General features: G+C 44.5%; 1 protein-coding gene across 1 annotated transcript in view; it reads right to left on the minus strand.

Moving 5' to 3' along the window:
• Positions 1-70,527: 70,527 nt before the first annotated feature.
• LOC146179083 (sentrin-specific protease 1-like) overlaps positions 70,528-72,089 on the minus strand; it is a 3,575-nt gene continuing 2,013 nt past the window's right edge. The window contains exon 2 of the mRNA XM_084580106.1: positions 70,528-70,581. Coding sequence (XP_084436232.1) covers positions 70,528-70,581 — 54 coding nt within the window. The remainder of the gene's footprint in view (positions 70,582-72,089) is intronic.

Below are 72,089 nucleotides of genomic sequence, written 5' to 3' on the forward strand. Positions count from 1 at the left end.
TGGAAAGCTAGCTTAGCATTGTACAGTATCATGAAGCGACAAAGCACGGCACAAAAAAAGAGGAACTAGAGAAAGGAATTTTGGAAGCGTTGCTAATGTTACGCTCCAGGCACGTGCGGTCTTCTGAGGAATGAAACGCAGCGCACTCTACCAGCCGCTTTTCAGTGAGCATGATTTCGAAAACGCGCCTCCACCGTTAGAGGAATCAAGTCGTCTACGAGACGTTTCTCAAACATTGCTAAAGAACTTGACGTTAACATCTTTTTTTGTAAACGCGTGCTGTAATAAAACCCGGTTTTGATAAACACAATTATGCGCATGTCCCTTCGGATATCATTAAAACCTCTCAACCATTCCTTGCTACACATTTTCTCAAGTCAATTTGTGGTAACATTAGTCTAAATAAACACAATAAAGAACACAATTACGCCCGTGTCCATTCCTGTATTAATAAAATCCCACTTTAAAAGCTAAAAGGGCGCAAATTTCTTTTAACGTCTACTATTGCCTTTGAGAGCAATTTTTATTAATATTTTCTTGATGTTTGTGCCGAGATATTCTTCCATCAAATATCATTTCGTGGACTCCTAACGTCGTCTTTTTTCTCGTCTTGCACACGGGCTATTAGGTGTGTGTTCACTATTTGCCCCTTGTTGTAACTTTGCGTGTCGTCATGCACGCACTCCCAGGAATAAATTATAGTTGCACACTTGCAGTCTCAAACTCCTTGCTTTACGCGTGAAGTCTGCGCTCCTCAAGGGCGATCATGTTGCACCAGCTGATATGTATTTTTGACGGCGCAAAGGAAACGTCCAATTCTAACGCTGTTAAGTCTCTGAACTACATTAACGTTCCGTGTATTTCAGTTTGCGTTCGGATTACCTAAAACCAAATGCAGCCACATCAAACAAAACAGACGTTTAGACGATTCAGTCTAATTGCTTTTCATACTCTGTTAAAATAAATTGCCAGGTGTTTCCTTCGTATTAGTTATTGGTTTGCCGAAGCACATCTGATGTTTTAGAAAACAGTGAAAAAGTGGGAACAGTTTAATGACTATTATAAGCGAGCTGTTCACAGCCGAATGTTGAGTGCGATGTCACGAAGTAGCGATTAGTATGATAATGATGTTCAAATAAACTTCCAAATATGTGTACTGATGTATCAGCTATCCTTGAACAAGCTAGCTTCGTTAGCGATAAACAGCGGCGACAGAATAGCCGGGAGACCAATTGTCCTAGCGTCATGTTATTTTATTGTACTCTATTTTATTTTGTAGTTTGAAGTTTGAAGTTTATTGTATTTCAAAGGCTAACAAAACAAGAATACAGAAGGAGGTCCTAAAGTCAAGGACTGTGGAACGGGACCTCCTATGATGATTATTGAAAAGAAATACATATTGAGCAGTTGCAGAAATTATACAATATTTCGCATCAGTGGGTTGGGGCGAATGGAACATGAATTAGTACAGGCACTATTGATGTAATAACAAAGAATAAACACCTAATCACATAAAGAAAACATAGGAAACAATTCATAAAAAGATATAAAGGATAACAATGGAACAGATTACCTTGAAAATTACGATAAGTGTGATAACAAAAACTGACGAAGAGCGGATTTAAAGGCAAAAATAGTTAATGATTGTTTGATAGTTGTAGGTAATGAATTCCAAAGAGTGGTAGCAGAGAATCGGGCTGATTGTTTCCCATAATTGGTGTTTGGTTTAGGCAGCAAGAAGTTGTTGTTGTTGGCGAAACGTGTGTCCGTACGACGCGGAATTTGATCATTGGTGGTTAGTGAGAATGGAAGTAGCTCTCTAACAGATTTGTACATTAGGATACATAAACTGTAGTCGATTATTTTCTTCACAGAAAGAATATTGTGTGATTGGAGCAAAGGAAGGGCATTTTCTGAGCGGTGACTACAAGTAATAATGCGTATAGTTTAATTTTGGATAATTTGCAGGGAAGATAAGTGCGAAGGGTACGTGTTTCCCCAAGATTAAATGCAGTACTGAATGTGAGTGTGGATGAACGAGTAATATAGAGAAATGAGCGCGGGAATATCAAAATACGGCCGAACTTTAATTAGCACTCTAATGCCATAAGCCATTTTACGAGAAATAGATGTTATGTGAGTCCGAAATTTTAGATGTTTATCAAGTTCCACACCTAAAAATGACACATGATCAGAAGCAAAGATAGAGTTAGAGCCGATGTTAACAGATATAATATGTTAAAGATGTTAACAGTATAAATATGTTAAAGGCCCTTGCAGACAATACACACGGAGGGACGATATAAAAACAGTCCAATACATATTCACACTTATTAATTAACAAATGCACTTAAAAGCTGTACATACAAACTGAAGAACACAGCACAGCATCCACTGACATAGCTAAGAGTGCACAGTGCTTAATAGATCGGAGGACTGTGATGAAAACAATATTATGGTGAACTTAGACAACCAAGATGCGCTGAAAATTTCCTTTGAAAGTGAGATAAAACAGTGTAAGTAGCTAGTTGCAGCCTTCCAAAGAAAATAGCACAGGACGGGATAGGGGGGGGGGGGGGGATATTTTACATCGCTCATCCGAATATGGGTTGGACTTTAACGCGATGATATGCCCGGGATAATATACTATGGACAGGAGCGATGTGATCAGTGGCAAACTGTATTCATAGCGAGTCATGGCATGCGAGTCATTACATAACGATACACAAGATAACTCTCGTCCAAGGTCGGGAATATTGGCAGTTTGCTTTAGTAATGACCACTTATGATACCATGATTATGACTAGAGGATGAACCTCACGGCTATGGCTAAAGACTCAATAAGGGTAATTGTAATCAAACACTGATTATATTCCGCATTGCAGAGACATTATCTAAAGCTGGTATTATGAAGCATTATACAGGTGAAGCCAATACTGGAGCCACGACACGATCCATTTTCAACATCGAACCGTTTATTCACTGGACAAGCTTAGCGAAGATGACACCACCACAAAACCGGCTGTAAATGAAGGTTTCTCCACGATCCGAACCTATGATCAAGCATTGAGGTCCGACAAGGCACGCTCCGCTAGAAAACCTCAAGAATCGGACCTTGCTAATGAACATACAGACGAAATTGTCGAATTGGACAAAAAGCTTATAGTTCTGCAGAAGCAAGCTCAGCGTCTCTCCCAAAGAGGAGCCTCGCTTGACCGATCGTCCGCTCGCCATTTTAATCATCCTCGTATTGCTTCTCAATCACCTTCTCACACCTCGCTTGCCTCTTGTGAACAACTACATGCCACATTGTCTCTCGGGGAACTGCTTCATTTTGTGGTACAGCAACTGCAACGGCTCCCAGAGGTGCTAATTGCTAACCTTCATCCCGTTTCCTGAATATGGATTCAATATTGAAGACCCACTGCCACGTGTTGCAATAGAACTGCCGGGTTTTCGTCGCAAAGGCAGGTGATATTAGCACACAACAGCGCATAGATAAAGTTCCTGCGTGGGAATTACCTTTAAAAGAAACAAATGCTCTACCCCCCTTTTCTGGCTTCAATGCCTACTCTTGCCCGAGCATACCGACTGCCAATGCACTGATACGTCCAAGATATCTGGCAAAGCGGTAATATATTGCCACATCGCTGTCCATCTTCTGCCGCCACCAAGTGGCCGAACCATGTCTTGGCACGTGGCTGAGCGGCGTGATTCCGTCTCCTCAACGGTAAGATCCCGCAACTTCTTTCTCCAAACTGGTTGCCTCTGAGCGGGTTAAACGGTGGTTGTTATCAAGAGGTGTCTCTGAACGCAACCTTAAGGTAACATACACTCACTCAAGGCAGGAAATGATTACGGTTCAGCTAATTGTATAGTGTTACCATTGTCATGCCGTCACCTCATTGCTCGGTGCATGGCTGCTTTTCCGGCTATTAAGAATTACAAACATCAAAGTGCAACCTCAAGGGCAACAGCTCCCCGGAATTATCTAGGTAGGGCGTTTTAACGTAGCGAATTAAAAAAAAATCAGGGAAAGTTGAGTTAATCATCAGAAAAAGAGGATTCGAACGCTCTATGCGAAGGTGAACGCTCAATGCGAAGGTAAGTAGTATCATATTGCATTGAGCCACTGAAGCAACGAGAACGGCACGTTTTAAATGCGCTCTTATTCATTTTTACAATATTTCCGCTGCCTGTCGCCAGGTGACGCTGCTCAGGGGACCCTACCGTTGAGAGAACGCAATCTCGCGGCCGAGCGTCGTGCTTGTCTCTCTCGCTTCGCTTCATTGAAAGGGCCAGCTCGGTTGTTCTGCTCAGAGTCAATTTCACCTCCGAGGTGTGCGGATGTGTCCCTGCTCGCCTCCCGCGATATCGTCGCGCCTCGCTCCGTCGCGCCAGCTTCGCTGCCGCCGAGCACCTTCGCCTGCGCCCGCTACCGTCCGTAGCGGCAGGCGTACGTCCTCGCTCGTCGCGCGCTCCCCAGCGCCGGCGAATTCCTTCTACTAGGAGGTCTTCCCAGCAGTCGGCCGCGTCAGCGGCCACCCGCTACCTCTCCTAGAGGTCTAGCTCGGCGGGCCGCTTCGGCGGCCGCGGCGCCCTACTTCTCGAAAAAGGATTTCCTCGGGGCCGCCGTCGTTTGCTGCGGCAGTAGCGACTCCCCCCCCCCCTCTACTTCATGGACAGCAGCCTGCAGAAGCTCCCGCGGCTTCCTGCAGCTCCTCGGACCTGGGACACACCCTGGCCAACTCTCGCTGCACCCTGGTGATGCGAGAACCCTGCCTCCCCCACCGCCACGGACCACGTGTTGCTGTGGATCCTGGCGACCTACCCGCCGCGCTGCTGCTGCTGCAGCAGTTCCCGGCGGCCTCCCCAGTTGCCGCCCGACCTCGTCGTCGCGGTGACTCCCTGCTGACATCTTTGTGATGCCGCAGTCCTCGCTGCGCTCGTGCTTCTTGCCAAGCCAGCACGCTTGCCACGTGCAAGCCACCCGCCGTCCTCGCAGCAGCAGTGGTGTGCACCGAGGCAGCTCCACCTCGCCGCCATGGACCACCTGTTTCCGTGAATCCTGGCGCCCCCTCCTGCTGCTACCCGGATACTCCGGGACAGCTCCACCTGGGCTCCCTGCTCGCGGGCCTCGGCGCGCTGTCTACGGACGGTCTCCTCAGCGCCACCCGCCGCGCTGCTGCCTTGGCAGCAGTCTATCGCGGTCCCCTCCTGCTGCGGCGGTTGCCCCAATCACCGGGGCGTCCTGCTGTCACCAGCAGTCCTTCCTGTGCCTCGCAGAGGCGCAGTACCAGGCTTCGCCTGGAACACCCGTAAGCGCTGCTGCACCGGAGGCTGCGCGCCGGACTACCGACCTGCCGACGTTCACCGGGCTGTTTGCTTGATGCGGGCCAAGACGATCCCCCCCCCCACCCCTCCCCACGTCCCACTTCCCCATCCCGCGGACACCAAGAGTGCCGCCGCGACATTAGGCCGGCATAACTCGTGTCCGGTTCCCCCCCCCCCCCCCCGTGAATATCCCAAATATACTTACCTACCTACCTACCTACCTGTTCTGCTGCTTGCTACGTTGTTTGGTGACATTTGGTGGATTGTACAGGGTAAAATTTCATGTACTTTGCCTCCGAAGACATCAGTGACACTGCTCATCGACGCGCGGACGCCACTCCCGTCCATAAAGCGAGCCGACGCCTCCGAGGCCTTCAACCTGAGTTTGAGCCACATGACCACACCGGTGCGAGCCATGACATCCACTACGGGCAGCCAGACAGGTCAGTATTCTAGCAATGCCTCACCGCTCATCCTTCTCGCAACTCAATCACCGCCATCATTTCATGGTGACCGGTTCCAGAATGTGGAAAACTGTTTGGCCAGTTTTGACCATGTGGCCGTGTTCAACCAGTAGGACGACAAGTGGAAGATAAATGTGCACGATCGCGCTACAAAACTCGGCCATGACGTGGTTTGAGAACCACGAGGCGTCCTTTGTCAACTGGGCGGACTTTCGCTTTGAGTTGCTTACAACATTCAGCTCGAGTAAGCGCAAAGAAAACGCAGAGATTGCCATTAGTTCAAGATCTCAGCAGTCCAGTGAGAGCGTGGCCATGTTTGTCGAAGACATGACGCGACTTTTCAATAAGGCCGACCCTACCATGCCTGAGGCAACGAAGGTACCGCACCTCATGTGTGGAGTGAAGGAACAGCTGCTCGCTGGCCTCATTCGCAACCCTCCAAGAACTGTCACAAATTTCGCGAGAGAAGCTTCCAGCATGGAACGTACAGTGAAGCAACGAAGTAACCAATACGGCCGTCAGGCAAGCGTAGCGGCCACACACTACTGCGCGTCCGTGCCAGCAGCCAGGGACGAGGCATTCCGGGAGCTTGTGAAGAACATTGTTCGCGAAGAGCTGCAGATACACCACTTGGTTGCTCCACCTGCAATGAATTCTTCGACCGGGGACCTCAATCCATGATGAAATCCGGCGAGCGGTAGAGCCACCACCAGAACAACTGCCGGAGCCATGCATTATGACTTATAGCGATGACCTACGTCTACCTGCCCCCGAGCCAGATTCATTCCGCCTCGTTGCCGCACCACCGCTTCGCTATCTGCGCCCCGTCTGACAGCAACAAGATCGGCGCCACGTTAAGCCGCAGCAAGACCTGCGTCTAGCTATCAGCAAGGCGCACTTGTGGCGCACACCCAACATACGGTCGCTCTGTTATTATTGTAGGGAGCCTGGCCATACTCTTTGCAATTGCCCGTACCGGAGAATAGGTTTGAGAGCATTTTCACCAAACACGCCTCGACCCCGCTATGGCGAAAGACCAAACGAGATTGAGGAATACGTGGCTGCTCACGAGATCTACCTGATGTCACCGCAACGGCAATCGCGATCGTCATCCCCGAAGCGCTTTGCTTCACCCAGTTGATACTCCTCCTCTGGGCAATTCAGAGGCACGTCCTCTCGCCGGGAAAACTAAACACGGTGACCTCCTGGGGTGAGGCCGCCTCTACAGCTCAGATTAAACAGCCTTCACCTGACAATTTGCCTCTACGGCCCGAGCGGCGACGACCCAATCCGACGAACTGCTGACATGCTGCGAGCGCATTGTCTCCGAGGAAATGTTTGTAACCGCAGACAGTGGTGAGGTACCCGCACTGATGGATACCGGCGCCAATCTCTCCGTCATGAGCAGCCAGTTAGCCTCGACCTCCGTAAGGTTCTGACGCCTTGGTCTGGACCAATGATGCGCGCCGCCGATGGCCATGTGATGAAGCCGATTGGCATATGCACTTGCCGCATAGTGATCTGCGGTTTTACTTTCACTGGCATCTTTGCCGTATTACAAGAGTGCTGCAAAGATCTGATTTTCGGCATAGACTTTCTTCAAGAGTATGGTGCTGTTATGAACCTTCGGGAGGAGCTCATGGCGCTCATATCTTTTACGAGCTTCGCTTCACTAAATGGGCCAGCTTGGTTATTCTGCTGCTTGCTACGTTTGTTGGTAACAATATTGTTACGTGCCGACAAGCAAGAGAACGGAACAACATGGTGACATGGTGAAGGATGATTTATTGGCTGGCCTAGCGCGAAGGCTCCTCCCGTGCCACTGCCGATCTTCGTCGAAACACTTCCCGAGGCCACCGAGCGATCGTCCCGATCTATTCATTAAAGTTGATGGTGACGTAACGGTGTAAATCTACAAGAAAAAAATAGGAGGGGATGATGCGCTTGCCAACACAATGACAATGACCACGATGATGCTTAGATGATCCGCCTCCACTGGAGCTCTTCAGCCATATGCCGCTAAAGCATTCATGGGATCGATCACTCGAGGTCACGTCGGGCTGCTAGGCGGAGTGGGGGTTACGTTTTCTTGTCTTTCGTTTATTTGAGTCCGTCGGATCTTTGCTCTGGTCTCTGATCTGGTCTCTGGTCTGTTCATGCGTGCGCCTTGTCTTCAGATTCGGGCTGGGGACTGGGCGGCTGTAGTTGGTCGGGCCTCGGCAGGAAGGGCGGAAGCGAAGCTGTGTGGCGATATCCCAGGGCTCTCGGCCGGTGGTCACGGCATGAGGATGGCGTCGATGCTTCACGATTAGGATGGGTAGGATGTATCCCGCACCTCCATACAAATGTTACGTGGCGACAAGCAAAAGAAGCAAAACAACGACACAACATGGTGACATGTGAAGGATGATTCAATGGCTAGCTTAGCGCGAGGGTTCCTTTCACGCTACTGCCGATCTTCGCAACAATATGTAGCCGATTGTTACACCCAGACTGATTACTGGCGTTATAGTACAATAAATGGCAAGAGATAGTGGCTGCGCTAGTTCCCCTCCCATGACCCAATGTAATTCTTGCCTCGTGCTACATAAGTGTGTACAGTGGTGAAGCACCTAAAATGCAGCTGGGCTGGAATGCGCGCCTTCATTACACATACCCGGGATGTCCTATTTTGATAGGCAGTGACTTTAATTCACTATAATAAACTTAAGGTTATCTCTCTTGTACTATGAGGGGAAGTGCAGTGTTGAACACATTTACTCATGCATTTATTGGTGCTCTTCAACTTCCCAGACCCCAACATGACGTTGCGATCATCCCCGTTCGCCACCTTCTTCTTCAGACACCACACGGTAGTATGGGGCGGAGGCGACACTAGATCATTTCCTTAAAATTTGCCTTGGTCTTCACGTGGCCCGCAAGGTACACCTTCAAAGCAATGCTTACGACCCTACCCGGCCTCTTGATACAATAGTATGGACACATAGGCCCCACCACCGAGAGTGGTTGGCATTCATCAATATACGATATTCATATGATATTCATCGATATCATCAACAGAGCTGCATTAATGTATTTAGACCCTTATGCCGAAGGGCATAATTGCGCTATATAAACTGCGGGTGAATATTTGTCTCGTTGTTGGCAAGGCATGAACGACATTTAATGAGTTCGAGCTCTTGAAATGCTTATATGATGTTTAGTCCGTCGTGGTACTGGAAAGATTGCACTCTTTAAACTAAGTTGCCCAAATCGTGTGTACATTAGGCATATCAGTGCGCGCTGAAAGTCATAATCTTGTTTTTTTTTTTTCTTTCGCATCAATTTCCATCTGTCATAGCTAGCACAAATCATTTGGATAAACTAAGTCGTTCTGAAGAATAGCTGCGTCAATTGGGAAACTATTTTCACTAAGTGAGCAATCACAGGCGAAAATCTTAGGCTCTATAATATATTAGATGTTATATCATTAATATAAATTAGATGTAGTACACGCTCTAGAACTGATCCCTGTTACCCTGAATAGGAAGCATGAACGGTTGCACGAATCCTCTTTAGTTTTGACGTGTTCGGATCGATTACGTCAACATTTTGCGATCCACCGGGCAATGTCGAAGTTGTGGTCAAAAGCTTGCAAGAAATTTATAAGTAGAATGTCAGTATATATTAATGCATGTACTGCTCCGTGAATATCTGTTATGAGCTCAAATATTCTTGTTTGGGAAGACTTCTTTCACCAAAGTCAGGCTAGTTATCAATAAGTAGGTTGTCATTTAACTGAGTCATTAGGTGTCAGTAAAGATAATGTTCAAGCAGTATACAAGAAGTTAGTGATAAGGTGGATAAATATCAAGAGGCGTGGTGTCATTGAATTTAAGAACAGCTTATTTCTGCTGGTTTCCAGTCAAACGGGATGCATCCGGTATCTGAATACTGCTGAAATATATACCTTAATAAGGTATTCGACACATGTGTGGTAAATTTTATATGTTTATTGTTGATACCATCCGGATCAGGGCTACATTTATTTGGAAGCCGCTTAAGAGCACCAGCCGCGTTAACAATGGACGATATTGATGGATGAAGAACAAATTGTTCTAGAGGTTCAGGAAAATTATAAGGTGCTGATACGTAAAGAATTCTATAAAGCGATTGTTAAAAAGTCAGGCATTGCTTCAGACGCTACCACACGCCAACCCACATCTTCCAATACTTATATCTCACGACTATGCTTAGGGTAATTACTTGCAAGATTTCAGAGGGTTACTTCTTGTCAAGTAGGGTAAAAAGTGGGGTTAAAAAAGTTCTATTCTCATTAATGGTATTTTCGGTCATAACAGATGCGTCTTTGTACTTTTGCCTGGGGCTGTCAGAATTAGGTTCTTTTGCTATGGGCCACATTTTTCTTTTTCTTAAAACATTTTTGGCCATCTTTTATGAATCAGGGGGCATCGGTTTGTTTGTTTTTCTGTGTGTATTTTTGGAACGCAGGCTTGCTCAATTTACTTTAACTTCTTGACAAAATAACAACCTGTTTTTCGTTCGTCGTGCGAGACGTAAAGGTGGTAGTAGCGCAGAAAGACACGGACAGCTACTACAGCTGCACTACTAGTACATATCTGAGTGAATCCCCAACTATCCCAACAGAAGAATATTTTTAGCATGAAGTTCATTTCTTCATAGCCAAATGTCGGTTAGTTTAGTACACATTTCGCTCTGATCTGCTTGATAAGGAGGTACATGGGTATTACACTGGGGACTAATCTTTGATCGCTTATTTCTTCACTTTGGTTTAGTTCGGTGTATGGGATTTCACGTAAAAAAGCGACTCATGCTATGAGAGACGCTGCAGTGGAGGGCTACAGAAATTTCGACAGCCCGGGGTTCCTTAAAGGCCCACTGTCCACCCTCCGGTCGAAAATATTTTGTTCCCCGGTGACTGTGAGACTTCGTCCCTAGAACGCAAGGCCGCAAAATTTTTTTGAAAAGAGTAACTAGTAACGCAGTTACAGCCACCGCAATCACCCGATTCTGTCATGCTTCTCTCCTTCCGTTCCCTCGCAAAGGTTTTTCACTCTCCTGCCCGAAGTCGCCTAGCCTTCACAAGACAAATTCCCCTTCCTCATCGGCGTTTGGCGGGAGGTGGGGCGTGGCACTCCGCGAGCGCGAGAAAAAAAAACGGCCGAGGGAGCGCGCGCCGCTGGATTTAGTCTGGCCGTGGCGAGAGAAAAGCGCGCAGCGAGCGAGAGACACCCATCCTTCTCCCGTCAGTCAGCGAGACGAACCATTGGACGTCGTTCGCGGTACGTATGTCATTACTGGGGCCCGGCGGGCCAACGCAGGAAACGGGGCAGCTGGCTTCCCAAAGGAGAGCATGAGAGAGCTTTGAATTGTATTTTCGATGCTTTGCGGCGCGCGTGTCACTGTAGCATTTTGCACAGACTATCTCCGGTACCTGATCGAAACACTGAGCTCTTTTGCTTAAAATGGCCTTCCCCGGACAGTGGCCCTTTAACGTGCACTGACATCGCACAGCGCAAGGGCGACTTGTTGTCCTTCTCCATCGCAGAGCCGCCGCCGAGGCCGGGATTCGATCCCGCATGTTTGGGCGCAGTAGTCGAGTGCCCTAATCACTGCACCATTGCGGCGGGGACTATTTCTTCCACTACGTAATTGCGGAAAGGAATGGGGAGGCTCGTAAATAATAAATCTAGCACATGATCACCTCGGGTGGGCGTCCTAACCAGCTGGGTTAGATGGACCTCTGGCATAGTATGAAGTAGTCGCGAACATTCTCGACGATTACATCTTAATCTGATAGATGGCGTTAATTATTAATTGGTAATTGAGGTCCCCACCAAACATTACAATTCTTTGTGTGTATGTAGGGAAAATGTACTCCAGTACGTCGTACGGATGATCGCTGAAATCACGACGACAATTCGGAGGGAGGAGGTTGGGAGGTGACAGCATCTTTTTACATATAAGTGACGCCTTTCAGATTACCCATGATCCACAACAGTTCAAGACACATGTCGGAGGCAACATGACGTGGCTAGTAGATGCTCTGTATGGCGACCATTACGCCTTCTCCCACCCTTTTCTTCTTTCGTTTCTTTGCGAGATACACATATATCACGTAATTATAGTTCGCTGTTGAAAAGTTCGAGGCTCAGCCATATTTCGGTGCAAAGTAAGACACCTAGCGAAGAAGTGAAAATTATGCCTTTCACTGCGTCAATTTTTAGAATAAAACTGCAAAAAAATATATATTTGTGTACACAGCTCGCGTCACTCCGCAGTTTCAGCGGAACCACAATGGAAGATTCCTACATTCATAATACCCTCTCCATTTAAAATACCCTCTCCTCACGAAGTGAATAGCCCGTAGATCTAGATGCGGCTGCGCGTTCAAAATGCATGCAAAGCCAAAATCACATCATAAGAAAGGAAGGGGAGTTGGTAACCCAAAGGCCGTGTTTGAACAAAAAAACCAGCAGACATATTTTAAGACTCGTTTTGTCTGAGACTGTGTACGCCTTTGAACAGGCAGCCTTGCAGAACTGCAGCTATGCATGCTCATGACGGTGAAGCCTAGTCCTTGTGCGCTCCACCAAAGGTGCTATGAAAAAACACCTTGTATGGAATCTTGGCTTCTGCTGTGCATCTGCGATCTGCTACGGTCTCTGACGTTGTTGTTGCGCCCTTAGATAATGAAGCATATCCGTGAGGAGGGAAATGAGTTTTAGGCGCGCATTAGGTAACGAAAGATATTGATTCTTCTACTCTCTTACTATACTGCGTACTGGTTCAGGTTCATCGTAACTACCAGCCAAAAGGAAGAACCACAATAAAGATAAACAAACAGGACCGGCGTAGCGTATCTTAGGCTGCGTTTAAGATGGAAATGGTAGGTGTGACGTAAAGAAACACGAAATTGGTAGAGTGGGTAAGAGAAACAATTTAAGTTAATGGCATTCTATTGGAAATCAAGAAGAAATGGGCATGAGCAGGACATGTAGTTCTAAGAGAGGACAACCAGTGGTCTCTGAATGCAACCAATTAGATTCGAAGACAAGGAAAGCGTAACAGCGGTCGGAGGAAATTAGGTGGGAGGATGAGATTAATAAGTTTGCAGGGGTAACGTGGATGTAGCTAGAACAGGACAGTGTTGATTGGAAGAATATAAGAGAGGATTTTGCCCTGCATTGGGTATAACCAGGCTGATGACGGTGAGGAAGACGGACCGGTACGAACTCACCTAGTCGTCGCTCTTGCTGCTTCAGGTCTTCGAAAATAACTCACGGACACCGCTTTCAAGGTGCGCAAGCAGGAGGCGGAAAAAAACTACCATGGCGTGCAGCCCTCGCTTGAGCGATAAATTTTCGGTCTTTTCCAAAGAACAGACTCTTTTTATTTATCATGTCTACGTACTGCAAGGCATTTGCATAGCAAGAAAATGCTGGCCTGTAATTTTAGAAATGAAATAGCAAAGCGTCACGGGATATAAACACAAAGCAAGAGATGGAGAATACAAGCGTCACAACATTACCTATCAAGCACGTTTCCCTGGAATCACCTTTGTTCATTATCATCGCATGTTAATTTATTGCATTGCTGCTATCAATGCGCATCATTTCATTTTGTTTTCACACGTTCGGAAAAGACCGTCTAGGCGATAAGAAAACAGGAATGTGGCATCAGTCTTGTAACGAGCGCGCAATGTGCAGTACAGCGAACGACATTTAGCTAGTGCTAGTCCCTTTTTCGTATACTATTTTACCAGCAATGGAGGACTAGTTTCAAATACCTTGTTTTAAGAAGTTCTGACATAAAGAAAAACTCTTTTATTTTCCAGCAACAGGTGTGTTATCAGTGAATCGCTTATCTGAAAATTAATGAGAGAGATGCTATGAAATATGTTTATTCATTATTGTCGCTGTTTTGAGCGAAACATTCAATCTTGCAGAGACAATTAGGCAAAGGAAATGAAAGAAGCAGAACCGAAAATTGAACAATGTTATTTCAAGCATGGGGAAATGACTACGCACCCCATTATCTGTAAGTATTCAGTATGCCACCACAGGGATTAAGCACAAACTTATCTGTTAATTATTACAAAGACAGTTTCTTTTGTCATCTTTCCCTCTGAAGGTGCATTCCATCTACCAGAAGGAGTACACGTTCGGGAAATGAGGCATGTCCTGAAATTAAAGCAGTTAACATGGAAATTTTCTCTCAAAGTGAGTATATATTCCTTAAAACGTTGAATTCGTAGTTGGTATTGAAACAAAGTTTAATGCTAGCAGCTGCACCAACCTAGGCGAGCTGACATGCAGTAAAAAAAAGGAATAAACAGCAGGCCAGGTGAAAATAGAGTGAACAGAAAAGTGCGAAATATAGCCCTAGAAAAAATGAGGAATTTGGTGCGGCATTGTTCGGTTCACAGAGCTGCAACCGAGAAGATAGATGTATCCTTATTTTCCACTTCAAGTGGAGGTCTCATACTTCACTTCCTTTCATGAAACACGTTTTCGGCAGCAACATCGCCAAGACATATGTAACTATTTGTTGCCATCAGCGCTGAAAAGGCATCTCAATAAAATCCGTATTACTAGGATGAAAAAAGACAGATACAGAAATGCAGCATGAGTGTGAGTTTGATCATTATATCTATACCCTACAGCTAAGACCACGAATTTCTGCCACACATGGATCAGCAGGCTCAGACCATCGATTTGTGTTCAGGAAGAGCATTCATTTGAAAACCCACTTTCTCGTCATCGTGAAAGTGTTCTCGCAGAGTGTATTCTTTCAGGGAAGGCAGAAAAAGTTATTTCGTGCGAGGTCGGGTGAATATGGAAGATGATTCATTATTTCGTAGCCTAAGAAGGTAGCGTACGTCGCTGCGATCTGTGATAAATCAGCCGGTTCATTGCCATGGAGCAGGCAAAAGAATATCCCAAGCGCGCAGCGACCTTCGTCATGCGCAGGTTTCTGTAAAGAATCTTGAGCACTGAGTCTGTAATCGCAGTAATATGTTACAGAACTGCAGAATTGGCTAGTTGGTTATGATTCATGACGAGAAGTTATCTTAACAGTGCTAGACGACGGGATATAGACTAAACAAGATGAACACGCCGCTAATGATCAGTGCCGCGTTGATATCTTATAGTCTGTGTCTCAGCGTCTCGCGCTGTTAGGATTACTGCTCGTCATGAGCATTTTTCAATATTTACGCAACAGATCTCTACGGGTCTGCGGGTGTTAGGTCCCCCAATCTCGCCGCAATTTCTGGTACACCGCTCAGAGATGGTCGTGTAGCTCCATTTTTGGCGATCCAGGCTTCTTCAAGTGACTTAAAATATTCTCCTTTATTTAACGACATTCATATATGCTTGATAATTATCGCGGTACATCGTGTGTAGCTCAGCATGAATCTTCGTTTACTGGCCACCCATAAAATACTGAATTATGAACACTGGGAGTATCTTCCAATTTCCCCTATCATACTGCCATTTTACCTTGATGCGGTAGCAGTATTCTGTGGTGGAATATAAAGCATGATTTTTATGTTCTGCTTAATTTAGGTAGGTGTACGGTCATTTTCATACCTCTCATGTCCGACTTTTGAAACGTTATGGTACTAATATTCCTAATATCGGTGCTGCACTACCTACTCAATGCGAAAAAGGCTAGAAAGCAGAAATCGACTATACTTTACCGTGTAGCCCAGGAAAGAGCGCCGAAGAATCAATTTACCTTTGCAAGCTCACCGCTTTTTTATCATGGCTATTTTGTTCTTTTCATTATGGCACACGGAGTGGAGTACTTGCAAAAGAAATGGGGACGAGCTCGCACAGCGCACATCCAAACAAACAATTAAATGCTGCAGAAAACAAAAGAAACAGTTTCACGAGACACGTTAGTTCTGAAGGCCACTTCAAGGAAGGCACTAGCAGACTGAAGGCACAGCGCCCACTGGAGTGGCTAATTGGGCCAGTTGGTAAAGGTTGATTGCAACGGAGTAGCGTACACGGACTATTTACGAGAAAAGGACAGGCAAAAAGGCGCTCACTATCACGTGGAATTCATTCAAAATCATTTTTAATATTTTCTCTATCCTGAGGGTCAGACGCTAGTCGCACAACACGTGTCCATGATAGACCAAATAAAAGCAGCATTAAAGGCGAATTCTTTGTCGTGCAAACTCATAGTAGTGCTACTAACGCATGAGTGTCAAGTTTTTCTTATCTGGTGGGCTTCCGCTGGCTCTCGAGCCAATTTATCTCGGTGCCTGAATAGCACCACCGCCCTTTCAAGAAATAGTGACAGCGTTCGCATAAATTTCACTGCTGCACTAAGTTCCCAAACGGCCAAGTTGGGAGGGATAGAAAATGCTCCAGTAAACGCGTATGGCGACAACTTCCCGCCTCACCATTGTATGATCTTCCACACAATAATACAACGTTGTACACTGCGCCTATGGCACGTAGCACATATAAATTCATGAGACATATTACAGCCTGAATTAGACAAATGGGTACAGGTTTTCTTTAGACTCATGCTCAAATCTAACCGAGCTTATTGGAATAGAGGAATAGAGAAAAATACTTGCACACTGTATTGTCACCTTACATTTATTTTTTTAAACAAGGACTATTTCCATGGCGTAGCTAGGACACCACTGAAAACATTTGCTTTTCCGTTTCCTTTGGCTCTTTATCAAGGGCATGTGTCCAACCTTTGATGGCCCGTTTCAGCAAGCTCTAGCTTACCAATGAGACAATCTGGCCACCTAAAATTTAAAACAATGCTCACAGGTGTGGTATTGGGATTTTTAAATGGCAAACCCTAAACATGCAACTGGAATACCTCGCTTCGCAAGTTTCGACTGAGCCGGCCGGTCTATAAAGGGTTTTTGTTCCGGGATTCGTAAGCACGCGGACAGAGAAATTTTCACATATTTTCTTCACAGGAGGGTGGTGCTATTCAGGTACCGAGATAAGTTGACTCGTGGGCTAGCAGAAACCTACCACAAAATAAAACCTGGATAACCATACATTAGTAAGACGACTGTGAGTTTACATGACAAAGAATTCACGTTTGTTGGCACTCTTATTGACTGTCGATGGCCAGATGTTGCTCACAAGCGCTGCTCCCAGAACAACTAACGACAATGTAAAAAGAGATGTGGTGTCTCACTTCAGTTGATAGTAAGTGGTGCCTTTTTGCATGTGGTTTTCCAGTGCGACGTCCGTGTACCATGCACTTTTAAAATTAACGTCCTTGGCAAGTGGTATCCTCTGATATATATACCGCACTATACGAAATCTTCGAAAATTAGCAACTTCTAAACTCGAAGCAAAGATCGAGAATTGCAGAAGTAGTGCAGTGAAGTTAACATCCTATTACACAGCCTCCTTGATGTGATGATCTTCATGAAGCAGTCAAGGAGGAAAAGAAATCATACAGATTAGCGCATCTGATATAGGACATAGAGAAAAAAAAAAGAAAATAGGGATAATGAAGCACGTCAAAAAATCCAGAAATTACACGTGACCATTCACACGTGTTTTAGTTCACTCAAGTGTTTCCGCAGTTGCAATTCATTAAAATTCAAAGAAGAATAACAATAAACTTATCAAATTATCAAATTATAGAGTAACAGCAGCAAGTGTAAACATATCGCCGATGACTGACAACAAAGCACCATGACACGGATGGCTGCCTTTTTCACCCGTAATGCGCAACCGCCTAAAGTTGCAGTGCTGCGGAGTGAGTGAAAATTATTTTGACTTCGATTTTTAGTCAGTTTCGTACCACTCGACACGCGCCACAGTTCTATATAAAACTTTATTGGTATAATCGAATAAAACGCCCTCAAATAACCACAAAAGCTAACGCAAACCCCACTCGCTTCAATTAGACACGTGACCCTACATGCAATTCATACTATATTCTTAATCAAATCACAAAACATTCACTACCAATGTTAAAAAAATCAAAATCGCTCATACATCTAAAATTTCCAAGGAATATTTAAAAAGAAACCCAACATGCCACGAGACGTTATTCCTCAGACGGCAGGCTTTCATGCAGGCGCGTAGCTATTTCCAATATGCCTCAATTTTCCTAACGACGACACAAGAATGCGGATCTCTTATTGTGCTCCTCCTCCACCATTAAGAGCTTGATGGGCCACTTGGTTATTAGATTGCACTGCTGCAACGACATCGTAGCACTCTTATTTACTAATATCGATTTCTTTCGAAGTACGTTTATTTATTTCGAAATTTCGAAAGCAATTATCATCCAAGAGAAGAGCGATGCGCAACAGCACCACAGCATACGACGTGCTAGCTCCTGTTTTTTTAGTGGACATTTTTCAGCGAAATCAACTGCAAAAAAAAAAGCTCGAGAAGAACACTATAATTCCCTAGTTCAACTTTCACATTTAGTTCTTAATGGCATAAAAAAAAATCATCCCATCTCTGCACGTATTTTCTTTTTATTAATCATGTTCCGGTTTTTTGTCTTTTTTTTCTCTCCTTACGGCGGTATGCGTACTCCTCGAGGGTGCTACCCACGTTCTCTCCGGAGCAGGTCCAGCAAGACGAAGCGCTATAGAAAGAGAAGTGAAGCAAGCTCCACTTAAGAAAATAAAGCCCGCTGACCTCTTGCTTTTGAAACTCTGGGTTCATCTCGGCTGATGCAGCGCGTGTTTGCCAAGGGATGCTCAGCGAACAAAGGAGGGTTCAAGCGCTCGATGTAGAAGTGGATATTCATAGAGGAGAATGGAAGTCCTCCATCTAGCAGATTGAAGTGCAGCTTTCCTATTCGCTGCTTAGCTAGCCCACTTATGGGTTGCTGCATACATTAATCACTGATGTGCCGCGTTTGAAAAGTAATTAAGTGAAATGAAACCTCAATTTGGTAACGTGTACCTCCAAGAAGGAAACGTTCCTCCCGACAATAAAGTTCTCTCACTCTCTCTCTCTCTCTCTCTTCTCGGAACGGCTTTTTCAAGTCGTCGGTTTCAAACTCAGTATTCTCCACGAGTCGCCGCTTCGGTACCCGAAATACGTAATCGGAGGCGATGTAAATCAGCATAGGTAACATAAAAAACCACGACGTTGTTAATGCAGCAAGATGTGAATCTAGAACCGCACTGACGCTTTCCGCGGCGTCAATCACGTGATTGACATGTACACTACTGTTGTCACTCATGCAGATATGCGCGGACGTGTTTGGCGTATCCGTTTGTTATAAGATCGCATATGTTGGAAAATCATATGAAGAAGTGACTTTTGTCAGATAGGGCGACGAACCATACAAAAATGTCCGACATTTATGTGCACTTTGAAACCATTGTCATTGTATTGAGAACCTGATTGAATACGAGTTATAATGAGAAACGAATTACAAAGAAGCTGCTTCTAATTCCGTCATTCCTTTCTGAATAAACTTTCATTTGTACAAAATGCGACGCGTTAAGAGGCAAGAACTGGTGATATGGCTAAACTTGTATTTGCAAAAGTGACTTGGTTTGTCCCGGTAATGGTCACGTGGCATAGGCAATATTCTGGTTCAAACCAGCCTGGAATGTCGCACTCAATCGTTATATTTGTTTGAGTGTTAAACCGAACACGAACTCAACGAGTGCAAAAAAATTCTATGCGAAAAAGTATTTAGGACGTAGCTGCTATAAACAGCATGTAAGAAATAGCTGTAAAGTCACTGTTTTCTCTGGGCATCGTACTCAAAACTAGACTGCAAACTTTGGACACAGTAGTAAGTCCAGAGTGAAAAAGCAATGTATTGTCAATGTTTAATTATCCAGTAGTGAGAACTGTGTGTCATAATAAATCTGCAATCGGATTTAAGCTGTAATTTGCGGCAAAATAATTTGGAATTGAGTAAATATAAGTAAAATTCAGGGTATATTTTTTCCACATATTCAACATCAGGGGACTGTCTAAAGACTGCAGTACTCGGTCGGTCACTGAACTCTCTTCTTGAAGAAACATGCGTAAATAGCGCAATCACTCTTACCTGTGCGCCGCTACCTTGTACAGCACGCACTCAGCAGCAGAACGGAAATTTCGACCCAGGTTGCCCCCAAAGCCCGAGCTACCGTGAACTTCGACGCTCGTTTTTCACCGGAATCCTCCAGGGAGAGGAAGGCCTAGGCAGCTAGCGCGCGCTCAGCTCCGAGCCAGAAAACCACACGTCGTGCGCTTTCGGCTTTCGACACGACACGCGAGGAGAGGTGGCAGTGCTGATATGTGCCGCATACGAAGCTCCCCTAATGAGTGCCCGGGGGTATGTGTCGCGCAACGGAGAGGGGGATTGCAATTACGATGAACGCTAAGCGCGGCAACGTAGTCAGCTCAACCCTCCTCCCCTCCTTGCTAGGTCTGCAGCAAAGCAACGTGACGCTTACTAAACGTGGAGAAAGTCACGTTAACCTCGTAATTTGGGACCATAATTTTCCATCCGCGCAGATTGGCGAAGTAGCCAGTCGTGGTGGCCTAAGATAAGGCTGCTTGACGTGAGGAGGTTGTCATTACGCCTTCGTTACGCTAATAAGCGTCGTCACCTTCGTAATCGAGTTCATTTATTGGTTAGGCTTGTGTCGCGATACGCGAAGGCGTCACGTGATGCTCTCTGGAAGAATTTTGTAACGGCAGAGTAATGTGGCAGAATTGGCAGCTGGAGCAAGTGTGTCGCATTAAGGCTAGGGTGTGCATGGCAGTGTACATTTTGGAAGAGGCAACGCTGCCATTGTCCGAGTCCAAGCCCGTACGTGCTTGGACTCGGACTCTGCCCAAGCTTGTTAGGCTGTCTTAAAAGACTATTTTCGGGGATGGCCTTACGTAACACAGCAAGCAATTATTACAGGATTTGACTTGAGATCATAAATATTACCGAAAGAACGGCAGTGGAGGCGCAGAACTAAAGAGAACGAGCACGAGCACTCGGCCTGTCTATTATGAGTCGTTTTGCGTCACATTGCACCACATTTAGAAGTCTTCATCAGTCTCATGCTCGAACCATGCTTTTCACGCTATAGGAGTCACGGCTGCGCTGGTTCTTTTTTTTTTTAATGAGCATGGCTGAACAATAAGAAGGAGGAAGATAAGGAAGAAAGGCAGGGAGGTTAACCAGTAAAAGCAACCAACAATAAGAAGAATAACGATGAAGGTCGTCTTTAAAGGAAAAGGGACAAGGAAGCATTCGTGAGAAGCCATTGGATGTAGCCCTGGACCGTAGGAAGTTAAGGCCGAGCTGAACGCCCTGATTAGGCTTTGCAGTTTCACGAATACCAATTTTATAGGTAACATATAGTTATATTAGGGTTTGCGTCATTAGGGTTTGCTTTTTGGATGAGAGAATTTTAACTCACACAGCGATTATTGAGGGACGCCGTCGTATGAATGCTCCAATACTCTATATAATCTAGGATTCTTTAGCATGCACTGACGGTACACAGGTGCCCTGCCTTCCGACTCCATTAAAAAACAGACATCGCGGCAGGTGTTGAATCTGCATCCTTGGGACCAGCACTCATGCGCCCTAACCCCTGAGTCACCGCAGCGAGGCTAAGCGCATAATGATTGAGATAATCACTAGCAACAAAAACAGAGAACTGCCTAAAGCTATAGCCACTGACGCGTTTGTTTGTTGGTTTGTTTGTTCTTGTAGTAAATCAGATTTGTCCGCTCATTAGGGTAGAGGCTTGGCTCGGTTGTAGGGTTTAATGTCCCAAAGCGACTCAGGCTGAGAGACGGCGTAGTGGAGGGCTCCGGATTAATTTCGACCACCTGAGGTACTTTAACGTGCACTGACATCACACAGCACACAGACGACACTCCGTTTCGCCTCCATCGAAACGGAGTCGGCGGTAGTCTGAATCGACAATATAAAACACCTTAATTGCTGAGGCATTTAACACCCCTGAAGAGTAATAAGGCGAATGATATTGCGGCTAAATCTACTGTAGTGTTTATTTGGCAAAACCCCGTCGATGACACTGGGCAGGAAAGCGATTTTTCCGTGCCGGATTCGAGGCATCTCCACTCGGCGATGGTGGGGGTTTTGGTAGTGGTGAAAAAAATTTAATGTCTATTTAATGGCAAGGGCATTACAAGCACTAGATGGAGTCCATAGTACGGGAATATACTGGCGTCGGTCGCTGCCCGGTCGCGCTTCACCAAGGCCTTTTGGGCCAGTAGCGCGCACTCGTTGCGTCCCTTCTTGTTCTTCATAGATGGCGGCAGCTACCATGCGCCACCCTCCCTCCTGAAGACAGGGGTGAAGCCATCAAAGTTGCCGCCCTACGCTTCCGGGGAAGCGGGTGGAACGCTAGACAAGAAGAACTGACCTTTTCAACAATAGTTTCTTTCTTCATTGGAACGTTCCATTTCCAAATAACAAAAACCCGGCTGTGGAGCTGAGAAGCATGGCAAAACCATTTAAAACTTACGTTTTCTATATGGTAGTCTTGTTTTCTCAGTGGTGTCTGACGCTGACATTGTCGACATGGCATACAATTACTATAGTAACTCTACGCAGCTATATGAACACAACGAAGGCATTGCCGCTTAACGTGTACTGACATCATAAGCACACAGGTGCCTTGCTTTTTGCCTCCATCGAAAAGCGGCCGGGATTCGGTCCTCCATTTTAGGTAGACTATTCGAGCTCCCTACCCCTGCACCACCACGGCGGACTTAATCATACGCAAAGTGACGTGATTGATTTGATCATATTTTTGTACAAATTGATACACTTACACTCTTGAGCAACTACGAATGCCTAAGGCACTTATCGAATTCTAGTTTCGCTATTTTATAAGCGTTTTCGCTTAAGCTCACATCCCTGAACTTGACAAAAACGCCAAAAAATGAATCATGTCCAACCCAACAAGGTCACAGTCGAAGAAATCAATGCAGCGCAGCTAATGTGCACTCTGAATGTGCATTTACCCTTCTCTGTAACTGGTTAAGAGCCCCTTTGTACTTTTTAGCGTTGAGTGAATTCTCCTACGTTTTCACACTCGACCTGTAGTTATCTTGCTCGTTTGTTTTTGACGTTGACAGCGCATTATTTGCTTCGCATATGTGATGAATCTAGTCCCACCGCAGGTTTATTTTTCGCATGCGCAGAGTTCAACCCTTTCTTTGCTTTAACACACTAAGGCGACTAAAGGAAGACTTGTCACCTTCCTGCTGTTCAAGACATCTTTCTTTTTTATGTTCTAATGAATCTCAATATATGAGCGAGACGTCTGAAAGCGTGGCCTTAAATGCAGTACCCCACCACTGATAGGTACTACGTATTTCCGTCTTCACGGACGTCACTCAAGCCATTGAATTCATTTTAAATAACACCAGGTGGTCTACATTTCCCGAGCCCTCCACTACGGCATCTCAAATAGCCTGACTCATATTGGGACGTTCGATTCTATAAACCAAACGGTATGATTGTTTAACTGCGCCGCTGATTATACTGTCGCTTACAGCGAGAACCGATAAAAGATGGTCAGCTGACCGCTAAATATAGCTCTGCCGTTGATAAGCTCTCTTAAAACGGACTCATTAAATTTCACGTCTCAACGTTTTAATATATTGTTGAAAAATGCAACCATCGCACACCAATCGAATTTCACGCTCGTGCGCGTTCAGAGAACAAATATTATGGAGTTAAGTTTAACTCTTGTAAACTAGATAAAAGAGAGAAACCTCGGAGCGTCATACCGGGCTCAAGGTCGAAGTCAAGGCCGTTGGAGTAATTAGTCAACGCAGTGTTGGCGGCCTACTTTCTTCAATATCAAATTGTCCCACTCTATGACCTTGGCGAAACCTGGCGTAATAAAGCTCTCGCTCCAAAAATATCTGCGTCCGAATCATATCCTGAATCGACGCATCCATACCCCGTTCATGCAGGATTCCACCCAGAAACGATGTCATGAACGCTGTTGCTACATCGTCCTACCATCCAAGAAGGGATGCGCGCAGTCGCTAATGCAGTTCCTGACTTAGACAACACATTGCTGTGACTGGCAGCTTTATCGCATATCATAAAACATCAGACAATGTTTGACCCAGATAATCCACGTTCAGGTTGTGCACTGAGGCTTCCAGAAGAGAAGGCGAAGAAAATTCTGACAAAGTGAAGCAACAAACCTATTGTCTTCCGATGTACAAAATGGTTTCCTCATGCACATTTTTATAGGCTAGCTCCCTGGGTATGCAGAATATTATTAGTATAAACAAATACGCCGGTACATTTTTAAATCAAGAAAGACTAGATTTGCCTGTGTGATTGACTAAGTTATCTTGTATATGTTTTTAGTGCGCAGGTCTGAGCCGCGTTGCCGTTAGTGCCATTGCCAGTGTAACCGAGCAAAAGAGTCACAAACGAGAGATTTTCTTGCAGGAAGAGAATGGAGCCACGAGCTCTGAGCCGCTCGCCCGTGGCTCATCTTTCTCTTCTCATGAGAAATTCTATTTTGCCTCGTGAGAAATGTAGGGATTTGTTCAAAGGTTCAAACGTTTAGACACAACCGATGGCCTCACTTAGCCGCACTGTTAAGCTTGATCTGACTGGCCGTACATTTCAGCATGCCTAAATTTGGTCCTTTCTAGCGTTAATACTCAACGCACCTGAGACGTCTGGAGTGCTGCATGCTAGCGGTAGTCCGGGAAAGAAACCGGCTAACTGTTCATGGAAGAAGAGGCACCGCAAGCCTCAGCGGAGCAGCGAAGGCGACCCTTGGCCAATCTCCCGTGAGTGTTACCACTTTTCATTTTATATTTCACTTATTTCCCGTTTTGTTTCCTTTCCTCTACCCCTCAAATCATTTTTTTTTATTATGGAAGTATATTTTAAAAAAAATTATTTGCTACCCAATTCTTGGCCGATCCCCCTCTGTGGGTATGTGCCATGAGTTATTTGGACAACAACAACGACCCTTAGCAAAGCGAATCACGGATGGAAGCTGTATTGGAGACGAGTGCCTTCTAAGCCTGCATCCCGGTTTCTGGTACGGCTTGAAAGGTGTACTTATGGCGCATCCTTATGTTCTTGGTTTAAGGGGCTTTTTGTTTCTTAGAGCGTTTAAATTCTGGCGCCTGGTTTGCGACCTTCTGGTTTTCGTATGCCTTGGACCAATTCCTTCGCTCCACCGCCACATTTGCCGCTTAGCAGTTGTAAAGGTTTCTTTTTTTTGCCATATAAACTGATGCTGTTTTCCCGCCCATAAGTGCATCATATTAATGAGCTATTGGGATTTCAAAATGGTTTTCAAATGTTGCACGTAGCCTGCTCGCAACTAACGATGTCGCTGCGATATTTTCTAGCCATCACCTAAATCGTCTGAGCGTCTACTCTATCAAAATTAAAAAATAGATATTGTTGAATTTTTATAGCTTTTTAATTTGTATTTTGTACATTTGCTTTTTATTTCAGAATGGTGCAGACATGCTCCCAAGCAGGAGCTGATGAGATTGCATGACAAATAAAAATGAAAGGCACGCAAACGAATTTGCGCAAAATTAAAAGCATATTTGTCTTAAAACCTACGTTAGCTAACATTATGAAGCCGTCTATGTAACTATAAACTGCACTATAGAAAACCAGCACCTAAGTGTGTAGTGTGAGTGAAAAATGCAAGTATTTGGTTCTTTTTCTTTTATCGGTGACAAAAATTGCACAACCGACTGAGCGTAAGGCCCATCGTCTGCCTTCCACTTTGTTGGTTGTGTGTGTGTGTGGAAGACACACACACACACTTTATCTCCCTCTCTCTGCGCTGCTTTCCGCGCTCTATACAACTCAAGCCGACCCAAGATGCTAGAAACTTAAGCAGACTTGCTAACCTGATGTTAGCTGGTCATAAGGCGGCTGTTTTAAAAAGATGGGTACACAGCCAGTACCTAACAGTAATACTTTGAGACTGCGAGCGTTGTCCTCGGACATAGAACACGCGGCTGCGCTGTCGCCTCTTCGTCAATGCTTGAGCTACTTCAGAAATCTGTCGATTCCTTCTGTTTACGGCGAAGCCCTAAAAGTTTTAAATCGTGAATTAGCATGCCACAGATAAGTGAACCTGAGAAGTTATCGGCGCTTATCAGGAGCAATGCTAATTTCCGCGCCCCTTCTGCGCCAATCCACTGCGCATATTCTGTTGCCGTTCTTGCTCCTCAGCTGAAACTCGCGCAGCCTCTCCGTGCGTAGCTGCTGCCGAATGTCCGACCGCGAGCATATATATGTCCTGACACACTGACACCGCAACGCCGCAACATATTTCACTCGCCCTCATTGCAATCGCCCCGAATCGCGGAATGTACCATGGCGTCCCAGTTCCTGCAGGATCACCATCATTTTTTGATACTTGGCGCTAATATATAATAGCAGACGAATGCACTTTTTTCCATCTCTTCATTTCTCTTTTTCTTCAGAATGCGTAACGCGATTGTTTGCTTACGTAACCTGGCACCGTCCTATTGCACACGTCACTCGTACGTCACAATTTGAACAAAATGGCGAATTGTCGAAAATAGAGCCCAAGATAAAAAAAGGGCGCTTCAGCATCGCAAAGCACAAATCTGTAGCAAGGCTAGAAATCCATACGTAGCGGGAATCGGGAACTGGGACATAGGCGGCGCATCCCTCTCTGCAGCCTGCGTAAAGAGAGGGCAACCGGCACATACCGGCGCCTTCGTGTCGCTGGCATTATTCAGAGCACAGAGTTGCGCTGATCGAAGAGTTTGCGCCGTAAGCGACGCGTCATTATGCGGCTGGTCCGCGGGTGTCCACGCTGTGTAGCTAAGTGGGGCACCAATAGCTTTCTGCTACGCGCAAATCTTTTGAACGGGGTGCCAAGGCTTTATAACGTCGAAGGCCAATTTCCGGGAGCCCTCTTTTCTGATGACAAAGCTAAATTTTTCTCAAAGTGGAACAGAAGCTACCAGCGCGAGACAATGGCTTCCGGTTGTGGGTCCCTGACTCCGCAAATGCGCATTGACTACAGACTTATGGAAGCAGCAGCCTTGAGCTTGTGGCCCTTGTGGATGCCTATCAATTGGGAGCAAGTTGCAAGAAAATTAGAAGCCTATGGCTTCCGGTTGTGGGTCCCTGACTCCGCAAATGCGCATTGACTACAGACTTATGGAAGCAGCAGCCTTGAGCTTGTGGCCCTTGTGGATGCCTATCAATTGGGAGCAAGTTGCAAGAAAATTAGAAGCCTTCGCCGCACTGAATCCGCGGCGATAAAGTTTGCCTGCAAGATCTTTTTTTTTTTTTTGCACCATGCGGTCGCTCTACGAATATGCGCACATTTCGCTGCTTAGCTTAGGGAGACGCCAAATAGGGTGGCAAATGTTATGAGTCAACACTCTTTAAAGCAACAAAGAGAACGCGATTATTGAACAAGGGCATGTCACTGCTCTTTAGAAAAACGACCAACGTGATAAAGGAGTGCAGCTTACATAAAGCGTTTCAACAGCGAAGGCATGTATTTTGTTGAGGACGCTTTATTGGAGGATGCTTTAAAGGTGGAGGGGTGCTCTGGCTACTGTCCCTAGCATTGCGGAGTGGCTTTTTACACGTGTCATCAGTATTTTGAACAGGCTTACACATGCAAAGATGATACCAGTATATATCCCTGCGGGGCAAAGTGTGTTTTTCTCTTGATCCTGTAATCGCATAGTAAGTAAAAGTAAAACACTCTGTGGTGTTTGGTGGAGTCATTTTGAAAATTATTGCAGTTTGAAATAATCTACAATGGTGGATATTCGGGCGTGTTTGTTTGTCATGATGGAAGTACGGTACTTCGAAGATAAGGACGAAACATAGAGTGAACAGCACGTGAGCTGTCCATTCTGTATTTTCTCCTTGTCTTCAAAACGCTGTATTTCCATGATCCAGTAGTATAGGAGCCCTCTCATTCTAGCTGCCTTACAGGCACTTTACTCCCTCTTGCCTCAGAAAGCCACGCTGATTGAGCCATGATCTCTAAGTAACGTCTTCAAGCGTGCCATATATGCCATATGGTTGAAGCAGCGCACTTTTTTAAGTAATATTGGAACACACGTAGCCAGACAACGCTTGTATTCTATAGATCATCTGTACCTCAGTACAGCTTCCCGTTAAAAAAAACCCATGTTGGAAAGTTTTTATATCCGAGCGTTCGGAGAAGTACCAACCGAAAGATCATAAATGCAGTATTTACGACTTAATTACCTAGGTGCAATAAGTGGTCAGCGTACATTTATGCTACGCCCCACAAATTATCCTCAGAGGTATATATGCACTCGGCGTAATCAACATTACGTCATCATCATCGTCAGCCAGATTATAGCCACTGCAAGATGAACGCATCTCCCGTAGTGCTCATATTATCCCGGTACTGTGCTAGCTGTATCCACTTCACGCCTGCAAACTGCGTCACCTCATCCTTCCACCTAACGTTCTGCCGGCACCTGCCACGCCTTCCATCATTCGGAATCCAATCCTTGCCTTTAAGGCCACAGGTATGCCCTGCCCATGATTGGTCTATGGGCAGGACATGGATTGCCCACGATGATCTTATTGATTTCAAGTAGAATATATTTAACTGGAACGATTTCTCTGAGCATGCCCCGCCGGGGTGGCGCAGTGGTTACGGCGCTCGACTACTGTTTCCAAGAACGCGGGATCGAATCCCGGCCTCGGCGGCCGCTTTTCGCTGGGGGCGAAAAGCAAGGCGCCCGTGTGCTGTGCGATGTCAGTGCACGTTAAAGAACCCCAGGTGGTCGAAATTTCCGGAGTCCTCCACTACGGCGTCTCTCATAGCCTGAGTCGCTTTGGGACGTTAAACCCCACAAACCAACCATTTCTCTGAACAACTCTCCAAGCTTTCTTCCCCTTAACTTTACATAACGTAACAAAACTAAACTCTAATGATAAAGGAGCCGCTTATACATCCATCCTATGCCATGATCTTCGAGAGCCGTTAGGAACACCTCCAAAGCTGTATTTCTTTCTTCTATATGATTACAAAACGTTCCAAAGCAGTACGGAACAAAACATTTATTGATGCAGGAAAAACAAATTTTGAAAGGATCTGCATGGAGTGCTAGGAGAAGATTACGTAGCATGTTCAGCGAATAAGTTGAGCGTTAAAAGGAGGGAAAGCACTCTCTACTCACTCGTCATTCGATTCTATTTTTGCTTCATTTCTCGCTTGAGCCCGGTTTTTTAATAAGTGCCGGATGTCTGAGCTCTCGAGGCGTAATCCTTTCGGGTCCCTTACCAAGAACGCCATCTTCGTACTGTTGGCGTGTGCCTGCGCTCTTGGGAATCCTGCCTTAGCGAGCACTAAATACGCGAATATAAAGGCTCAAGTTTGGACAGTTCCAAAATATTGAAATCTGCTCCGGTTTTATTACCGCGTTAATATCGCAGAAAACATTCCAGAGCATAGCGACGAAGATTGTGGACTTCAAGGAGCCCAAAGTGCTCAGCCGTGCACTTAAGTTCGGCATCTGTAGGGAAGCCCCATCTTCAAAAGGCTCCGACAGCACTGAATTTTTTTTTTCATGTCTCTCTCACGTGGCGCTAAGAACTATTATTTGCAGGTTGAGTGGACGGGGTGAGATTAAAATCTCAATGTTTTTCAGCGACAAACGGATTGACAAAAAGCATCAATCGTTGAAAAACCACAAGCACAACCTCGAAAAGTGAACTTGGCTTCTTTAACCTTGGCGGCTGCATATTGAGAGCTCAAGACTGAATTGGTCAGTAATTTACCGCGAAATATAATGTAGACGTGAGCCAAATGGCACTCTGCAAAAACGTTTGCCATTAAGCACAGTTAATAAAAACTGGGGTATCTTGAAGACACTATTATTCATTCGCGCTGTGGTTCAGTAGACTTTGTACTCGACTGCAGCCACCAAAATACGGAGTTCAATCAGTATCCTGGCGGCATGTTTCGATTAGGGCAAAATATAAAAACTCCCATGTGGTGTGTGATGCCAACGCGCCGAAACGAACGCGATGTACTCTAAGCTAATGCGCAGCCCTATTTCCACTCAATAGCTCTGCTCATGGATCGTAGCTGCAAACAAGATCACGGAGTATTGTAAGTTAGGTCATTCCATCTATACAGGCAAAAAACAATGAAATCTTGATAATTATATCAGCGCTTCAGGTCTGTGGATAATTTGCGCTGGTCCAGTGCACATCCTTGTGTCCCTGTACATCGCCGTTCATTACGGGCATGGCGCACTGCATCTTTGAGCGCAACACGTGACGCCCCCTGGCAAGCGCGGCAAAACTTCTCCCTCGGCTAGAAGCGCGGCCCGCGCTGCGGGCATACATTTAGTCGTCATGGTGTATTGCTCTCACAGCTCGGAATCGCGGACGAAGGAAAAGTAGCATCGTTTATTGTAGCGTGGTTGCCACGAGAGCTACAGAAATTTTTCCAGGAAAGCTCTAACATAAAGCGGTCGTTTGCTTGTCAGGAAGAGGCGGAAGTTGAAACGTTAAATGTACGTCTCTTCGCGGCGGGTGCTTTTGAACGGCGCTTTGTTTTTCGACTGCATTGTGTCTTGTGCCGCACACGAACATAACGAACACATGCGCCACCTGTGTGCTGCAAAATAAACAAAAGCAAAGCGAAGGCAGTCGCTTCTCGTTCTTGCTGTCTGGAAAACGTTCGGACGCCGCCGTTTTATTGTAGTGCATCGGTCACCGCTGAAAGCAACGAAAAGACGCCAGCCGAAGTTGGCGCCTGTCTTTTACTTATCTTCTTTTCTAGGATCTGATCCGGCCCACAAGTAACATGGTACTTAAAACATAAGCAAATAAGTAAATCAAAGTAAAGAAGCGAGCAATGCACTGTGTAGGTAGCATGCTAGACCCCCAGAAGCGAGCGCCGGAAACAGCTGGGCATCATCGTTCAGTGGGAGAACTTAAGAGAAAAGAACTACCACGGGAGGTTTTGTCTGGAGATGCACTCTAGGCGCCAGTTCAGGTATGCTTCTTCGGCGCTCTCCAGCTCTGACTTTGTTTCTTTCCCACACACGCAAAAAAAAGTAAACAGTCACTCAAATCGCGGCATGGTGACAAAACTCGATTTTCTGCTCAATGCTATGGGGACAAAAAGAAGCAGTTAGAGTTAACTCTTCGTAACAGTGTTGATAACAAAAGGAATCGTCGGCAAGGTTATTGGATAAGTTGTAATGATCAGTGCGTGTTACGGCGGGAAGCAATATGATCATGAGAAACTGGCAAACATGAAAACGATCAGTGCAAGTAAAGCATGACATCCTGTGAGGGGCTTTGGGCTGTGACCGTAAAAGCGCAAGCGAAGAGGCAAACAGTGCAAAATGGAGCCAATGTCGATTAAACATAATATCTTTTAAGAAGCTGCCAAAGGTGCTACCATTTAGTTAAAATGCTACGACGAGAGACAAGTTAGCTTGCCAATGTTTTCATTCAGACCACAAGAAACCGTGTTAAACATATGTATTAAAAATGATTCGCGAACTTCGCGTTCATGGTGGGTTCTGAAACCTGATTCCAGTAAAGTTACTTGCGTTTTTTCAAAGGGGTGCTTGGTAATGTTTACATGCTACACCATTCGCCCACGTATACTGGCGGCTTTCCACGATGACGCTACTGCAGGTCACGTTGGTTTTGACAAAACATGTGACCGCGTGAAAAGACGATTCTTGTGGCCTGGCCTATCTTCTACCGTAGCTAAATACGTCGCTTCCTGTCATCTGTGTCAACGTCGCAAGCGGCCGACTTCTTCGCCCGCTGGCCTCCTACAGCCTCTTCCATGTCCCGCCACGCCATTCGACGTAGTCGTCATCGACTTATATGGTCCCCTACCTCTCTCCGAGGGGGGTAACCATTGGATTATAACAGCTGTCGACCACCTTACACGCTACGCTGAGACAGCCCCTGTACCGACTGGTTCCGCCGAAGAGGTAGCTAATTTTTTTAGCGATCAATTGCCCTGCATCATGGCGCTCCTCGGGTGCTTCTAAGTGTCCGCGGGACGGCCTTCTTATCGAAAGTCGTTCCCGAAGTTCTTCATGTGTCATCCACTCTTCATAAGACAACCTCAAGCTACCATCCCCAGACCAACGGTCTGACTGAATGATTTCATCGCACTCTATCCGATATGATATCCATGTACATCACACCGGATCACCGAAATTGGGACAATATTCTACCATTCGTCACATTCGCCTATAATACAGCAGTACAGCGGACTACCGGTTACTCTCCGTTTTTCCTCGTTTTTGGCCGTCCTCCCACTACAATGCTCGACACTTCCTTCTTCTCTACGCCCGACTACTCCTCATCAGTACCAGCCCAGTTCTTACCCCGTGTGGCCAGATGCCGTCATCTTGCCCGCCTCAACACAGAAGCGCGCCAGGAAGACCGCAAGAGTCGCTACGATTCTACGCATCGTGCGGTCTCTTTTCGTCCCGGTGACGAAGTCCTGCTCTACACACCACTGCGCGCCCCGGGCCTTAGTGATAAATTTCAGCGTCGCTATCTTGGTCCCTACAAGATCATAAACCAAACTTCCCCGTGAACTACCTAGTCACACCTGTTGATCCCTCAGCCGATCGACGCCACCGTAGAATTAAAATTGTTCATGGCTCCCGCTTGAAGCCGTTTGTGCGCCGCGGTCCATCAGTTGGTTAGGAGCGGCCAGGCTGGCCGCTTCCGACCCCCCAGGAAGATTGTGTGAGCCTTTCACGGAACTTCTTTCATTTGTACATACCATAATCTTCTTCTTTCTTTTGTACATACCATCGTCATCGTCCCGCGGCGCCGGCTCCAGCACGCGCCTGGGTTCACCATCACATTAAAACGCTGACACGGCGTACCTTGCCTGCCGTCACGACTTTGGCGTCTCGACCTGGCCTTCTTTCACAATATATATATATATATATATATATATATATATATATATATATATATATATATATATATATATATATATATATATATATATATATATATATATATATATATATATATATGAAGGACAGAAGCCAACAGTCGGCGAGGCCAAGGAAAGCGTTGGGGATGGTACTTTGTCTTTTTTTTAATGTTTACTTAGATAATTACAGAAATCGGTAACGTAATCTGTTTAGGGAAAAGATAATTAAACACAAAGTAGAAGAAAAAACAACGTGCCGATGGTGAGAACCGAACCCACGACCTCCGAATATCGCGTTCGATGCTCTTCCAACTGAGCTACATCGGCCGCTGTTCCCCCTGCTACTTGCTTGGGTATTTAAGTTGTCTGTATACGAACCTTGAGAGTGCTCACCAGCGCCACCCTCAACCATAGCGGCGGACGTGGAACGTCCTTTGTTAGCGCCAGCGTCACGTAGAACGTGACGCTGGCGGTAACAAATATATATATATATGAAGGAAAGGGTGGCGTTGAGGGTGGCGCTGGTGAACACTCTCAAGGTTCGTATACAGACAACATTAATACCCGAGAAAGTAACAGGGGGGACAGCGGCCGATGTAGCTCAGTTGGAAGAGCACCGGACGCGATATTCGGAGGTCGTGGGTTCGGTCCCCACCATCGGCACGTTGTTTTTGCTTCTACTTTGTGTTTAATTATCTTTCCCCTAAGCAGATTACATTACTCATTTCTGTGATTATCCAAGTAAAAATTTAAAAAAAAAGACATAAAACAAAATCCCCAATGCTTTCCTTGGCCTCGCCGACTGTTGGCTTCTTTCCTTCATGTATTATAACGAGCACCCTCATTTCCCCTTCATTTATCTGTTTATATGTAATATGGTTATACTGATTACACTGCAATGTAAAGTTCCGACTTTTCATCTCGAAAACAGGCCCAGTAAATATGTGCTCGACGTGAGCAATCCATTGATATATTACTCATGATATCCACTACCCTAAGACTAATTGTATTCACAACTAGAGTACCGCAGCGCTTTCAAAAGATATTCCTAGCTTAAAAGCTGAGCGAATTTCTACTTTTTCGATTGTACCGGATGAAACAGCTCCGCATTTGTCTGCACTGGCTTGCCCTGCAGCGCGTCTATGAACGCATATCTAACTTCCGAAATCTTTCGTCACCGTAATTCATCGAGAGACATTGGATCAGCAATTTCAGCATGTTTTAAATGGACCTTATGTAAAGCAAGGGTCACATGTACAAAAGCTTGACAGGCGTGCCGCAGTGAACGTCGTTTGCGAGCAGTAGAGAAATTATTTGGTAGAGAGCGGACACTCGGCGAAATCTGGCCCCAGAAATGACGCATTACTGATAACGGTAGTTATAGCCCCTCAGAATGGATGGCGCCAGCAGCACTGGTCGCGCGCGCGGATGACGCTGGCGCAGATCAAAGCAGACTTGTTGAAGGGCACGGTCGTCTACGCGGGCTGCTTGTTTATTCGTGAGGACGGACTGTATATTTTTACAGCTTTCTTGGCCTTCGAAACGGAAATACTGCATTTTGTCAAGACGGCTAGATGAGGAACGTTATTTTGCCGAAGCACGCTGCATTTCAAGCAGTTCAGGCTGACCGCGCCGGCCGATTCCTTAAATTGCGCAGCTCGTGAACTGGCGCTGACGTGTGCGGCATTGGCCACCCAGTTCGTGACGCCCCGACAACTTCCAGGAAATGTAAGGTGAGAAGTGTTTTCTTCTTGCGAACTACGCTGCATTTCAAGTAGTTTAGCTGGGCACTCTGACTTGCGCGGTTGTGAAGAGAAGGCATATGTGCTCAGCCATGGCGCAACAAGTGCTCGCCGGTTGGCGCGCAGTAAGATAAGAGCGAACCTACGCCCTGACGCTCTTTTCTTCGTTTGCCTAGCGGCTATTTTTGCGTATTTTCGCATTCAGTTTTACATGCGAGGGTGTTTTTTTTTTTTATGGCCTTCAGTAGTACACAATTTCGTTCAGGTAAGATGTGTTGGCCGGGCGAAATTTGAACATCGAAATAGTAGGCTAGTCTGTTAAAGACGAGCGTCTGTTAAAGACGCACGCAAGTTTCATTAAATCATTTTTCTTTTAGATACTGTCAATCCCAGTAGGAATTTTTATAGGAGTGGGTTAATTTGCTCATACAGGCCTTTACACGTATGTTTACAGAAGGGTATAATCGAAAACTCTTACAATAAAAAAAAAGAAAAGGAGGCAAGCATATAAAATATCTTTTTATGAAGCATATGAAATATGACTATCTTACATTTTAAGATAGTCATTCACAGGTTGACGTCATCACTGGCTCACATTATACATAGAAAATAAAGCAAACACAATAATGATGTCATCACTTCCTAGTGGTTGACAATACAGAGTTTCCGGGAAGTTCAACAAATTTGTCGATGTTCGTAATTTCATTCCTTTACAGCTTTCTCAAGTTTCGCCTGTTTACACAGTTTCGGTAAAAGATGCATCACGATGACATATACTTCTACTGTAAACGCCCCAGCTGATGCCAGGAAGCGGCAGCCTCGGCTGTGTGCACCCTGGTGAAAACCTGCAGCATACGTGCAAGAGTTACGAAACAATTTTACGCATCCATCGAGACAATATACTTGAGCTTTCTCTTTTGGCTTGCCATTTCACATGACGTAATATGCACATCAGGTATTTTTACAACAAAACAATTGGTAATCAACCTGAAAAGAATCTTAATGATCATGAAATAAATGTCCCTAATGTTTCCTGAGATAGTAATATCAGTGGATATTTGCACATTCCAACAAATTTGCCGTGTGGTAACATTGCATGCTAAACTTCATTGGTTCATAATGTTTTACGTCCCAAAGAGACCGTGGCTACAACGACGAGCATAATAGAGAAACAGTTGTCCTATTGAAACTGCTGTAAATTGTGGCTATGAATTTAACGAGTTCTAGTAACATTTTCATCGTGCAATGAATGCGTCACTTTTTAAACGTGGGTTTGGATATTTTCCAGCTATTTCGGGCCTACATCATATTTGTGTTAAAAAACTTAAAAATTTCTAAAAAAAAAGTAATGCTTAGGATGAAAGGTGGAATTTTGCTGTCAAGGTCACACCCAAAGGCACATGAGTGTGTGCAGAAGGGGTGCGTATTTAAACTCCAACCAATGTTGTCCCCGTAAAATCATATCAAAGACGACTTGCAGTGCATTTGCTCGAAAATAAAGCACATGATACTGTCTAAGAGAACCGCGAGTGTATTGTGACAATGATAACGTATGTCTATTTTGTTACGCACTATTTGCCATACTTCTTATATCTGCATGTCGTGCTATATTTGTCTGCCTATATTTTTCTCGCCTTGTGTAATAGTTTTGTCACTTTTTCGTAATGTACACGTTTGCTGGTGTATCCCGCATTTTGTCCATCTTTCAGGTTGCTTTTATGCACCGAATGGTGGCATAATCGTATCGGCTTTGTTTTTGCATGAAGCGAAAGTAATCATTTCGCGAAGCACCTGGTGTTTTTCTGCAATACTGCTTTTTGGCAAAGGCCTTTACAAAGCGGCGTTGGTGGCCAATCAGCAGCAATTGTAACCTAATTTTATATTTCAATTAAATGTGCATAAAAAAGCACCACACCGTAAAGAACGCAAATGATGCGCCAACAAGGTGCGACAGTACGGCAGCGCTTGCCAGCATTCAAACTGCGTGCCATGGCACAGCGCATTTGGGCATTCAAACCGCGCGCCTTAACCGGAAGCGGTTATGCGTCAAGCACCGGCCGCTTGGTGCGCTGAAGTCAAATTCATCGCTGGGCCCTATGGAAGTGTCCGCTATTTACCAAATCATTTCTCTATTCGCGAAATGCAACCGTAGTGCGCGCGGGGACACGCGAAGCACCGTGCGTCCGGCGAGCGAATTCCCTCAGGCTCCGCCCACATCCAGTGTCACCTCGCTGCAGTGTCGAACGCTGCTTGGCTCAAGCGCTGCCTCATGGCTACACGAATGACAAAAGCAAAAGTGCAGTGACTAACCGAGTAAATGTGATCTGCCCAGCAGCAAACAGCTCCACCGTTCTAGGTATAAGCGTACTCACTTCTGCACACACAGAAAATCAAGAGAGAAAGACTTGCCAGCCCATGTAGTTCCTTTAGTCCACTGCAGTCAGTTGTGGTGGGAAAACCAGAAAATGGCAGCCATCCAGTTCCCCCACCACCCCTCGCGAATGTGCACATCCATTTCATTCGATGCCACTTGGATTCATTCTGATTCTAGAACCTCTACCACAGTCTATGCAAACTCCCTATAAATAGTGTTCACAGTTGACCGCCCAACACCAAAGACTATTGCTACCACCCGGTTTTCAGCAGCTGAGCACAGTTTGAAAAGACCGATACCGACTCGCTTTTCGATACTGATGGCGTCCCCTATATTTGTGTCTTCACGCTGCATCAACGGCCGGCACCGGACCACAGGGCACCGGAATGGTGCAGGTCCAACGTTGAATGCCTGTCGAAAATGCTGGTCTCCTATGTTCGGCAGCGTGTCTTTAAACCACCGCTCGTTGTGGGGATAGATGCACCTTCTGCGGTGCGCAGTTCGCTGAGGGAACGCGATGGCTGTACAATGGGAGATGTTTGCTATAAGCTGCTGCTCCTCGAGCGCGTCAGCATGGGCCGTTACCGCGTCCGCCGCCGCGCTCAAAGATGCCACAGCGGCAATTCTCAAGACAATTTCGCACTCTGCTTTCACATCCTGGGTCCCGTCGCTCATAATTGTAACACGCACGTTAGTCGAACACAGCCTATTTAAATTCCTTCGAAATTCGCATAAGCAAAGTATGCCTCACGCGACGCGAGCAGGCGGAACCAGGCGGAACGGTGAGTGCGCGTCTAAGTGGTTAGAATGGAAACAAAAAAAAAATAAAACCTTTTGTAACATTCGCTTCAGACCTTCAGAATCTTTCTTTATTATTGAGGTAATTATTTTTCTTAACGTAAACAAGGGCATTCTTCCTCACTTATCACTTAAACGGAAAGATATCGTCTACTTCAAATTTGGTAACAGTTACTAGCGCTATTTCAAGCGCAGCGATTGACAGCCGTTGTGATTGCCGCTCGAGAGACGGCGCTCATGGAGAATGTAGGAATTATCAACATCGCCTTCTATCTCAGTTGCATTTCCCGTGTAGCTGCGCCGCTTCTCGTTTTTCGTTTTACTCCTATATTGCAGTCAACCTTCTTTTTCAGTAAAGACCTTGAAGAAGTACCATGTGACTGAAGTATTACATAATAAATACAGCAATAAATAACGTTATACAAGCACACAGCATATAAAACAAAGTACAAGCGTCAGAAAAAGTAACACTAATGGACGATATAAACCATATAAATGTATGTAGTAGTGTTTAAATGTGTAACTCACAGAATAGTTCAAACTATAATTACATAAGAGATATGAATAAACGTAGTGGATAAAGCTATTGAAACTAACAGTAAAACAAAAAGTCATAATAATCTTGCAGGCGCAAGCATAGAATATGCAAATAACAATGACATTAATACATTCACTCACACAAAGGGAGCAGCTTTAACATGAACTGGGCGACATGTCTAAATCAGTAGTTTCCAAGGATGCGCTGTCTTCCAGGAATGTTACAAAAGACACAGGTGCTCGCTTCTGCAGTTCACGTGTCTGCAACGGGCCTAATAGCGTTTGCAGATTAAAGGGGGTTCAAGTCTCTCTTCAATCGTGACCTGAAGTTATCATGCACATGGCAGTCCAATAACAGATGAGGGACATCCTCAATTGATTGGCCGCACAAGCACCGAAAGCCAATCCATTGAAGAAAGTGATTCGTGTAAGTCCGTTCCCAAACGCATGCGGTGAAGGAGCCTTTCTAATCTAATGCTGGTATAAATCTGCATATTGAACCGCAACAAGAACTCGATGAAATGTAGACCTGAATTTTTATTGGTTCGCTTCAAATCACATCCTTACATTTATTTCAGTACGCATGGACTTCAAAAAACGGCGCTATGCGATTTTCGAGAACGGAAGGTCAGAAGTGAGGGTTTTATAGTGGGCTTCCCTAGCCACCGCAACCGCCTCTGTTTTTCCAGGAATAAGACAATGCTCGGAATAAGACAAAACTATAATATGCTTCTTTTTGGTAGCCTTGTAAAATTTCTTAAAAACATCATATTTCAGTCTAACCTTCCATGGTATAAAACTACCGCTGTCAAGAGTTTTCAATGAAGACTGAAAGTCTAAAGATTACCCACATACACGGGTCGTGCACTGATGAAATGAACTAGAGAGCCAAATAAATATCGTAAATATCAGCAGTCGTTGATTCTGCAGCGTTTGCAATTTTACATGACCGTTGCTCACTCAGCACGGAATCACAAATACAGACGATGAATTTTGAACACTGGAACTGTCAGTGCACACATGAATATAACCAGGATACCGCATGTGTACTTGTAAATTACTAACTGCTGAGCAGCAAATATCGTGTCATGCTTTCGAATTATCCCTTCGACAGACAGCTGTACTATAGAGGTAACTAAAAGCCGTGGGGGATGTTCTGTGTCTCCTTTCCAAAATTCATATCTTAGAATAAGCTGGCGGTGTTGTTGAAACACTTGATGTATATGACTTCCATCTCTTTCATGAAGCGCGGAAGCTAATGGGTGCCTTTTGTGTTGGGTTATCAGACGGAAGATATGCCTGCAGGTATCTGTTGCCCGTAACATCTGAAACGGAGGCTGCCTTGCGTCAACAATTACCAGTGCGCTCAAAGTTGCCTGACGAACTTCAAACACAAACGGAGACCCCAAGCTAGCAACCTTTGTAGGCGTTCCTCTGATGTTCGTGAAAGATAATGTACAATTGGCGAGGGATACGCAATTTTATATATGTGTGTGCATTGTGAACAGTGAGCAGAGAGGACGAATAAACGCCCCAAGGCGTAACTGCAAGCCAGCGAAGCACATTCACAACAGTATTGATTTGGTCTTTGACAGACTTTTTATGAGGACCCCAAGAGAGTTAGGTGTCTGTAAAGAACTACACCCTGAAAACAGTGCTTCATTACAGACGTTATAGGTTGACCGTTGGAACGGAGTTGGAGATTATTGAGATTCTTTTCTGTGAGAAGCAAACCGGCTGTTTTTGCGTGAGAGAGCATCATACCTCTCCCTTTTAAAAAACGTCAATGGCATCTAGGCCTGATTGCAAGGTAGACTTAAAGTCTGCCGTTTTGCCAGAAACCCAAATGCCGGCATCATCGGCGTATAATAAACAGTGTAAACCAGAAGGGGGCGTCCTTGGAGTGTGCTCCAACACACAGTTCAAAAGAAAAGAGCTGAACACGCTGTCCTGCGGCACTCCCTCCATGAGGCTACGTTCCGTGCTATTTTCTTCACTCATCTGCATAAATATTTTCCTGCCATTTGAGAAGTTGGAAATCCGACGTAGCGATGTTCCACTCACAAAGAGGTATAGTAAACTTGAGAGGACGTGAACGTGATTCTACTGTATGAAAAGCCCGCGTGATGTCCAAAACTACTGCAATGGTAATCTTGCCTTCACTACGTTCATGCTCTGCACATGTTACTAGGTACATAATTGCGGCCAACGCGCGCCTATGTTGACAAAATCCAGTCATGAACTCAGAAAAACAACCATTTCTCCGCACCACCACTGATGCTTGGTGTCAATCACCTTCTTCATTATTTTGCTTAAGCAGCTCGTTAGGCTGGCGGGGCGGAAGAAATGAAGAAGGAAATTCAATATGCAGGGCTTTAAAATAGGAATGACATGCGCAATCTTTCATGACTGGGGAATAAACTCATTACCCCACTCATTATTAAATATCCCCAAAAGTACTGCGGTGTCGTTAGGCCAAAGATTTTGAAGCATTCCATATCAAATGGCATCAGGCCCAGAAGCAGTCTTTTTACATGACGAAAGCGCACTTTTCAGTTCACCGATTGTGGATACAAAGACCAAATATGCATGACGAGCACTGAACCATGCACTAATTTTTTGCTGCTCATCTGTAGTTGACATTTTAAATTCTTCACACTCTAATGAAATGCCAGGACGAGAAATAAGCTGACAAAACTCATCAACCAGCAATATTTATTCAGTTTTCCGTGCCATTTCAAGAGCTGTGAAAGGGTTATTTTGAGTAACGGGCCTGCTTAAGGAATGGATCATATTCGGTATCATCGGTACGCGGATGTGTGGAGTCAATGTAGTGCAGAAGTCACGCTATTTTTCCTCCCTAATTGTTGTAGATGTTTAGGCATCAACCAATGAATTCTTGAGCCTCACGGTTCGATTATAAACACCTGGATCTAATGTAAGCTTTTTTTGCTTTTCTTCGAAGTGCCCTCAGTCGCTCATACTCTCCATCAGGGCTTGTGAACTCATCAGGTATGAGGACCTCCTTGGTGCACCGACTCAGGCTATCTCGCACCAATGATGCGAAGTCATCAGTGCTAATGTCCATGGAAACTTGTTGCATTATTATGTTGTGACGAAAAGCTTGGCAACTCATAAGTTTGGATTTATGTTCTGTACCATTACATCGTAGCCTAGGATGATTTACCAGAATGGAACAGATATCACTTGCGCGTGTTTCAAAGTCTATGGCCCACGCCACGTCATACTCCAGATCATGAGTTGCAGCTCGAATAACTAAAACTGCGTAGAAAAGTCGAAGAACCATCATTCAAAACACATAAGGTAATTTTCTCTGCTGCGCACTCAACCAACGTTCCACGGATGTTATAGCGGTCACTACCCCAAGTCGTATTATGAGCGTTAAAATCTCCGCAAATCAGTACATTAGTGCCCGCTATGTTAAAGATATTGCAAAAGAGCATCAATGAGGACGCGATAAGATGCTTGCACGTTAACACCTATAACAGAAACACAAAACGTGCCAAAGGACACTTTGCAAGCCAAAAACTGCAGAACGTCAATCAATGGAAGGGATGAGGTAGGAGGGAAGGTCCTTCCTCACAAACAACATCGCCCTACTCAAGCCAGAAGAACGAGATGATTGTATGGCACATAATTCGAGAGGCGGAAATAGTCACACCAGCTTCCTGTATGCACAACAGATGAAAATTGTTTTGTCAATTAAGTCAGTTAAAGTCTGGACATTCTGCTCTTACGTTATTTGCCTTCCACTGAAAAAAAATGACAACATTGTGATACGTTTTTATAAAAAGATTGGCCAACGGAGAAATTAGGAAGCTGAGCCAGTAGAGGCTCCACCGAAAGCAAAGCCTGTACTTCTGGAAGGCAGTTTGCTTGAGGAATGACCATTAGAAATAGCTCGAACTGCAGTTAACAGCATTGGTAGAATGAGCTGCACCATTGAAAATGAAAAGTTGACTTCAGCATCTGGCGCTGAATATGGTACCACTTGCGCATTGCCAGACACCTTACACTTGACTGTCGGGACAGTTTCAAATATGCCTCTTGAACCTGAAATCCTGAAGTAAAGCTAAAGAGCTCGAGGTACAATTCTGTACTTGAGCGTTGAAATTTTGATGAGCAGACTTCAGCTTGTACGCATATGGTGCAGATTTCGAAGTGGGGGGTTTGTCATGCTGTCATGCTGCACTGAATTCTGCCGCACTGGATTCAATGTTTCCAGTTTAGGAGGAGGGGCTTTTTATTGAGGTGACCTGCCATAAAATATTTCGCGACGCCAGAGGTTCGAAGCAGCTATGCTTTGGGAATAACCCGATAATTAAGCAACATGTTCACCACCACAGTTCGTACACTTCGGTTGCAAGAGTGATTTGCGCTAAGTGCGTTCATAGCTCTCCGAATCAATCTTGCATCGTGCAGATGCAGTGTTTTTCGCTCACAAACCTAGATAATAATGACTGCGCTATATTTTCTTCAGAATGAAACATATAACTCTTTTTTACCAGGCTGCCGAAAGGAGTTTCTCTACAGAAAAACTGTATGAAACAGGCCTAATAAGGTAGAAAGTTGGAATGGTAGGAGGAAGTTCATTATGAAACCTGATGGGCACAAACTTTCCAAGCCCAGAGAAAGAGGACGTAGGACTCACGCCGTTATCCACGACATTCACAGTTCATGGAAGAAAACTGCACGCAGTGACACTCTGCTGTCCCTGCAGTTTAGGCGAGGCAGCGAAATTGTAGATATTTTCACTGACCGGCAGGAATGGGTTTGACGTTCCTATTTCAATCAGTGTACGAGAGTGCCGTAATGAATTACATCGAATTACATTAGACCATCTGGAGTTTTCCAACATGTACAGACATCGCACAACAGTAGGTCCTTTTTGGTGTCAGAGCCGAAATCCCAAGGGTCACCATAAATTCCTTGACCGGTAAGCAGAGTGATGACGTCATTGGTCGGGACATCAATTAACCAGCGCCTTCTAAGAAGGAAATTCTTCCAAAAAAATGAGAGAGCTGGAATCGAACCACTTACCTTTACATTGCAAGCCCTGTACGCTAGCTCTATACTCCATTATCCTTCTTAAGTGAAATTGCTTAAGGGTTTGATGACTACCTCATATTTTAGAGTGGACAAGCACCGGACATTATATTACAGCAGTGACACTTAGCTTGAAATTAGCAGCTCTAATTAGGCGTAATAACACTGATTTGCTATATTACTTCTACTCTTAGTAGCTTCTTAGACCATTGCTTAACAGCAACGAATGATGTCCACGTTGCGTAGCACTCGCATAAACACTAAAGGGCATTCAAGCGGCCCTGAATATTTGTCATTCCTTCGATGGAAACACGGACGCAACAGTGGACAGAGAGGCACAAGGTTTTTGAACGAAATGAGAGAAGTGAACGTCCTTGATCGCTATCCGGGCGGGTTTGGCGAGCGGTCGGGTTTTTACAAACGAGCTGGGTCTGCATTACATGCTTAGATGGCGCCACCTAGGTGCCGTAAAATGTGGGATTTATGGCGCGCACTTTGGCGCGTGACACGCTCTGTTTTAAGACCTGCCAACGCAGGCCGCTTCTTGGATACAGGGTGAGATTCGATTAAATCCACCGGAACCCATGGATATCGAGCAAGGCACTCTACCCCCAAACTTCGCAGATAGGTTCATACAGCTTGGCTAAAGAAGGATTCTATGCCTATAACGAATGGCACTTTACACAGTGCGGCAGCCTATCATAAAGTGTGTTAAAGTGTACGGCTGAGACAACAGAAGCACAAATTAAAGAATGAATGATTAAGCGTGCACCAAAGTGCAACTATGGCAGCGAGAATCAACATTAGGAGTAGAAGATGGGGGTCAATAACCCTGTCTCGTCATACCCTAATCAAAGCCTGAACCTGAGTGCCCTGCTTAAATTTTGTCTACCGCGCACTGACAACACGAAATGTCCGGATACTCTTGGATATCGCATCCATAAAAAAACAATGCGGCTGCATAAGCCAATATCCAACTCCTTGATATTGCACATCGCACGTGAGCACCGTTACCACGTCTCAAAGACAGCTGGTATAAACGAACATATGGTTGTACAAATCCAGAAAGTTTTAGCAGGGTGGTTCCGCGACCACATTCACAGTCTGCCATCTTAACGCTCCGTGTGTTGCTCACGCTACCAGGACAGCCCACTGTCGACGGTGAGATGTCTAAATCCCTGAAGCAGCGAAAGCCCTATTTCAAAGCCGTCGCCCATCTCGTTACCCTGGGGTCCCTCGAGATGGACGTTCACTCACAGTTCTACAGACATGCGAGACGTAACCGATAAAAACGAACCTAAAAACATACAATGTCACCGCGTCAAATAGGCGGCCGGACAGGCACCAATTAAGGGGTGTCTCGAGCGCTTCAACTTGGCTGAAAAGCACGAAATAAAGCGGACTCCTCCTCTGCCCTTAAGTCTTTAAACCGTCCAAGCTCTTCTAGGTATTGTATGAGCCTCATTTCCAGCAACGATCGATTCCTTCACTGCAGTCACTGTTATAGCCTCTCCTACACACCCCGCCCTGTGATATCTTGACTTAGACCTCCGTACGTATGCTGCACATCTGCACTGCAGTTTTGCGCGATGACATTTATACCTGTTAGCAAGTTCGTAAACAGTCTATGGACATTCCGTAAAAATATATTTGTACGTGAAGTGCAGTCGTGGAACAAGTAGGAATTTTACTGTGTGGATTATTTTAGTGGTTTTTCGAAAGCGATTTTTGCAGCACATAAGTCCAATCACCGTTGCAAACATGTGATCGTTGACACAGCCCATTTTTCCTATCCGTTTGTTTCTCCCACCTTCGATATGTGTAGGTGTTGGAGCAGCAGCGCCCTTTCTTCTCACACTACAGCTTCAATCAAAACCTTCAAAACAGAGCGGTAAACTATGCCTTTGCTTAAAGGCGTTGCTGATAACGTAGACCTCACTAACTCTTTCTAACTATTGATTCCCAGTAGTACCCTTTTCAATTTCGGCGTACCGACTGCACCACAGGTGATAATTGTTTTTGTGTGTGTATATGGGGGAAGGGGAAGCGGGGGCAATATGTATAGTTAGGAGTGGGGTTTAACTATACGGAGCTATGTCCTCTTATTGTCACAGTATTATGCATAACGCGCGATAATCCAACAGAAGCGAGATTACAGAGCTTGCTCGCTGAAAGAAAAAAAAGATAAGAACCACTGTTTTCGGTAGTACACAAATTCACAGGCAGACATAAAAATATTGCAAATGCATCCTCACTATTTCAATTACGTTTCTCTGTTCACAAAAATGTTCTTACTGCATCGCAGCACTTAATTCATAATCCTTCTCCCTTTTTTCGTTGGAAAATCAGCTTTATGCACCGCACAGCTCGAGGACAAAAATGACGGAGGCTCAATCCTGCGAAACTTATATAGTCGAAACGAAAGCCGTTAGGCTTATGTTTAGGTAGGAGCAGACATGAGGTTGATTAAGTTTCGAGACTATTGAGTGGAGGACACCGTTAACTAAACAGCGAATACTCTATTTGCCATCAAAGGTGAAAGGGGAAAAGTCAGAGGTCAAACGTCAAGTGTGTGTACACCATGGTCAAGCTGTGTAGTTGCACTATGACCTCTGGCTAATTGAAAGTCAAGTGTACTGCCAGGTTGACCTTGGCTGATAGATTGCGCTTCTCCTGAAAATATACCTTCATCGCCTTCTTGATGTGCAAGAAATGGCACTGAAGTACTTTGTTAAAGGTGTTATCACCAAGAATAATCGCTCCGGAAAAAAGCTACCTTTTCTGTATGAGGAGCTTTTTAATAAGAATTTTAGACTTTACACGAAAATTCTAAATATGCGAATTGGCGTCCAAGGCACACACCACAAAACGCACGCACAAATAAATTTACAGAGTGCAGTTAGTAAACCACTTTCTCTATATTTTAGTCTAACAGAGGACTACGTTTACCTGTTTTCAGTTTGCTACGCCAACCTTTATAAAAGACATAGCTTCTTGTATTTTATAAGCAATTTAACTCAGTTCTGGAAGTAAAGCACCTGACAGATTACTTGGATAGGTCACACACTTTTCTATTCAGTTTTCTCTCATTTACATAGCTTCCCACAATTTGTATTCACACCTTTTCAAATAGAGTCCAGTGATAAGATGTTACACTGAGTGCTTGTACTTGTGGTTTACTTATAATGCTCGCATTTACCAAAGCGCTGTCTATCTTTGCAGGTGTTCCATTGTGTTAACGCAGGAGGTCCTCAGAACCACTGAAAGAAAACGAGGGCCTGCATTTCATGTCCTATTTTAGTTTGTGTAGTTGTTCGACGTTCAAGTCGATATTATGCTCTTCCGACTTTGCTGAAGAACATTGAGGCAGCATGACATGAATATTAGTGAGGGCAATTGTAGGTCTGCATAAGGGGCGGGAACCGCAATGTTGATGGAATATGAGTGCACACGTGCTGCCAGATAGCGACGGAAATAGAATGATCACATGAAAAAGAAATCCACAAAAGTACTGCAGCAAAAGACGCCCGAAGATGTACTGCAAAAGCTTGGCACCGCACACTGGTAATAACACTGCAACTATACGTACTGTGCGAGCAAGCATGGGAGAAAAAATACATAAACGATTGACTAAATCCTGTATCTGTGTCTTAAACACTGATCACAAAAATGTGTGGAATGTAAAACATAATTACCGTCATCAAGCCTTATGTTCCACGCCTTGAATCGATACGTGTGGTTCACCCATAACAGCCATTTCTAATTCCTGAATGAAAGAAAAAAATCTGTTTTTGATATTCCAAGGTTTTGTCGTGTATGCAGCATGGAAGCCACAAATTCTCCCTCTTTGATCTTTACGCGGCACGTAAAAGCCGCACGAAACATTATCGCTATGCGGACAAAAGGGAAAAGCTTATTTCAACAGCACCACGCACGCAATTCGCGCAAATTGTCTTCAAAAATATCATTTGCGTCCTCCACCTTTCGGTGCCGCTAGAAGCAGAGTTTTTTGAAGCATACACATCCTTGCTGCTTTTGTTCCCCTCTACACCTGCATTCTTTTCACAAGCACTCTACCTTCGAGTCATTATTACGTCTATTAGACGCAGGCCTTTGCCCCACTTCTCCTTTTTTGTTTCGCACTTGACCTAATCGATTTTTTTAGCTGAAATCGGCTCACAAAAGAAGCGTCATATAATAACCAACCATAACACCTATTGCGAAATCCAGCGGACTTTGGTGCAAGCATACATTCTCTGCGACTGCGCAAAAACATCGACGCGCTTTCTGCTTTGCACGCTGTTACGTCACTTCTGAGCAGGGGTTTGTATTATCTCGCTTACTCTGCGGACCACGCGATAGCGGTGTCTTGCTATGCCGAGATCAAACACCCTTCCTCTTCAGTGTACGCTGTAATGAGATTTGTTTTCTGGTCTCCTTTCTTCTCCTCTTCACGCCTTGAGCATGAACTCATCATCCCCCGCAAAGCCATCACACCTCTTCCACGCTTCTGCAGAAACGCCTCTGGAAACCAAGACGTCATTGCACGATGTCCAGGCGCGAGTCAGGCCCCATATAGCGACCGCCTGAGGCTATTCTTAATTGGCGCTGTAACGCTCCAGTGGGTTCTATGAAGAGCATACTTTTTTGTTTTTGTTTCGCAGTTTACGAAGTTGCATGTGTACATTGACCTCATGCAGAGCAAATTCTGCCATTCGGCAATATTGATACGTCCTCGTGTTTGAACTTAACCGCGTAAATTAATACTTTTTTTTGTATGTGTGCTCAGTTTGTAATCTGTAACAACTGGCACAGTCATACTTTGAGATCCTGACACTGCCATGGTATTTAGCGCACAAAAATGTCGGCGGGTTTTCAATCTTTACCGACTGGTATGGTCATGTGTCGAGATCCTTACATACGACATGGTAGCCAGAATGCATAATGTAAGCAATAAACTTTTGCCGTTGTTTAATACAAATTTCTTTTTTCTAGGAGAGCTCTCCGTTAGGCAGGCAAGGAAAAAAACATTTGATCTCTTGACTAAGGTTAAAGATAACAGATGAAGTGTTTTATACAAACAACGTGGCGAAGGTGCATGTCGAGACAAGTAGTCTTTTTCTTTGTATAGCGGTAAACATTACACATTTGTACCCCCACGCCTGCTGTCCAAACTTCGTTTGCCCAGCTGACTAGTTAAACTATAATCCAACTAAGACCATCCACTGTTAAACTCCCATTGGGTTCTAAATGCGAGCTTTGTGAAGGCTGGGACGCTCCCGGCAACGGGGCAGCAACGAGGGACGCCCAACTTTCTCGCCGGCCAAGGCAAAAACGTCCTTGTTTTTCCTGTATTCGTATTGTTTAACTTTCCAGTTATCCGCTCTTGTGAGTCCACACTTCTGTTGTACAAATATTTAAACACTTTGGCTGCCCTTCTGTTACCGCACTTCTTTTTTTTTTCGACTTTCTTCAAAGAGTGTTTACTATGAGCTTCCCGTTCTGGAAGTGACGCACAGCCAATGTTCCTTCGAACTGCAAGATTTATGTTTTCTTTTTTTTTTTTTTCGTGGACCACAAGTGATCATCTGGCAGGATCTAGAAGCGCTCTGATTTATGTTTAGCCCAGACATAGGCAATGCTGCCTTTCGACATAAACTGCTGCCCCAAAAGTATTCCCTGTCACTTTTACTCCATTCTGAAAATTTCTCAGTACTTCGTTGTCATATCTTCGCATTGTCTTCTCGCTAAGGTTCTTTTCATTTTTGTGTGTGTATAATTGCCTTTCGTTTACCAATGGTCGGATATAAGTATTCACCCATATCCTAAGTGTCCCAACGCCTTCAGTTCGAAGTTCCGGATAAATACAATTGTTCAAAACTGCAAAATTGACCTAATTATAGTATCAGGAACGCCTAGAGTGTCTCCTTTACCAGCAGAATTATTAACAACAGTTTTTATATGTTCATGGTTACCATCCATATACAAAACCAGCCAACAGCCATTGACAGATCGGCAAATATAGAGGAATATTTTTCTGTGTACTGACGTTGATGAATTCATAGTAGTCTGCAATTGTGTAGATCATTGGTTAGAAAGTAGTGAAATTTCATTACATGCAGCCGATCAGATCCAAACCTTGCATTGAACTTCGGGTGCTCTGCAGACTAAGCAACGGAAAAAAATGTTCAGTCATCCACTTTCTTAACTATTTATGCTAAGTGTAACCTATATTTGACGGTGTTCTCCAGCACCACCTGCCTCCTTAGTGATAGACGCGGAACATCTCGAGATACCGAGAGTATCGCGGTGAAAGCGATGTAACAGGGAAAGTGGGCGCTTTGCGATAACCATATTCAGCTAAGAAATCAAGCTGCCATGTTCAAAGGCTTCGTTAAGCTAATCAGCAAACAAATGCAAAGAAAAAGAGACGAGTCATTATGAGACACTTAGATTTTAACAGCAACTGAAGCAAGCAAGGTATATGGGATTTGTTCATTCTGGCGCCGATAAAAGAACTAATAACGCAATCGTGAAGATACCTGATTAGAAAGTAGCAGAAAACCACATGTCGTGGGACACATCTCGTCTGTGGGGTTTGGTATTGATCACCCTATGCTTTCCTTGCAGCAGTTGTAGGCTCCCTTCGTATGCATCTCATTACGAAGTTCCTCAATTTTCTCCTGTTTATTTCCTGGTTACCAGCCATTATTTCAACGACGCCCGCACACGTTGGCCACGGAAGCCACTAATCTGCTAGAATTTGTTTTAAATTTCTAGAATAAAAATAACCTTCAGTGAAGTTGCCACAATTAAAAGGCGCATCAACAGTTGAGGTACAAAAAAATTATTGCAGGGCTGCGTTTTGTCACCACAACTGTACATGGATCCAGGGAAGCACGAGAGAGCGAAGATAGCTACACTGTATGAAAGAGCTCTGAACAAAGGTAGAGCAGGAGCCTCAGCTCGCAAGCCGAGTCAACGTTTCGACAAGTGGATTCGTCTTCATCCATCTGGGCGAAGACAAGTCTACTTGGACGAAAACAAGTGCACTTATAGAAGCATTAGCTAGGTCTGCGAACAGAGGTTCCCCCTCTACCCTTGTGCAGTGCTCTTTCACACTGCTGTGCATGATTTATGTACACCAAATCAAGTACTGCAGTAGCGAAAAAAAGGCATCCGTGCCTTAATTATTTATGCACCTCAAATGCTGACGCTCTTCTTATTCCTCAATTCTATTGACATTCAAACTATGCTTTTGAGCGTATTTTGTCTTCATTTATGTTATTTTTCCTTGATTCATTCAATTTTGCAGTATGCTCCAAGAGTGCTCTCTAGTTGCGTTGTAGTACACGCCCCTTACATCCAGAAAGGATAGATACAGCGGCGTGTTTCTACCTACAGCTAATCTTGTACAGTGGGTAAGCATGAATATATTATCATTTAAACGCCTACCGCTTTTCAGCCTGTTCTGATGATCTCCGTTTATTACTTTCTCTCAATGTCGGCTGTCTTCAGTTAACTGCCTGTTACACCAGCCTGTATATAGCTGACTTTATACGTCGTCATACTGAGGAATTTCAATTACCCTAAAGTTATTTTTACTTCTAGATCAAACTCATTATTTAATGTCATCAGCTGTCCGGCATTCACTAGAATGATGTGAGTTTCCAGTGATTTAATTTCTTTATCTCTATTTTCATGCATATGGGAATATTTGCCATCGAGCACTTTTAATTTCAGACTGCTCATTGACAAAGTGCTTTTTGTTATACTGTCCTAGTCAGGTTCTAGATTTAGGGAGATGTGCACTATCATCACTCCTAACTGTATAAGCTATCACTGAAGCGATGTATGCTTACTATATTTCTCTACTCTTCCTTATAGATCGAAATCATTCTACAATGTAACCAGCTTTCCGGCATTCTCATAATATATATGGTTGTTTGTAATACTTCTAACAAGATTTCTTTGTTACTTGGAAAAAGCGAATACTTAGATTGATTTGAATTTCGTTTAGCCCTGTTTTCGTCCTTTTTTTTTAGAATTGGTTGGCCTTTTGCCTGACAACTATGCTTTCATTAAATTTGTTTAGCAATTGACTAGCCTTTTGCCTGACAACGATGCTCTCATTATTTTTTTTTTAGCAATTCCAAGCTCATTTCATCTGGGTTTGGTCAATGGAAATTTTCGTTTCGTTAAGCTGGGGACGTGATCCGGTTCCCGATTTAGCAAGATAAGCCCTGTCCTTGCTCCTGAATAATCAGTCATGCGGTGTTATTTCACGTCCTCTCCATTTAAGCTATTTACTCGTATATGATGAATGACCCGCCTCGTAGCCCACAGGCTGTAGAAACTATAAGTGCGTGATTAACGGAGGTGTTGAGTTATTATTTAGGGCATGTTAAAGGACCCATGAAAAGCTTCTTGCTAAAGCTGTAAAACGCGCACGAGGAATTGGTATCCCATCAGGCGTCCCCACAAAGCAAAAAATTTACGCTACTTCTAATAGCACGGCACGGACATTTAGGTGATCGAAATATATGCTCCTTCTCTCTCCCTTCACCTTTTCTCACGCGGGTGCGCCAGAAAAAGAAAAATAACTCGCGACGGGCCCCACTACACCCTGTGCGCCTGCGTAAATCGCGAGCGAGGCCGACGGGCATCACTCTCTCTCACTATCAAATAAATGTTTCGCCCATCACCACCACCACCAGCAGGCCTGAAAGCCCCACTGACATCATAAGGAAATGTTTTCGCGCGGTGCGCGTAAGGATTTTTCTCACAAATAGGGGGCGAGCGGTCGCCACGAGCACTTTTAAGAAATAATTTTTAAAATATAGGCTGCATGTAGCATCCAAGTTTGGCTCGAACTCTCAGATACCACGCCTATGAAGATTTTACGTTAGAATTTTACCACAAGAACTACAAGGGGCATTTTACGAACCACCGGCAGTGTAAATGGCGATACAGCTTCAAATCGCCTGTTCACGTAACCTGAAGAGGTGGTTTGAAAACAGTGGTAAACCCGCGATAGAAAGAAAGACGTTGAAATAGAAAAATATAAAACGTCTGAAGTTTATTTGAATCAAAACAAAATACCTTATTTGCCTATTTGTGGATTCATTTCTTTATCACATTATGCTTAAGTGCCGTCATGTCAAAGTATTACGTATGCGTTCGGTAGGGAGGGGGGTGACACAAACATGCTCATAAAAATAGTTGAAACCCATTTCACAATGCGTTATGTTTGAAATACAACAAATGTGAACAAAAGCACACAAACACAAATTATATGTGCACAGTGCTACATGGAGCAAATAATTGATTCAGAACGAAGACAGAAAATAAAATGACGAGTTTTTGTAATATATGCCAGCTTACATCATTTTAATCTGACAAGATTTGAAAAAAATATGGTTATTTGATTTAATTAGCAATATGTGATGCCAGGTTATTCCACTCTCTCATTTTGCGAAGAATAAATAATAACGCGTATACGCAAAAGTGGCACGTTAAAATCTAATTTATAACTTGGTGAGTGTGAAAGTGAAAGTTTATTAGATTGAACATATTTACAAAATGCACAAAAATACAAACGAGCGTCCCATAGTCGTAAGACTGCACCGGGACCCTCGATAGATCACTACAACAAAATAAATAATAACAGCAAAGTTAGCGAAAGGTTATTATATACAAAACATGGCAAATCGGTATTTTAACACGAAAATAAAGGCACTAACACAGGAATTAGGCGAATCAGTAGTTTTATACAAAAACAAAGGCACTAACACAGTATCAGGCATAAAAAATATAAAATATCAGCAATTCAACAAATATTCCTTCACGTTATTCTTAAATGTGGGCAAGGACATATAAGTTTTCAGTGTTAAAGGCAATGAGTTCCCAAATGAAATGGCTGCGAAAGATGTCGTCATTTTTCCATAATTAGTACGAACTTTCGGGAGTAGTAAATTGTTATTCGCTGCAAATCTTGTAGAGTTATAGTTCAAAAGTAGTAACGGAGTGTGTGAATTGACTGCGTATATTTTCTTAAAGAGACCACCATGAAGTCTGGTATGATAATACAGTATATCAAATAAAGTTGCAAGAGCAAACTGGCGCCAACATATGATTGATGTTGCTACGGGCCCTGCTTTTTATTTAAAGCTGTGACCATGGTGAAGCATAAATAGTCGGAAAATAATAAGGGAGCAGTGTGCTTGTGAGAAAATGCAATGTTGCTCGTGACGCACGCTGCACAAGACCCTATTTAAAACAGGCGTATTCAATTTTGGTAGCCGAGTGTGATTTTCAGCTTTGTTTTTTTTTTTAGGTGTGAAGTTGCACGCAGAAAGCCCGAATGAACAACAGGGTCAATATGGTAATACCAAGTTAAAGCACATACAAAGTGATCACCAAAGTTAGTTGTAAGTTACCGTCAGTTCTATGCTAACACAATTAGGACGTAGGTTGTGAATACCCAAGCGTAGTGGCTGGGAAACGGATATTTATGAATACGGCTCTCAGTTAAATTCACGAACGGGACTCGACAATTGCCGTGCTATGTGACCAGACTATTTGGATAGCCGGGAAATACAAATATCATACAGCGCAACTTTAGGCTGCAGTCTGACTTTCTTTTAAACTTCCGAGTATAAATTTTGATCAAAACTGCAAGTTCTTTGTTGGAAACGACAATTCTAAAAGCATGCCCTAATTTTGTACTCAACCCCAGCAGCCGACTTCTTGCTAAAACGTTCAGGTTGGACCAAATTGACAGCACTTAAACAAACCTGATGCATAAAAATACCATTCATGTCTAGTACTCAGCCCCTGTGATATCTCCTTGCACTGATTCCAGATTTTTCTATGAAAGTCGTGTTATTCATATGATTTTGGAAACTTCCGAGACATTCGGTGTTGCAAAGGAAGTTTAAGTGGGGTAGATTTGTGGAAGCTCGAACGTTCTTCACACACAAAAAAATATTAATTTACGTGGTTAAGTTCGCTCACGAGGGTGTATGTTATATTGCCGAATGGGCTGTTCATGGGGTGAATCTACTCATGCAACCCCCCTGACACTCATTCTAGTGGCCTAGTGGTTAGGGCGTCCGTCTCGGCTGCGGGAGGTGGTTCGTTCGAAACCCGCCGCCGGACACCCACCGGTAAAAATGGGTACAAGCGTCCCCCGGCCTGGCGCCCGGCTCTCACAGGGGTGTGCGCTTGGAAGAGGCTCCGCAAACCCCGCTGCGCTCCTTCTGGGGCAAAATAGTTTCGAACATTCAGCCTGCAAAGGTGGTTCGAGTTACCGTGTTTCACGGGGTTCAAAACTGAAAACGAGTCGTGTCCTGCACACGCGAAAACTCAGAAAATGCCTTGTTTCAAGTGCGAAACGCTTTAAGCCAGCGTGTCGAAAGACGTAAAGGTTCACTGTCACTGATGAAGTTCACTTCTCAGAGATCACTGCAGTCCCACGGCAAGTCCGGATTTCCGGCCTGTCTGACTTTGCGAGAAAGTGGGGTAGATTTGTGGAAGCTCGAACGTTCTTCACACACAAAAAAATATTAATTTACGTGGTTAAGTTCGCTCACGAGGGTGTATGTTATATTGCCGAATGGGCTGTTCATGGGGTGAATCTACTCATGCAACCCCCCTGACACTCATTGTTTAGGCTACAGCCGCTAAACAAGAATCTACCGCAGTCATGCCCGATGTCGTGACTGGGTAAATCACTCTGCTGATCGAGAAGCTCTCATCAGTCGTCGTAGCCTAAGTGTGCTCGGTAAATGAATTTAATGCTCACTTTGTTTTTGTTGTTTCTCGCAAGCTCTATACGTCGTGTCTCCAAATACATTATTTCTGTTTGGTTTGTGTGATGATTAGATGCGGATATTTGAGAACCGCAGTCGAGAAACTCTAGAGAGGAGAACTTCGTGCAGCGCAGTACTAAATTCTTGCCGTTCCTAACAGAATAAACAGCTGTTATGTTTAAATACGCCAACTGCCTTTATGAAGGAAAATTGAAAAGGATAAATATTTAACTTTTCCCTGTCTCATGCTGTTAGGATCGTTAGTACAAGGTATCTTACAATGCTCAAAATCTCTGACAAGACTCGAGGGAAAAGAATTTGATGTCGGTATCCTAGACTTCGTGCAAAGCATTACGTAGAGATTTCATGCGATGTGGAGTAGTTTACAATTGTGAAAAACCAGTGTAATATTTATAAGAATATTCATCAAGCCCTACGTAGACGATGAAATCAACAGACGCAAACATGCTCCGTTTGCAATCTGTAACGACTGGTATAGCCATACGTTGAGATCCTGACACTGCCATGGTATTTAGCGCCCATAAATGTCGGCTGGTCTGCAATCTTTATCGACTGCTCTGGTAATGTGTCGAGATCTTGACATACGACATTTTAGCTGGTGTACAGATATGTCGTCAAAAAGTTTTGCTGTATTTGCTTTTTTTCTTTGATGCCAATTTCTTGTTTCTTGAAATAGACCGCAAGGGACAGGAGAACAAAAATAATTTGATGTCTCGATCTAAGGTCAGAGAGTGAGCTCTCAGAGAACTAGTAGATGAAGTGTCGTTTGTACAAAAATTATACAAAACATTTTTATGCAAACAACATGGCGAACGGAGAATGTCGGGGAAAACAGTCTTTTTTCTTTGTATAGCGGTAAACAGTTATGTCTTTGTACGCCCGAACCTGATTTCCAAACTTCGTTTGCCCAGTTGACTAGTTTAACTATAATCCAACTAAGGCCATCCACTGTCAAACTCCCAATGGGTTCTACATGCGAACTTTGTGAACAGTGAGATGTTTCCGGCACCACTGAACGGCCACCGTTCTCGCCAGCCTAGACAATTACATCCTGGTTTTTTTTCTATATCCTTATTGTTTACCTTTCCGGTTATCCGCTCTTGTGAGTCAACGCTCCTATTGTTCAAATATTTAAACACTTGGGCTGCCCTTCCATTATCGTGCGTATTTTTTCCTGTATTCGCCACAGAGCATTTACTGTGAGCTTACCTTTTTTGAAGTGACGCACTGCCAATGTTCCTTCGAACTGTAACATTTGTGTTTTTTTCGTGGGCCGCAGGTGCTCATCCATCAGGACCAAGAAGTTTTTTTCATTTATGTCTAGCCCAGACATAAGCCATGCTGTCTTTCAACATAAATTACTGCTCCAAAAGTAATCCCTGTCACCTTTAATCCATTCTGAAAATTTCTCAGTACTTGTTACCTTTTGTACCTCCACAATCTAGGCTTCATTATTGTGTCATCTATTCGCATTGCCTTCTCACTAAGCTTTTTTTTTTTTCGTTTACCTTTCGTTTACCAACGCCTCAGATGTATGTATTCGCATCCTGAGTACACTAAGGCCTTCAGTTTGAAGTTCCGAATGATTACAATTGGTAATAATTGTAACCCTAACGTGATCGTGGTAGCAGGAATGCTTAATGTGCCCCCTTCACCTGCACAGTATTAACAACTTTTATTATATGTTCATGGTTGCCATCCAGATACAAACCCAGCCAACAGACGCTGACAGGCAGGCAAATATAGGGAAATATGTTTTGTTGATTGACGCTGATCAATGGGGAGTGTACTGCAATTTGGGAGATAATTGGTTAAAATGTACAAAAAATGTTACCTGATATCGGTGATGGGATCTGAACCCCCGACCTCTGCATTTAACGTCCGATCCTCTGCAGACTGAGCGACTTGGACAGATGCTCAGTCTTCCACTTTCTTAACTATTTGTGTTGAGGGTAATTTATTTTTGACAGTTTTGTATAGCGCTACCTGCCTGCTTAGTGATAGACGTAGAACATCTCGCGATACCGAGTGTCACGGGGAACCCGATATAACTGGAAAAGTAGAAGCTGCGAAATAACCACCTTCCGCTAAGAAATCAAGATGCTAGATTCGAAGACTTCGTTAAGCTGATCAGCAAACAAATTCAAAGAAAACGAAATGAGTCATTTAAAATACTTAAGAAAAGATTTTAAGCAGCCACTGAAACGAGAAAGGTATATGGGACTTGTTTATTTTGGTGCTGATCAAAGTGGAGTAACAACGTAATCGTGAAGATACCTGACTAGAACGTAGAAGAAAAACAACCACATGCCGTGGGTAGCATCTCGTCTGTGGAGTTATTTAAAACTAATCAAAAAAAAGCTGCTCTTTTCTTTCGGCGCTTGTAGGCTCCCCTCATATGCATCTCATTACGAAGCTCCTCAATTTTTTTCAATTTATTTCGTGGTTACTAGCCAGTAATTCAATAACGCCCCCACACGATGACCATGGGAGCCGCTACTCCACTAGCATTTTTTCTAAATTTGTAGAATCAAATAACCTTTGTTACAATTTTCTGACTTCCCACAAATAAAGAGCGCATCAATATTTGAGGTACAAAAATGATTAGGCAGGGCTGCCTTTTGTCACCACTGCTGTACATGGATCTAGAGTAGAATGAGTGAGAGAAGACAGCTACATAGAATGAAGAACGCTGGGTATGGGTAGAGCGGGAGCCTCAGCTCGCAAGCCGAGTCAACATTTCAGCAAGCGGATTTGTCTTCGTCTGGGCGAGAATAAGTCCACCCGGACGAAGACAAGTCCACTTTTTGAAGCGTTTGCTCAGCTTGCAAACTGAGACGCACCATCTACCCTTGTTCAGTGCCCTTTCACACTGCTGTACATGATTTATATACAATAAATCATGTAATGCACTGGTTAAAGAAGAGACACCCTTACCTTAATTCCTTTAGTACCTCAAATGTTGACGCGCTTTTTTATTCCTCAATCGCAGTGTAATTGAAACTATGCTTCCTCAGCACATTTTGTCATCATCTATGCTATCTTTCTTCGATTCATTAGTTTTTTATCACGCTCCACGAGAGCTCTCAAGTTTTGTTGTAAAACACGCCACTTACATTCAGAAAGGATAGATAGAGCGGCATGTTTTCTACCCTGTAGCTAATCTTGTAGAGTGTGTAAGCATGAATACACTGTCATTTATACGCCTACCGCTTTTCAATCTGTCCGAAGTTTTCCTATTGGTTTATCACTTTCTATAGATGTCGGCTTTTTTTTGCTTAACCGCCTGTTATACCAACCTAATCTTAATGGAGGATTTCAATTGGCCCTTAGTCATTTTTGCTTGTAGATCGAATTCATTTTACACTGGCATCCGCTGTCCGCCATTCGCTTGAATGATGTGGCAGTGTCTCGTGCTTTCAAAATGGTTTCTTTTCTAATGAACGAAGTACATAATTAGCTTGACAAAAAATTTCTTTTATCTCTGCTTTCGTGACTGTCGGAATATTTGCCGCGGAGCTCATTTTAGTTCTTATTGACACGGTGTTTTTCGTTATCCTCTCCTAGTCGGGTTCTTGATTTAGGGAGATATGCACTGTCGTCGCTCCTGCCTAAGATATCATTGATGCGATGATACTTACTATACTTCCCAATTTTTACATATAGATCAAATTCATTGAAACTGTAATCCTGTGTCCCGCATTCTCTTAATAGATAAGGTAGCTTCCAAAGCTTTTCACCAGGTTTCTTTGCTGCTTGGACCAAATACATAAATAGATTGACTTGGATTATGTTTATCCCTGTTTACTTCTATCTGCGCAAATTTTTCGCCAAGCTCTTTTGAGTTGAGTTTGGTCACTGAAACTGTTCTTTTATTTATGCTGGCGTGGTCAGGTTATCGTTTTAAGAATATATGCACTGTCGTCACTCCTAACTGACAAAGCTAACAGTCATGAGATATATTTCACAACGTTGTCTTCATTTAAACTATTACTGGGATGCGATGAGTGCCACGCCGCAGAGCCACTAAGCTATAGAAATTAAAGGAGCGTGATTAGCGGAGAGGTGAGTTGTTATTGAAGGCATGTTAAATAACCCAGGAAAAGATGTTTGCTAAAACTAGAAAACGCGCACGAGCAATTGTTATCTTAATAATCGCCTCCGCAGCGCCAATGCTTTTAAGCTACTTTTAACAGCACCAGACATGTCGCCGATCGAAAATTTCGCCCCCCTCTCTCTCTCTTCAACTCTGCTCACGCCAACGTGCAAGAAAAAGAAACAAAGAAACAAGTCGCGACGGGCCCCACCACGCCCTATGCCACCTGCGTAAATCGCGAGCGGTGCCCACGGGCATAACTCTCTCTCACTTTAAAAAAAATTAGGTGGCACTTTAGCGACTAAAGTAGTGAAAGGCGACAGCCTGAGTGCCACATTCTGCTACGCAACTGGCAATAATTAATAAATAATTATTTAAATCATTGATTAGCCAATAATCAATAATTAATTAAATAGGAAATAAATTATTTAATTACTTAATTATAAATCAGGCATTATTTAGGTAATGATTGAATTACCTAATTAGTAATTAATCATTAGTCACTTAATCAGTCAATAATTATTAGTTACTTAATTAGTCATTAAATGCTAATTGATCATTGATTGCCATACGATCATATAAGGCACGCATTCGTGCACACTGTGGTGTACTCTGTGATTGGTCGAGACCTATATAAAGTCATCCCGCCTCGGCCAGTCACAGCCGCCGCAAAAACATTTTATCCACGACAGCATGAGCCATTGAAGGCTTTCGTCCTATTGTTTTTACCACCTCCCGTCCAAGAAGCCCCACTGAGGGAAATGTTTCCGCGGAGTGCCCGCAAGTATGTTCCTCACAAATAGGGTGTGAGAGGTCGCCGGGGGCACATTTTAGAAATTATTTATAAATTATATATGGGCTACACGTAGCTTATAATTAGCCCCGAACTCTCAAATAGCACCCCTATGGATATTTTGCATTAGAATATTACCACATGAAGCATTTCAGGGGCATTTTACAAGCCGCCGGCAGCGCAAATGGCAATATAGCTTCAAATTGCCTTTTCATGTAATATTAAGAGGTGGTTTAAAACAGTGGTAAACCCACAATAGAAAGGAAGACGTTGAAGGAGAAAAATATAAGACGTCTGAAGTTTCTTCGAAAAAAACCAAGCTGCTTAGTTTACCTATAGTTGTTGATTCATGTTTTTAGCGCATTATCTTTAAGTGCTGTCGTGTCAAGGTATTACACATGTATTTGGGAGAGAGGGGGGTGACACAAATATGGGCATAAAAAATGTTGAAACACATTTCATAATACGTCAGGTCTGAAGTACAACAAATGTGAACAAAAGCGTAGAAACCAAAAAAGAAATAAATGTGCACAGTGCTACATGCAGCAATTAATTGATTCAGAAGGAAGACAGCTGGTATGCCGAAAACGTATACAGCAAATAAAATGACAATTTTAATGTGAAATATGCCAGCTCACATTATATTAAATGGGCAGGATTTGAAAAAAAATATGGCCATCTGATTTAATTAGCAATATGTGATGACTGGTTATTCCCCTCTCTACTGCGAAGAATACGTGATCTTGCATATAAGGAGAACTGGCCCGTTAAAACCTAACTTTATACCTTGGTGGCCACGTGGAATGACTGCGAATATTTCCTTAAAGAAATCATCATTGAGGGTGGAATGATAATACACTATATCAGATAAAGTTACAAGAGCGCACTGGCACGAAGCTGATGTTTGTTGTAACATGCCATGCTTCTTATTTAAAGTTGGTACCCTGGCGAAGCATGAATAGCTCAAAATTATGAAGGGAGCAGTATGGCTATGCAAAAATGCGATTTTTCTCGGGACATGTGCTGCATAAGATCCTATTTGAAAGAGGCGTATTCAAGTTTTGGTAGGCGAGTGGGATTTTCAGCAAGTTTTTTTTTTTTTTTTTTTTTTTTTTTAGGTGTGCAAGTGCGTGCCTGAGGTTACACACAGAAAGACCGAGTACACAGTTTCTTATACCTGATGCTAAAACGAGATCAATATGGTGACACTAAGTTAACGCACACTCAAAGTTAACTCCAAGGTACTTGTAAGGTACCGCCAGCTCTACACTAATACTACTAGGGCGTAAGTTGTGGATAACCGAGCGGAGCGGCTGGGAAACTATATTTATGAATACGGCTCTCAGCTGAACCCACAAACGCCGCTCGAAAATCTCGTGCTGCGTAACCAGACCATTTGGATAGCAGGAAAATACATAAACACAGCGCAACTTTCGACTGCAGCCTGGCTTTCTTTTCCACTTCCAAATATAAATTTTGATCAAACGTGCAAGAAAATAACAATTTCAAAAGGATACCCTATATTTTTATGCCCGTCTCTAGCAATCGATTATTTCATGAAGGAGCTGTTTCGTGTTTGGCTAAACTGGCAGCACTTAAGCAAACCTGATCCCTCAAAATACCATCCATGTTTCGCAATCAGCCCATGTGATATCTCCTTGCTCTTATTCCAGCATCTTTAATGCAAGCTATACGGATGATATGATTTTGGGAATCTTCAAGAAATTCAGTGTTGAAGAGGAACTTTCAGTGAGGTGGATTTGTGGAAGCTCGAACTATTTTGTTTGCTTCTTTTTATTCCATCGATCGCGTTGAGCTTGACGAACATTCTTACAAATTTTACACAGGTTTTTCACATTTCTAAAAAACTCCTCATCGCATGAATTCTCTAATTTAATATTTTGCACAATTTGAAAGATAACGGCCTCAAATTCTTTCTCCTCCAGCCTTGTGAGGGTTTTTTCGTACATTGCAAGATGTCTTTTCCTAATGATCCTAATAGCATGAGGAAGCGGAAAGTAAAGAATTATTTATTTCAATTTTCCAACATGAAGACAATTGGCGTATATAAACATAGTACCTATGTTTGTTCTGTTAGGAACGGCAAACATTAGTGACTGAGCTGCACATAGTTCTGCTCTCTACAGCCTCTCGACAGCGTTGCTCAAATATCGCAGCGTGTCATCACACAAACCGAACAGAAATAATTTTTTTTTAAAAAAGGAGAAATAGAGCCTGCTAGTACAAACAACAAAGTAAGCATTAAAATCATTTAGTATGCACTCTCAAGGCCCGACTACTGATGAGAGCTCATCAGTCTGCAAAATGATTTTGATTTACCCAGTGACGACATCGGACATGATTACCGCAGCCTCTGCTCCCGCGGCTGCTGCCACGGTAGTTAATCTGGCCAATGAATGGCAGAGGGGGCATTCCACGCACTCTCTTGACCTGGCTTGATGCCTGCTGTTCCAATTCAGTTCCCGAAGTTGACCGCAGGGCATTACACCGGTGCAGAGCAACCAGTACTTCAAACCGGCAGCTTTGCTTGCGCTTACTTTCCATCTCTCTTGATGTCTTACTCCGCTGGGGCGTTCGACGCTGGTGAAATAGGGCACGCGGACGGAAAGACGACGATGATGGATCGATGCCGAATGAGCCAAGGGCGCCAAGAGAAGAACATAAACGTTAGGCAGGCTTAGGTGTAAGGCTTACGCATTGCTAAACCAACGTTCGAGCGGAGGCTCTTTTTGCATGGTTCAACTTTCAGCATTCAGCGCTGGGAACACGGACTGTCCAGGCTCATTTTCCGTCCTAACTGGCAACAGCGTCCGTCTTTTTCCCCCGCTTCTCTTGGCGTCAGATGATTTAGATGCTACATCTCAGGTGGCACAGAGCTATAGAATAATGTTATAAAATTTGTGTTTAAGTTGGCTGAAAGTTCATTGACGTTTTATGAAATAAAAATAACATTAGTAGAATATTCAGAAGGAATAATATACTAATGCTGACTTTTCTATCTTGAATTTCAAACCGTATTTTAATGGTGCAAGGAAATGTTCTTTATAATCTTCCACGCATAAAAATAATGTTTAATTCAAAACCATAAAGCAACGTAGCAAATATGTTTCAAGACACAGTAGACACAGTATCTTCGATCGTGTTCTTCTAGTAAACGTTTTGAAATAGCACATCTTTACGATCAAGGCTTTCAGATGACGTCTGCTACAGAGTGCACACATATCCCTATTATTTTCGTGGGAAGTTTCGCTTATTCTCCATTCTCCACTATCATTCCTGAGACATGCCTAGGCGATGGATATTGTAGAGGCTCCGCTTTTGGCACCCCTGTCTACTTCTCCGCAGCCAGCAGGTGTTAGCAGCATCATCCTCTTCGGAGCGCGCTGCGGACCCGTGCAAAATAAATATCTCAGTTTCAAGGCTGCCCTGCTGCTCGGCGGTCATACACGTTTCGCTCTTTTCCTCACGCGCACTGAGCTCGGACGTGGAACGCGATGGAGAACAAAGGAAACGCTGCAACGACCAGCAACGATGAGCCATTATCGCAGCCTCATTCAACGCACACATCCGACGTTCCAGATATAAAAGTTTGACTATATCTGCTATTTGTTCACAGGTGCGTGCAGGAGCTGTCGTGTATTACGGAGCCGTGCTGTATTGCGGCCTTTGTTTTCTTTGCAATGCGTGCAAGTTAAGTATCATAAAATGTTGCGGGCCTACATATTCGGGTAACAATTGGTTGCTTTACCAATTTCAAGAATATTATGGGTAAGTGGCACGCACGTTATTTTTCTGTTGTTTAAATGTTTACTGAAAAATTATAGTTCACTCTATATGTAACATTCCTAAAATATCAGAAAAACGGAACATCAACGACGCCATATTTACTTTCGGCTGAAACAAAAATGTCGCATCGCTGTAATATTGTCATGCTACTTTGGATATAAACGTCAAATGTGTCGAAGATCAAAGGTCATACGTCAGTGTCACTGGTTAAACTACAAAATAGTAAGGCGCAAACATTTCACGCACGAGTATTCGTCCGTCCATCAGCACTCATGACCGAATGGGACGTCATCAACTCGCGATGTTACTGGCCAAGACCCGACGTGGCGACATTACCGGATGTGACGCCATCGTTACGTCACAACCGGTCATGACCGACGCCTTCACCAGGTGATTCACGCATATACGAAGCTGACCACGCCGGGCGTTTGATCCAGCGTCCGTGTTGCGCGTTTCATTTGGCAATTCCGCGAACGCCACACCACACAGCATACAGAAGCAGCAATCAGCGGCGGAAAGGAAAGGCGCAGTATCTATCTGCCACACTTCTCCGCGACACCAACGGCACTGTAATGAAAGCGAGGAAGATGTGACAGAAAGTAGTAGTGCCATTGTGGAGGGCTGCGGAGTAATTTCGACCGCCTAGGATTCTTGTATGCTGGAGCACTCGACGCTCCGCGTCAGTTGGCTCCAGATCGCTGCACTCAACGGATGGCGCCACGCAAGGCTCCCGTTTCTCCAGCAAACAAGCGCTCTCGCTCTGGCGAGCGTAAACGCAAGCAGTGAGAAGGTCAACGAGAAGCTTAACAAAGTCCAAGTGGAAGCAGTAGTTCGTCGCCAGCCTGTCACAACAGAAGACGTCGCAAGGAAAATGAGGGCAAACGTTTAAAACGGTTACAGGCGTTACTGAAAACCAAACCTAAAAACGCCGAAAGCATGAGTTAGGACCGTCAGAGGGTCACGTCTTCGGTATTATATCGAATCTTTTTGCTGGCGTATTCTCTGAAGTAAATTAATTTCTGGTTTGCGCTGCAGTCATGTTACGTACGAATTTTAGCATACGCTGTAAACCAGGAAAGTGTTGGTCAAGCAGTGAATACGGTCAAGAATTTTGTAGCAAAAGCTAGACCGCGCTAGGTTTTCAAGCCGTCGACGTGGCACTGTGGCACCGTGTGCAGTATGCTCCTCCGTGTGTCGCGCTGTTGCCTAGCAACTGTCCCGTGGTATAGACCGAGAGCTCGGCCAGGAGTCAGAGGTGGAAAGTAGAAAAAAGAAGCAGGAGAAGGGAAATATGAAGGAGAAGAAGAAGCATAAGATGAAGAAGATGAAGAGGTATAAGATGAAAAAGTAGAAGAAGAATAAGTAGTAGAAGACAGATAACTCGGCAGTTGGCAAAGGCGAAGTACAACAGCGATTTTCTAGGACAAATGGTTCGTTCGAACGTTGTGACGGCGGCACATTAAATCCTAGTGTCCGCCGAAAAATTAGCTGCAACAGTCACAGCTTTCACTTTGTCACTAGATTCAAGCCATGCTTAAACCCCCACTATTTTTGCAAGCTTAGTGGGAATGGGAAACAAAGCCTGCACTATTTGAAAATATCACATGCTTATAGACTACAACACATTATCTCGGAGACCCACTTGAGAATTTCAGGGAAAGAGCAAACCATACTGGCGACAGCAGCCGAATTGCGGAGCAAGACTGGAAAATTGAGGCAAAACAAGTTAATAATTTCTCACGCTACACAATTCAATTTACTTTTTTATTTTCAGCACGGTATGGTATTTGACGCAGGTTTTTCACTGTTCAAGGATAAATATATAAAAGATACATAGGTTCATTGCATTTTTTGGGCTTCAACTTTTGAAAAAGAAGTCGAACCAACCTTTTTCCCCGCTTAGTCGATGGTGGATTGCCTCTGCTGCACTTTATTTGCGTCAAGTTGTTAACTGTTTCGTATTCTTACGAGATGTAAAGGATGCTCTTCTACGTACCGTTTGTGAATTACGCTTGACAAGAGCTTGTCAATGTTCGTTGTGCCAACTGTTTGTTATGTCACTGACGGAGCGCGTAGTTATTTTGTTGAAATTGTTCAAGCAACACGGTTTTTCTGTATTCGATTTTCAATAGAATATTTAACCAATGTTAACAGAAAAAGGCGGTGCGAAGACTTTATTGAAATGACCTTGCCTGTTCCTGTGTACAGGTCATTATACACTTCTGAGCTGAGGTGAAATATACTGATAAATGTTAAAAGGACACCTGTACAACCTGCCATGAAAACGTTCTTTTTTAAATTGAATGTAGGGGCTCTGCCTGTAAAGACATGAATGGCGGAGAAAGAAATTTCTGTGCCATAGGGTGCAAACAGTATTTTGTGCATAAAATCGGAGACTTTGAACATGTGTTCGTAGATTTTTGAGATAGGGTATAATTTTGGGATATACTACAGCGAACTTTGCACAAATATTTCCCTTTAGACCCCCTCAGAATTCGGCTCTGAGCTGTAGAAATGATGATGGTGTTCCGTATATGATATGTTAATGCTATCAGGCTTCCATAGCCTGTCGAAACGTTGAATGGCTGTTCGCCCTGCTGACCTTCATAACACACCTATCTGAGAGTATGTTGGGGATTCTACCCGGCAAATAATTGATGTCTTAAGTCAGTCATGTGTGCCTGTGCTTATTATATATTGAAAAAAGTGATCAATTTTAGCGTTTTATAATTAGAGGTAGGCCATGTAAGCCGGCTCACATTTGCCGGCAGGATTTGCCGGACCTACGGCTCTCCAAGAGTAGGGCTTTTCACTAAATAAACTTTCCTCTTTTCCTTCCTATTTTCCTTCCAAATGTTCTTTTCTTTCTTCCCAATAGAATTCAGATCAACTGATTCGATCTGGTCACATTCCAACTGGTCCACTTGTGTACTAATTTACGACTAGAAATTTTTCACTTTGGTACCAATTGACAATTTCCCAATTGGCCAATATTGCTTTCTGATAGGGTAATTATGTACTTGTTACAAATGGTACTGATGCATGTCTATGATTTGCAATCTATTTACTCACAGTAGAACAGACGTGTTATAAAATAAATTTATGATGTATTGTCGGGAAAAAGACATATTAAACGACCCGCTCCTGCATATTTGTCACGAGTGCTACCTCAAAATGGACGCAGCTAGGGGAAATGGGAACATATACGCTCTACCTTGTGATGTATACGTCCTGGAGTACGTGAAGAAATGCTTGCCGTCTTCTCCTCAGTACTAAAGTAAAGCACACTAATCAGACGGTGATAACAGACGCTCCTGGCTCGTGCACCTACACTGTTATTAGACGATTGCATCGCCGTCGACTTGATCCTTTTATTGATGGCCAATTCATGCGATTTGTGTTGGACAAGCAGAAGCTCAAAAACTCTACATCTAAGATACTAGTCTCGCAGCGGGCTACAGCCATCGCGATGAGAAAAACCATTCAGGGGGCACTCACTAAAGTGCTTCAAGGTGGAAGACTTCGCCGCGCTGCTTAGGCATTGACTGCGAGACTGTTTGTGATTGACTAGAATTGTAACAGATACTGCGCCTTTTCTTTGCTGTCAACCATTTTTAAATGCCGCTGATGCCTGCTGTACTGCGTCTATTTCTATATTATACTCTGTGGTGCGGCGTTGGAGGAAGCGCCAGATGAAAGGCGCCGCACGGGGGCCTGGATCGAACACCCGGCAGGGTCAACTTCGTATATGCCGGAATCTCGTGGTGACGTTATGAGCAGTCATGACCGGATGTGACGTCATTATTAATTCCGGTTATTAGGTATGACCGGATGCGATGCCATGACATCACATTCGGTCATGACGTCACGGTCGATGACGTCACCATGTGACCGCTATGGACGTCCCGAAACGTCTAACCATTACTGTTGGTTAGGGATAGTAAACCATGACTTGCACTTTCTGAGTACTAGTTAATGTCTAGTTAGTGTTAGTTAAACACTCATTAACTAGTACGCGATAGTTAGTGATAGTTACGATGACCTTCAAACGCATTCTGTTCCTATCGGCATCTGCTTAACTATTTTTTATTAGCCGTAAATTACCATAGCATTACCTTGAAAATGCCTTAAATCATGTTTAGATATCATCCGATTGCTATTGATTAAATATCGATTGAACGGTCATTGGCATATGCCCATATATGGCATGCACCCGAAACGCGGACACATTTGCGCACGACAGTACAATGGTCACCAGCAGCACGCGTATTATGTGCATGGATGTTGCTGCCCCATACCACGGGGGGTGGTATACGGCTTCAGTCGTACGCAACACAAACATTGATAACGGGCTAACTTTCAAAGCCAACAGCATAACTCACGCGGAGGAGAATGCTATCGCTCTGGCTCTCAGTATTCCCAAGTCGAAACACATAATCACCGACTCGCGAGGGCCTGTCGGAACTATAGGCTGGGATGGGCTCCCCCGCTTGCCCGGTGTATACTGCAATCTAGCTGCCGATACATAGACCCAACTCCGCATAATTTTATTTGGGCACCCGGTCACCAGGGACTCAAGGGAAACGAACCGGCCAATCAGGCCGCCCGCGCACTCTCTCCCAATTAGACATTCTGGCCCTTACATTCAAAGACATCACCGATTACTTCAAGGAGGAGCACAGGCGCTACCCAGCCCCTTGTAAGAGAATGGATCGCGCTGACGAGCGCCTCCTCATCAAAAATTTTATCAATACTGTACTGTGCCCAGCGGTGCTTAAACATTTCAACCCGTCCTTTGATGGTGCGTACCAGTACCGTGGGGAGGCGGTTGACACCTTCCACATAGTCTGGGCGTGCCAGTCAAACCCCTCCATTCCCCACAACCCCAATCCAACTAGAGAGGACTGGGAGGCGGCCTTGCTCGGCTGTCAAAACCTCAAGGCTCAAAAGGCCTTGGTTCAACGGACACGGGCGGCGTTGCTTGCCAATGAGGTCCCGGAATAGGGGCTCCACCTAGTATTATGAGGGGAGGAGACCGATAGGTCTCTAATCCAAACTCCTCTCTGTAACCATTTATTTGCTAATAAAAAAAAAAAAAAAAAAAAGTTTTACCAACCACCACCACCGTTGTGGGGAAGGGACAAGTAGGTCACCGCCGCTTGTGGCGGGGGCCAGCCTACCACCAATTCTTATCTGTTGTAGGCCGTCATTGCACCTGCCACAGCTCCGGTGGTGGACAACGGCTGTTGTGATGCCCGCCTTTCTCTCCTTCTTCTTTTTCTTTCTTCTCTGTTTTAAGGCGAGAGCCTTTAATTTCTCATGCTGTGCGTGTACCCGGGTTCGAACCCGACCTCGGCGGCTGCGTTTCGATGGAGGCGAAACGAAGAGGCATCCGTGTGCTGTGCGATGCTAGCGCCCGTTAATGATCCCTTACTCCGTGGCCCTCCACTACGGCTCCTCTTTCTCCTTTTCCACTTTCACTCCCACCTCCTCCCTTCCCTTCAGGTGTCCACCGAAAACAAGACAGTTACCGTGCCTTCTCCTTCCTATAAATCAGTCTGATGCCCCGCCGGGGTGGTGCAGTGGTAAGACGCCCGACTACTGTGCCGGAGTTCCCGGGATCGAATCCCGGCCTCGGCGGCTGCGTTTCGATGGAGGCGAAACGAAGTGGCGTCCGTGTGCTGTGCGATGTCAGCGCACGTTAAAAATCCCCAGGTGGTCGAAATTACTTCGTAGCCCTCCACTACAGCCCCCTTTCTCTCTATACACTTTCACTCCCACCTTCCTCCCTTCCCTTACGGCGCGGTTCAGGTGTCCACAGAGCAAGTGTGACAGATACTGCGCCTTTCCCTTCCTATGAACCAACCAACCAATGCTGTCGTGGGCAAAGTGTGTCCCGCTTATGCGGAATTCGGATTGGCCGAGGCGGAATGCGTCCCTGCCATCTGCAATGCCACATTTGAAAGCGCGCCAAGGAATGCCACCCGACTGGAGCGATGGTGTACTGTCCAAACACACTTGCCGGAGAAAGTTTGATAGATACTGCGTCTTTCCTTTCCTGTAAACCAATTATAATTATAAGTAGCACTGCAACGATTGCCGACTAGAGGCTAACGATGGGAGGCAAATTATAGGATATGAAGGGTAGCTTTCAGAGACACCCTAATTTTAAGGCGGAAGTCTTTTGATGGCTCATACTGTAGTGGACAAGTGTGTCCCGCCTTTTCGGCGGCTGTCACGTGGCGTTCCTTGACGCGCGTTCAAGTGTGGCATTGCAGATGGCAGGAACGCTAGACAAGATGATGGTTTAGTTTGGTTTGTGGGGTTTAACATCCCAAAGTGACTCAGGCTATGAGAGACGCCGTAGTGGAGGACTCCGGAAATTTCGACCACTTGGGGTTCTTTAACGTGCACTGACATAGCACAGCACACGGGCGCCTTGCTTTTCGCTTCCATCGAAAAGCGGCCGCCGAGGCCGGGATTCGATCCCGCACCCTTGGAAACAGTATTCGAGTGCCGTAACCACTGCGCCACCTCGGCCTTCTCATGCTTTCGCCTTTCAAAACTTTAGTCGCTAAAATCCCTCGTAATTTTTCTCCTGTCCGAACGAGGCAGTGGAGGTGGCTCAGCTACAGCGCCAGTAGCTGGCCCGTGCGTTTTCATTTCCTTCTTCCTACAGCCGCAACAACTTTCGCCTTAAAACATTCTAACAGGGCAAGACATCAAGCGTGGCTACTTTTGGCAAAGCGTTTGCGTGTGAGAGATATGAACACTACCTGCAGGGAAACGTAGCAGGTAAAAAAATGTCTGAACAGCTCACTTCATCCTTGAAAAAAAAAACCAATTACGAGGGACTTTAGTGATCAAAGTAGTGAGAGGCGAAAGCCTGAAAAGTCTTGTCTAGCGTTCGTGCCATCTGCAATCCCACGCTTGAACGCTCGCCAAGAAACGCCACGCAGCAGAAGCGATGGCGTCCCATCTAAACGCACAGTTGTCAAAGTGTGACAGAAACTGCGCCTTTCCTTCAGAAGTCTCATCTTGTCTAGCGTTCCTTCCATATGCAATCCCACACTTGAACGCGCGTCAAGGAACGCCACGCGACAGCCGCCGCAAAAGCGCGACAATTTATCCACGAGAGTATGAGCCAATAAATGCTTTCGCCTTAATACAACTTTACGGCGGCGATGCAACTAAGCTTCTACTGAGGATGTGGAGAAATGCTCCCCTGCCAAGCTTATACTGAGGACGCGGAGAAATGCTCCACTACCAAATCCCGGGGTAAGGTGAGGTGGTGAAGGGTGGCTGTTCCTGGCCCTACGGGGTTGGAATGGTAGGTCAACACCGCTTGCGGCGGGGGCTAGCCAGCTACCTAATTTTTATCGGTTGTAGGCAGTCATGGCACCCGCCACAGCTTAGGTGGTGGACGACGGCCGTTGCGGCGCGCGTCTTTATCTCCCTATTATTTTTCTTTCTTCTCTACTTTCTCTCTTCTGGTTGGTTGGTTTGTGGGGTTTAACGTCCCAAAGCAACTCAGGCTATGAGAGACGCCGTAGTGGAGGACTCCGGAAATTTCGACCACCTGGGGTTCTTTAACGTGCGCTGACATCGCACAGCACACGGACGCCTTGCTTTTCGCCTGCACCGAAAAGCTGCCGCCGAGGCCGGGATTCGATCCCGCGTCCTTGGGAACAGTAGTCGAGCGTCGTAACCACTGCGCCACCCCGGCGGGGTACTTTCTCTCTTCTGACTGCGCGGTATCCGCACAAGGCAGCGGAGGTGGCTCAGCTACAGAGCCAGTAGCAGGCCCGTGAGTTTATTTTTCTTATTAGAGCTACAACAACGAGGCAGCGGAGGTGGCCCAGCTACAGAGCCAGTAGCAGGCTCGTGCATTTTCTTTTCCTTCTTCCTACAGCCATAACAACAACTGTCAAATCCCGCCACGCCCAGCGTGATACCAGCAAAGAAATTTAGACATGTGGTTCGATATGTATTTGTATTAATCATGCACAATGAGCCCGTACCTTCACAGACTGTAACGCATCGATATTGACCAGCCGATATTTTAAGCCGTACGCAAGTTGGAATCACGTGTTCGTGGCTTTCATTGTAATCAAAGAAGCATTACAGATCATTGTGACAGCACGTACCTGAACGTGACGTGGTGGCCATTGTTTATCTCCACAATGAATAACCAAATTTGTGTTTCCTTAGGTTTTATTAGCAAATCATAAACCTGATGCAATCATAAACATCATGCCACAGTGCAAAAGTGCTACACAATCAC

The sequence above is a fragment of the Amblyomma maculatum genome, chromosome 9 (genome assembly GCF_055883805.1).
Source record: "Amblyomma maculatum isolate TAMU_Amacu chromosome 9, ASM5588380v1, whole genome shotgun sequence".
NCBI classification, from domain to species: Eukaryota; Metazoa; Arthropoda; class Arachnida; order Ixodida; family Ixodidae; genus Amblyomma; species Amblyomma maculatum.